Below are 72,089 nucleotides of genomic sequence, written 5' to 3' on the forward strand. Positions count from 1 at the left end.
TCATCCCCAGTGAGGGTTACTCTTTCCTCGGCATCAGTGTTATCCCAAGCCGGGTTGGAGATTGGAGCGATATCGAGTTCTTCAACAGAGTTGCTCGCGCCGTCCCCTGAGGGGGATACTTTTTATGCATTCATCATTTAGAGAAGCATGGCATACTGCATAACTAATTGCGTAGCATGTCCATGGTTATGGAGCATTACGCTGTAGAACTCATGCATCGGCGTTGCAAGCATAAGCTAGTCTCGAGTCGTGGTTACCGTTTGAGGGTTGGTTTAGCTTGTTGGTGAGGGTGTTACTCTGAGGAGTTTGGCATCGTGACAGTATTCCCCAGTAGCGCGATATTGGAGGAAGAGATTCCGTCGTTCAGAGATGGAAATGAAGAATGGAGAACGTTACGCGATCAACGCGGAAATTGGGGTCCACCAGGAGAAAAGGAAGTGCTAGGCATTTTCTGGAGAACGGGGTTCAACTGGATATGGGGATCGGAATTGAAGATTGTATCCGGGATGAGGTCCTCTGGATTGTCTTTTGATCATGTGTCACCTTAGACTTTGGCGATGCCAAGTGAAGTCGTTATGGGTGTCTTTAAGGGAAGAAATGCACATGTTACCTTCTTTTTGTGAAGGTGTACCCTCTGGTATGTCGCCATCAAAGTGGGGGTTGGTGTTATTTTCGACGTTGCCGACGGAATTATCACAAGAGAATGGAGAACGGGGTTCAAATGGAGAAAGGGAGATACGGGGTGTCTTCTGGAGAATGGGGTTCACAATGACGATCGAGAATTATCGTCAGGCGACTGGGGTTCAAATGGAGAACGGGGTTCATTGTTTGGCAGCAAGAGTGACATGAAGTTGTCGGGGTTCAAATGCGGTGATCAGGGATCATCCACGCGAAAGTGAAATATTTGTGTTGGGGTTCAAGAAAAGCAAAAAAAGATAACAAGAAGAAAATTTCCAGTGGAGCGCAAATTGTTTGTTTGTTCTTAGTATTCAACCACTCTTCACCCTGATCATCTGAAAGCCGAGGTTGTTCATATCGACAGGTTCACAGTGGATTGAATAGGGGCAGCTGTAACACCTCAAAATTTGCCCTCCTATTCTTGAGACTAGTTTGGGGCATTGCATTTCATGTTTTAGGGATATAGACATTGCATTTTGCATCTCATATGAAAATGAGAAGATCATCCTCCAAAGTCTTTTCAAAAGATGGAGAAGTTAGGTGATTCAAGCCTGAGGGTCTCTATGCATTGATCATCAACCATATGAGGGTATGGGCTCCAATTAGGGTTTCTTGATTCTTCGAAGGTCTTTAACATCATCTTATCTTCAAGGATATATCAACATCATCATGGTTCTATCATCATCAAGGGTTTCAGAGTTCATCCTCAAGTTCCTCTGGATTAGGGTTGTGACCTCTAGTCAACCCTAATCAATGTAATTCTTCCAACTAGGGTTTCTTAATAAGATGAGGTATTTTCTTGGGATGAGTATCACACAACTATTATAAGGAGCTTACATGAGCTAGGGTTTCATTTTGAAGCTATTTCACCAAGTGGTAGAGGCTCAAGTTGATCAAGACATTTTAAGGTCATCTGAGGACCAAAAGTCAACTGTGCAGTTAACTAAGGGCTATGAGGTGGGGAAATGAGTTGAGACACCTTAATCATGTTCAAATGGGGTCTATTAATCATTCTAAACATCCATCTTGAAGATTCAAAGGTCATGGCAAAAGTTACTAAAAATGGAAAATGACCTATAATTCAAAGTTTCCAAATTTGGAAAGTTTTTGGTCCACTTTCAACTTGACTTTTCAATATCAAGGAAGTTCCAAATGGATTTTTGGTAAACATGAAAGTTGTAGACCTTTGTCTCCCCTTTCCAATAAGTCCTAATTCATGTCGAAATGATGAATGGTTAAGGAGTTCTGGTCATTTGATCACAAAGTGTGCATGGAAATTCAAAATGGCATAACTTTTGATATAATGCTTCAAATTGGTTCATTCTTTTTGCAAAGTGCTTCACATGTTCAAGGCATCCCAAAATGACATCATTTGACTCGATTGTGCAAGCTAGGCCTCAAGTAATCATGGTCAAAAGTCACATTATTTCACATTTGTTCTAAGGATGATATAATGCTACAAATCAAAATTCACAAAGAACCAAAGCAAGGCTTCACTTCAGCTTTCTCCATAGACCATGTTTGAGTAAAAAGGAGCCCTTGCCATGCATGAAAGAGGCGTGTATGTTCCTTGTTTCACACATGTTCAAAATGAAGCAAATCCTCACCATTCATTCTTGGCTTAAGATGCAAGCAAAACAATCTTCAAATCCTGGCCCTTGGTTGCTCTTGAGTGGATTCCAATCCTAGCATGGGGCTGAGCACGTGCATTATGGCCATGGGAGCTCAATTTGCATTTTGGCAATTCGCATAACAACTCACTAATCATGATTAGTAAATGGATAAAATGATTATCAGTGTCATTAGCAAGGAGTATAAGTAGTGAAACCCTAATCATAACTGCCATAACTGCATTTTCAGATCTAGAATTGAAGAAATTCTCTCAAAATATCTCTCTTTGAATTTGCATTTTCTTCACACAATTCTCAAAGATTATTGCATATTCTTGATCCTCATGCTTCACTGATCAAGAATCATCCATCGTTTGGTGTAATTCCTCAAGAAATCAAGCAGTTCAAGTGCATTATCATGATGAACGGATTTGGAAATTGAGGCACATTCAAGAGGTTTCATCCATTTCTTTTTGCATAAAGCTTCAAAGGAAGTTCAAAGGAGTTGATATGGAGCAGCTGAGCTTGTGAGAACGCGATTTCAGGGATCTCCATTTCCAGGTAAATCCATTTTCACTCTCTCCTTTTGCTGATTTTAGGTTATAGGATTGAAGATCTTGTTGTGTAGGTCATGAATATATGACTAGAATTGAGATTGAGTGAGTATTAAGGACATAGTTGTGACTGGAAGTTTGGATCTGAAAACTTCTCTTCTTCGATTTGTAAAACCTAGGAAGAATTAGGATAATCTAATAGGATATTTGGAATCACCATGGAAAAATGAGTGGAATGGTGGTGGTCTAGTGAATTTCTGGGAATTTTTAGGGTGGCGCCGCCGTGGGAGCCACTGGGGACTCGTCGAAGAAGACGACCGGAGCAGAGCTCCAGCGTCTTTGTCATGGCTAGGGTTTGGCTGAGTGTGTGCCATGTGGTGCACTGCGTGGAAGAGTGATTGGATGAAATTTCTTTGACCAAGGCCACACGAGCGTTGAATGCTGAATGGGGTGGATGACTGGATTAATGAAACGGTGCGTTTCACTGCTTTTAATGTGAATTGTTGATCTCAGATGCGTGCCAGATCCTGTGGCTTGTGATTTTTCTGATTTAATTCAAATAACTCGTTTCCCTCCATTTTCTATTTCATATTTCAATTGTTTTGGTCATTTTGTTTAATTCATAAAAAATCCAAAAATTGTCCAATTGAGTCCCAATTTTTTTTTCATAGTTTTGTATTTGTGTCTACTTTTTTATGGTGTTAAACTCAAGAATTTTTTATGTCTGGATTTTTATGTGGGAATTTTTGAAGCAATATTGTGCCAAATTGACCTAGTGCATTCAATGTATTGTGAAATCCTCAATTTTGAACCTTTTGATCCACTCTTTTGCATACATGACATTCATACATGACATGAATTATTGGTCACTTGTTTGGATTTTTTATCACCTGTTATCATCATTTTTGACACATAGAGAAAAATGTGACAATTTGTGTCACATTTTTGACATTGAATTCGTGCATTTTTGTTCATATAGCATTTGCATCATTTTGGACTTGATCTTTAGCATATTGAAAATTCATGGCAAAAGGAACTTATACAAAAAATCCCAAAGTCATTGCATGCATTTCTAATTTGATATGAATTTTCTAATTTGGAAGATCATTTTGTGCATATTTTGGGTCATTACATTACATAGACCGGTTGAGACACTTGATCATTGATTTGATGCTGGTCCTTTTGAGGATATTGGAGGGAGTGTTTGAATGGGTGATATGCAAAAGGGTGGGTCCTAGATTGGTCATTTGGTTAGGTTTTGAGTCTTGTCTTTGTAATAGAGTTTTGACCCAGTTTTAGGGTTTGTTCTTGGTCCATTCTTTGACTTGGTTTGGGGTATTCTTTGTGGTGTGAGCCTTTGCCTCTTTTACATTGGTTTGATCCCTGATTTGCGATTCAATTCATCTCATGCCATTGTTTGCTTATGCTTTGTTATGTTTGATTGGATATACATAAACTAACTTTGTCGCTTGTTTTAGGTGGGTACTCATCATTGATGATTGGGTTTGTTCTCACCTTGCGAGATATAAAATGCATTGAGTTCTGACCTATTTTTGTTTTGTAGGGTTTTAATTGATGTGGTGAGCTCATGAGCTTGTTTGAGAGCTAGGGCACTAATGCATTGAATTGTGTAACTGTTAGAGGGTTTCATTGCTCGTCTTCTGGTTTTGTGACTGAAGTACTAACTGTTTAGTCTTTGTACAGGTACCTTAGTTGCTTACATGCTTTAGCTCTTGCTTGAGCATTGGATTGTGGTTGACACACCACTTAGGTAGTTAGCTTCTTACTTCATGTAGTCTGTGTGAAAGAATTCTTTAACTTGAATTAATTTTTAATGATAGCAAATTGTGTGATCATCATCCAAATTGATTGTGCATTGCATTACATGATATATTTGTGTTCTTATTTTGTCCATCATCCCACTTTATTGTTGCATAAAACATACATATAAACCTACATTGAAAATTCCCTTCAAATAACAATTAAAATGCATTTTATATCAGTATGTATCAATACATGAGCCTCTGCATCGATACATGTATCATATGATTAATCACAAAACAATTTCTGTTCAGTATGCATCGATGCATACGAGCCATGCATCAATACATGGAAGGGCAAAAACTCTATGCATCGATACACACGAATTCTGCATCGATACATGACCACTTGAGACAGCCTGTGCATCAATACATGCGCAGTAGGCATCGATACATATTAGTGTAAAATTCACATGCATCGATACACACGAGTTATGCATCGATACATGATTAATTGATTTCACCAATAATTCACACAACTTACAGTATGCATCGATACACACCCTGCATGTATCAATACATGAATCTGTTTTATGTCATAACAGCAACTGTTTTTGCAGCATATAAGAACAGGTTTCAACAGCAGACATAAAAACGAATACATTGAGGGAAAACAATTGAACACAGATCAAAAGCAGTGTTGGAGCAATTGTTTGAGAGCACATAGAAACCTGAAAGAGACTTCATCTTCTTCATCTTCTCAATCACTTCTCTTCAAGAACAATTACACATAACAATTCTTGTTCTTTGGATTAAAGAAGGATTGAGATAACGTTCAGTGGTACGATCAAGGATCTAGCTGTGGGTTGCAGTGGAACGATCGAGGATCTAGCTGAGTCGAAGATTGAAGGGGGTTTCTAGGAAAAACCTACTGGTTTGTCCTTCAAGAACTGGTGTGTTCTTGAGGGTTTGGGAGTCACATTTGCAGAACATATTCAGCCGCAGCGTTGCGTTTGGAGATCGGGGGATTTCGCAAGCAGGTCGTGGAACCGGTGAATTGTTTGCAACTTTATGCAGGAAAATCTTGATCGAGCTCAGATCAAATGAAGGTTTATACAAGAAGAGGTTCTTGGAGTTTAGAAATTCTGTCTTTGTATCAAAACCTTGTATCAACGGATTCGGTAATAATTGATAATCAAAGTTCTCAATTTCATTTGAAATTGAGAGGGAGACGTACCCACACGCGAGGACGACGTGGGGAACTTCCTTAACAAATCTCTGCGTATCGTACTCTTACCTTAATCTTCTTTACGTTTCAAAACTGTTTTGCAATTTCTGTTAGTGTGTGGTGATTGATCAATTTTTTTGACAGCAGTGATAATAAAACCTTTAGTCATACACCATTGCTGTTTATCATCAAACACACACACACCAACTGTTTGACAAAACAGTTAAATTGATTGTGTTCATTGGAAATAGAATTTGAGGATAAGCGCATTCAATCTGTTAAAATTCTGTGTGTATCATTTCTGTCATTCTCATTAAAATCCAGCAACTGCACTTGCGTGTCCGGCTTTCTAGTAGCAGTTCAGAATTGACGGAAGTCGATTCGGGACTGCTTTTTCCGCTGTTTTTGAAAACTCTGATTAAACGTTAAATCCGTTAATTTTAAAGAGGTGATCTATTCACCCCCCCTCTCGATCACTAGCCACACCGTCTAACAAGTGGTATCAGAGCGCCGGTTCGCTGGTGCTCTGTGGCTGCCTGTAACAGTATGGATTCTGAACCAAAGGGGGCGTATAATAGAGCGCCTATTTTCAACGGTGAAAATTATGGCTACTGGAAAGACTGCATGCGAGTTCATATAAATTCTGTGGATAGGTTAGTATGGGCTGCCATTGAAAACGGTCCGTTTCAAATTACAATGACTAATGCGGCTGGCGCCATAGTACCTAAACCAGAAGATGATTGGAATGAGAAAGATGAGAAAAAGTGGTCGTGTGATTGGAGAGCTCGAAACATGTTAATTTCAGCACTTGGTGTTGATGAGTATTATAGAGTATCCCATTGCACGACAGCTAAAGAAATGTGGGACGCTTTAGAAGTTGCCCATGAGGGTACTACTGAAGTAAAACAGTCCCGCATTAACACACTCAATCAAGAGTTTGAGCTCTTTCGCATGAAACAAGGAGAATCCATCTCCGACATGCAAAAGAGATTCACCCATCTAACTAACCGATTGAATGCTCTTGGAAAACCTATTTCCAATGAAATTGCTACTAATAAAATTCTCAGGTGTCTTAGCAGGGAGTGGCAACCTAAAGTTACAGCAATCAAGGAAGCCAACGATCTTACAAGACTTACAATTACAACACTGTTTGGAAAGCTGGAAGAACATCAGCAAGCTTTGGAAAGTCTTGAAAAATATGAGAATAAAAGTAAGAAGGAAAAGGAGAAGAAAAGAGACAAAGAGGGAGAGAAGAAGCCAATAGCTCTTGTGGCCTCTAGCTCTAAGTCCTCACGAAAAGAGCAAAGCGACAATGATTCAAGTAGTGACAAAGACTCGGATGATGAAGAAATGGGACTGTTTGTAAGGAGATACAATAGATTCATTCGAAAGAATGGAGTCAAGCATTCCGACAAAAATCTCATGAGGTTTCGAAAACAATCTACAAATTCGAAACAAGAAGAAAACAAGAAGAGTAGAGGAAGAGGATCATGCTTTAATTGTGGTAAATCCGGACACTTTAAAACGGACTGCCCTATGAAGTATAAGGACCAAAGAAAAGATTCACCAAAAGGGTACAGCAAACAAAGAAGAGCGTATATTGCATGGGAAAGTGATAGTGATTCATCAAGCACACAAAGCTCAAGTGATGGTGATGAAGCTGCAAATCTGTGCCTTATGGCTCACACTAAAAATCTGTCCTACCACAAGAAGAAAAACAGTGACAAAAAGGTAAAACAAGCCTATTACAATAATTTTTCCTCTATGTCTTATTCGGAATTAAAAATAGCTTTTGAAAAACTACATAACGAAGCTGTAGATGCTTTTAAACGACTAGCTTCCGACAAACATATCTTCTCTTTTTTGGAAGGAAAAGTAAACAAAGCTGAAATTGATTTAGAAGCATTGAAAACTAGTATTGCAGAAAATTCAAAAACTATTGACATTGACGGATGTAGTAGAGTTAGGTATTGTGACGCTTGCTATGTTTGGCAAAAAGAGGTAAACACTCTTAAGGTCAAATTAGAGAAAGCGCTACAACCTAAAATTACTTATGCCGTTGACCCCAAGTTGTTTAAGAAGTCATTGAATCCTCCATATGCAAAATACTCTTTTATTCTAAAGGATTCAATGAACAAGAAACAACAAACACATCATCATGGTTTATGTCATTATTGTTGTCATGCTGGCCATACCATTGAGAAATGCAAATTTAGGAGATTTCTAGTCCCTAAAGGTATTTATCAATGGAAGCCAAAAGGCAACCATGTTAACACTTACCCTCTTGGACCCAATGAAAATTGGGGACCAACTTCTCTCTTTTGATGTTGTAGGATGAGTGCCTTGCCTCCGTAGATAGAAGGTGGTTTCTTCACAGCGGCTGCTCAAGGCACATGACCGGTGACATATCGCTTTTTATAGACTTCAAGGCGAAGAAAAAGGGATATGTTACTTATGGAGACAACAACAAAGGAGCTATACTCGGCAAAGGTAGTGTAGGTAATCCCTCCACCACTACTATTTCAAATGTCCATTTAGTTGAGGGACTTAAACACAATTTGTTGAGCATAAGTCAACTATGCGACATGGGCTATAAAGTTTCGTTTACAAAAACTTGCTGCATAATTGAACATGCTGAACAAAACATTGTGTTTAAGGGTGTAAGAGTAAACAATATCTATATGCTTGACTTGTTTGATGTACCGTTAACAAATACTAAATGTCTAGTCACCTTGAATGATGATTCTTGGCTTTGGCATAGACGTTTAGCACATGTTAACTTCGATTTGCTAAACAAGGTTGTATCTAAGGATCTAGTAGTCGGTCTACCAAAAATAAAATTTTCAAAAGACCACCTATGTGACGCGTGCCAAATGGGAAAGCAAACAAGGGTGTCTTTTAAATCTAAAAATGTAATTTCAACTTCACGACCCCTTGAGCTTCTCCATATGGACCTCTTTGGACCTTCTAGGACAAAGAGCCTAGGTGGAAATTACTATGGCTTTGTAATAGTTGATGACTACTCTAGATTCACTTGGACTATATTCCTTCATAGCAAAGATGAAACTTTTTCTGCTTTTAAGAATTTTTCAAATCTGTCCCAAAACAAAATGAATTCCAAAATAGTTACAATTCGTAGTGATCATGGTGGTGAGTTTCAAAATTACCACTTTGAGAAGTTTTGTGACAAGTATGGCATTGAGCATAACTTTTCAGCTCCTCGCACTCCACAACAAAATGGTGTTGTGGAGCGTAAAAAATCGTGTTTTAGAGGAGTTGGCAAGAAAAATGCTTAATGAGGGTGGATTACCAAAATACTTTTGGGCCGATGTTGTTAGCACAGCCTGCTATGTTCTAAACAGAATCTCAATTCGCCCTATTTTAAACAAATCTCCTTATGAACTTTTGAAAGGAAGAAAACCAAACTTGTCACATCTTCACGTATTCGGTTGTAAATGTTTTGTTCTGAATAACGGTAAGGAAAACATTGGGAAGTTTGATGCAAAAGCGGATGAAGGTATTTTTCTTGGTTACTCAATGTCAAGTAAAGCATATAGAGTGTATAATAAGCGTTTACTTACTGTTGAAGAGTCGGTTCATGTTTCTTTTGATGAGTCTTATCCGAAAAATGTCGGAAAAGGTATTTCTTTTGATGACGCAGGTGTATCTACAGAAGACATACTCAAGGAAGCTGTTGAGGAAACTGATCAGTCCAAAACAGCTGCCCATGAGAAGGAGGAAGATACAAGTCATGAAGAAATTGAGGAAGAAAAAACAGCTGAAGTGAATGATCTTCCAACAGCTTGGAGATCCTCAAAAGACCATCCCATTGACAACATTTTGGGAGACATTTCAAAGGGAGTAATGACCCGGTCTAAGATAAGTAACTTTTGTTCTCACTTCGCGTTTGTTTCACAAGTAGAACCTAAAAATGCCAAAGAGGCCTTGATTGATGAATTTTGGCTAATGGCCATGCAAGAAGAGCTTAATCAATTTAAAAGAAATGACGTTTGGGAACTTGTCCCTCGTCCGCGAGATCATCACATCATAGGCACTAAGTGGGTTTTTAGAAACAAACTTGATGAAAACGGAGTGATTACTAGGAACAAGGCACGCTTAGTAGCACAAGGATATAACCAAGAGGAGGGCATAGACTATGAGGAAACTTATGCTCCAGTTGCTCGCCTCGAAGCTATACGTCTTTTGCTTGCCTATGCATGTTCAAAGGATTTTAAGCTTTACCAAATGGACGTAAAGAGTGCCTTTCTTAATGGTGTCATAAATGAAGAAGTATATGTTTCACAACCTCCCGGTTTTGAAAATGCTGAAAATCCAGATCATGTTTACAAATTAAAAAGAGCTTTGTATGGTCTTAAACAAGCCCCTCGGGTTTGGTATGAAAGGCTTAGCAAATTCCTAATTGATCATGGATATTCAAGAGGTAAAGTGGACAATACTCTCTTTATTAAACACAAAGGGAAGCACATTCTTTTAGTTCAAGTTTATGTCGACGATATCATATTTGGTTCAACTAACATACACTTGGTCGAAGAATTTTCTAAGGTTATGCAGGGTGAATTTGAAATGAGTCTAATGGGGGAGCTGAACTACTTCCTAGGACTGCAAATAAAGCAACTTGATGAGGGTACAGCAGTATGTCAAACAAAATACTGCAGAGAACTACTCAAGCGCTTTGGAATGAATGACTCAAAGTCGATTGACACCCCAATGCCTACCAACGGAAATCTAGACAAGGATGAGCATGGTAAGTGTGTAGATGTCAAAAGGTTCAGAGGTATGATTGGATCTCTCTTGTATCTTTCTGCTTCTAGGCCTGACATCATGTTTAGTGTTTGTATGTGTGCACGCTATCAATCAAATCCTAAGGAATCGCACCTTAAAGCGGTAAAGCGCATATTTAGATACCTTCACGGAACACCTAAATATGGGCTTTGGTACTCCAAAGGAAGTGATTGTAGCTTAGTAGGGTACTCCGATTCTGATTTTGCTGGCTGCAAATCAGATAGGAAAAGCACAAGTGGCACATGTCACCTGTTTTCAAACTCCTTGGTCAGTTGGCATAGCAAAAAGCAAGTTTCTGTGGCTTTGTCAACTGCTGAGGCAGAATACGTTGCAGCCGGTAGTTGTTGCGCTCAGATTTTATGGCTGAAGCAGCAACTACAAGACTTCAACATTCAACTCAAACGTATTCCCATCAAATGTGACAACACTAGTGCCATAAACCTTACTAAAAACCCTGTTTTACACTCACGCACTAAACACATAGAGATAAGACATCATTTCCTTCGTGATCATGTTGAAAAAGAAGACGTTGTCTTTGAGCACGTTGATTCCAAAAATCAGCTCGCTGATATTTTCACTAAACCATTGGCAACGGAACCTTTCTTCAACATTCGTCGCGAATTGGGAATTTTAGATCTTTCTCAATTGATGTCATAAACATGTTATCTCTTAATTATATTATGCCTCACCATGGTTGATAAGAGCTGTTTTAGATGTCAATTATACATCACAAGAGTTCTCCAACAGAGGTAATATCAATCCTTTCTACAATTTTCTTATTGCTAAGTGATTGTGTATGTTGCATCAAATGTTCTTACTCTAGTTGATACAAAATTTGACTACTTATACTCCTGTCCATATTGTGTGCACACTAAAATTTGATTTCTGAATCTCTGTTGAGCATAATCATCATGACAGTGCATAATGCATATACATACTGCATTAAAATTCATAAAAAACTGGTTCAGCATCAGTATGCATCGACACAAACGAAGCCTGCATCGATCCATATATTCAAAAAATTCAATCTTTTTAAAACTGCTTCAGGATGTATCGATGCATCCATCGCAAGTATTGACACACAGGGAAATTGTAAACACTTGGCATCGACGCATCCATCGTATGTATCGATACACATGAAAATTTTGAATACTAGGCATCGACGCTTGACTATCTGCATCGATACATACTGATGCTATCTGAATTAAATGCATTTCTTTCTCTCTCATGCATCGACACATCAGCCAATCATCTCACTTCCTATCTCATTACTTCATCTCATCTGCCCTCAAAAACCCAAAACCAGTGGCTAACCCTAATCCTCCTCATCCTCACTCTCTCTCACAAACTTGGTAAAACCCTAAATCTCACATCACCATGCCTCCACGCACTATTCCAGCCAGAGCCAAAGGAAAAGGAAAGGGAAAGGAAGCAGCCGGTACGTCTCAGCAACCACCAGATGTTCCTTCAAATGCCTTAGACATTCTTCATCCTGCCATTGCTGCTGAATTTGAGGAATCCTTCAAGGCCAGGTTGGTAATGAAACCTCATATCTTTGATAAAACAGATGCTGTTCATTTGCACCTAAATGAAGTAGTTGAACTGTTACATGCACAAAGACTTGGGTCCTTTCTATCTACAAAAGATGAGTATCATGAGGATTTCATCCGGGCCTTTTATGCTGGTTTACAAACTGGTACAGGCTATATGTTCCGGTGTTCTATCGGAGTCAGAACATATACCTTTGAAGCCTGTAATTGGGAAACAGTGTTTCAAATGCCGCTTCCGTCGATGGCTTTCAAGTCCTGGCATGACCTGCATTTTGATCCTGAATTTGACCTGAAGGACTTTACAACTTCTATCCTAAAGATTGATAGACCGTTGAGTGAGGACGAACACGTCACGTCAGGTATGATCAAACAAACTCCGCGTATTCTTCACTGGATCATTACTCACATTCTGCGTCCAACCAACAGTGGCCACTCTCGGTTGGATAGGCCTAGCATACATCTTCTCTACATTCTGCAAAATAAGATTCACTTAAATTGGGCGAACTACTTTGTAAAACGTCTATTTTATGTGCGAGACAGCTCCAAAACTATGGCGCTAGGGTATGCCTCTCAAGTAATGAAAATTCTCAAGTTTTGGAAAGTTACAATACCTATTGTGCCTCTCCTATCTCCATCTGCAGCTCAAGAATTTGATTCTGCCACTCTATCGCATATGGGATATCGATGGGACAAAGACCGCAAGTGCTTCTACTTTTTTGAAAGAAAATCCAAAACCAGAATTTACAACTTTGACGTGCCTTCTGAACGCATCCATGTTGCTGAAGAACAGCCTGATGAAGAAATGCAGGATGCGCCTGAAACAGATGTGCCTCAAGCTGAGGCCAATACTGGTTGGGGTGAGTGGGTGCCACGAAGGTGGTCTCCCACCAACTACGTACCTGAACCTACATCCCCTCCATTCGCCGGTGGTACTTCAGCCTCAACACCAAATGCGGACATCACTCACATGCTTCAACAGATGGAAATCGTCAACAAAGAACGCCATGAAGAAGCACGGTACTGGCATGTTCAACAAACTGAATGGCACAACGAACATCGGGACTGGCATGATGAGCATACACGGATGTATCACAATCAACACGCTTGGCACCAAGACTTGGTAAAATGGCATCAGGTTTTCTACAACGAAATGTCCGGCTTTATGGATGATTGTCGTGAAAATCCTGGGATTATGGACAGCTTTAGAAGCATTGAAGTTCAGAATCGATTTAGGCGATACTCCTTCATGGGCCAAAATCCAGACACAATGCCTCCTCCTCCGCCTCCGCCAAGCTACCGAGATCCTGACAGACACGATGAGGAGTCCTGTGGTGGAAACAATCCAAATTAACCAACCACCCTTTCATCTCACTGCATTTCATTTCATATTGCTCATGTTTTATTTTGTTGCACAATATATGGTTTAGCTTATGTAACTCTTAAACTTGTTCGCACACTTAAAATGCTTTTCAGTTTCTGTTTACCCCTATTTGTTATTGCCCTTACTTTTTGAATGATTCTTTGTGAATGATTCTTTAACTTGCGGCTTCTTTCTTTGTGATTGATAGCCTATTATCCATTTTTGCCATGCCCTGCTACACTTTTTGATGTTGACAAAGGGGGAGAAATATGCACAAACTCAGGGGGAGTATCACACATCTTGCCAAATTTGCCATCATCAAAAAGGGGGAGTTTGTGAAAGAATTCTTTAACTTGAATTAATTTTTAATGATAGCAAATTGTGTGATCATCATCCAAATTGATTGTGCATTGCATTACATGATATATTTGTGTTCTTATTTTGTCCATCATCCCACTTTATTGTTGCATAAAACATACATATAAACCTACATTGAAAACTCCCTTCAAATAACAATTAAAATGCATTTTATATCAGTATGTATCAATACATGAGCCTCTGCATCGATACATGTATCATATGATTAATCACAAAACAATTTCTGTTCAGTATGCATCGATGCATACGAGCCATGCATCAATACATGGAAGGGCAAAAACTCTATGCATCGATACACACGAATTCTGCATCGATACATGACCACTTGAGACAGCCTGTGCATCAATACATGCGCAGTAGGCATCGATACATATTAGTGTAAAATTCACATGCATCGATACACACGAGTTATGCATCGATACATGATTAATTGATTTCACCAATAATTCACACAACTTACAGTATGCATCGATACACACCCTGCATGTATCAATACATGAATCTGTTTTATGTCATAACAGCAACTGTTTTTGCAGCATATAAGAACAGGTTTCAACAGCAGACATAAAAACGAATTCATTGAGGGAAAACAATTGAACACAGATCAAAAGCAGTGTTGGAGCAATTGTTTGAGAGCACATAGAAACCTGAAAGAGACTTCATCTTCTTCATCTTCTCAATCACTTCTCTTCAAGAACAATTACACATAACAATTCTTGTTCTTTGGATTAAAGAAGGATTGAGATAACGTTCAGTGGTACGATCAAGGATCTAGCTGTGGGTTGCAGTGGAACGATCGAGGATCTAGCTGAGTCGAAGATTGAAGGGGGTTTCTAGGAAAAACCTACTGGTTTGTCCTTCAAGAACTGGTGTGTTCTTGAGGGTTTGGGAGTCACATTTGCAGAACATATTCAGCCGCAGCGTTGCTTTTGGAGATCGGGGGATTTCGCAAGCAGGTCGTGGAACCGGTGAATTGTTTGCAACTTTGTGCAGGAAAATCTTGATCGAGCTCAGATCAAGTGAAGGTTTATACAAGAAGAGGTTCTTGGAGTTTAGAAATTCTGTCTTTGTATCAAAACCTTGTATCAACGGATTCGGTAATAATTGATAATCAAAGTTCTCAATTTCATTTGAAATTGAGAGGGAGACGTACCCACACGCGAGGACGACGTGGGGAACTTCCTTAACAAATCTCTGCGTATCGTACTCTTACCTTAATCTTCTTTACGTTTCAAAACTGTTTTGCAATTTCTGTTAGTGTGTGGTGATTGATCAATTTTTTTGACAGCAGTGATAATAAAACCTTTAGTCATACACCATTGCTGTTTATCATCAAACACACACACACCAACTGTTTGACAAAACGGTTAAATTGATTGTGTTCATTGGAAATAGAATTTGAGGATAAGCGCATTCAATCTGTTAAAATTCTGTGTGTATCATTTCTGTCATTCTCATTAAAATCCAGCAACTGCACTTGCGTGTCCGGCTTTCTAGTAGCAGTTCAGAATAGACGGAAGTCGATTCGGGACTGCTTTTTCCGCTGTTTTTGAAAACTCTGATTAAACGTTAAATCCGTTAATTTTAAAGAGGTGATCTATTCACCCCCCCTCTCGATCACTAGCCACACCGTCTAACAGTCTGGAGTCCTGTCACCTTTTTGGAAGGCATTTTTGCTGGCAAGTCCTCCTTCAGAGGCTCTGTTTGTGTTTGTTTAAAATTGTGCCCAAAGACCTCCAAGAAGAGGCATGTGTTATATTTGATAAGACCTCCAAGAGAATAGGCAATTGACGGAAGTTAGGGATCTGTAACCGATTCCCCGTTATTCAGTGTGTCGTTCTTTATGCTCGCACTACGTGCTGATGCTTCTGAACATGTGCCCCAGATATTTTGTCCAGAGTCTGTCAAGTGGAAAAGGATCCCACTTTCTGGATCCCCACGCTTTCTGTGTCATGAGCTCACCCTGGCCAGGGTTAAGAGCTATCCTCATTTAGACTTTGATCAGCTTCACCCTGACTTTCAATGTTAGTGGTTAAGAGCTACAGATTACCCCTTATAGTTTGGCTTGTTTGTCGAGGTTGATATGACCCCTCTTGACTAAAGCCCACCCATTGTTTGAGACTCTTGTATGGATATAGTGTGTGATGTTTGTTTACTTGTGTTGGTGTGTTTAGTTGCTTTCCTCTTCTCATCTCCATTTCTGTAGGAGTCGTACGATTAACTTCTGAGGAAGTTGAACGTATGTAGAGTTTAGACTTGAGTTGACTCGCTTCCAGAGTGAGTTAAGTTCTTGTTAGAGACCTCGACTTAGGGATATTGATTGCATGACAACTATTAGGCTCGAGTTTCAGTCTCCCTATTAGTTTGTTGTTTCCCTGGTCTCTGGTTAGGAGAGTGTTTTACCCTGGTAAGGGGAACTACGTCGCCCTGATTCTCATACCAGATGAGATACGTAGGCAGGAGGTTGAGAGCAATCTCTCCGGGCAAAACCCTTTTCTTTGTTTTCACGTGTGTTCACCCTTATTTTCGACTTGTGTTTACCGTTTCGAGTCTTTGTTTCCGGCATTTACTGGCGTTGGTGTGAGTACCCGTTTGTTCAGCGCATGTGTGTGTTGTTTGTTCATACCTTGTGGATTTCTTCTGTTATTAGTCGGGGTTCACTAGTGGGGGTTCACTTTGGTTACCTGTTATCCATTCGGGGTTCGCCTATATTGACTTGGGGTTCATATTGGGGTTTATCTTCAGGGTTCATTTATGACGATTGTTCTTCATATTGGGGTTCATCTCGGGGTTCATTTATGACGATTGTTATTCATATTGGGGTTCATCTTGGGGTTCATTTGTGACGATTGTTATTCATATTGGGGATCATCTTTGGGGGTCATTTGTGGTGAATGATTATGCATATCGGGAGTTTATTCTGGATATTTGGTTACTTTGTTGGGGTTCATTCTGATAACCTTTTTCTTTGGTGTTCGCTGGTTAGCGTTTGTTATTGTTGGGATTCGGGTGTAAGTCCATGTATTGGCATTCTGTTTCCTTTTTGTTATTGTTGGGAGTCAGGTGTAAGTCCATGTATTGGCATTCTGTTTCCCTTTGAGTGTTTCTTTTGACGTCTCAGCGTCCCTTTTTGGTGTCTTGTTTCAGCGTGCGTTAGCCGAGCTATGAGTGCTCTGATTCTCCTCTGGATAGAGAAGATACGTAGGCATAGGACGTGATGTCTTAGCGAGCATGTCTCCTTTTCCCGAACTACGTTGACTCTGATGTTTGTTTCTGACAAACTACGTAGGCCCAGGATGCAACATCCTGCCGAGTCCACTTCCTCCGTCTTCTTTCTCTCCCCCACCTGTTTATTATTCCAGTTTGTGCAGTTTCTTTGAGTAGTTTATTAGCAGCAACCCTTTCCTTTCCTTTGAGCTATCTTTTGAGCGTGGATCCCGTCGAGTACGACGGACGTGAGGGGGTGATAATCCTTCCCCTTGCGTAACCGACTCCCGTACCCTGTAATCTCTGGTCGTAAGACGGTTCCTTTCCCTTTCTTAGGTTAGTCCTGCGCCCCCTTTCCGTCATAGGATGAATAACGTCGGTGGCGGCTCTGTATTTTCCCCGCCGGTTGTTTTTCGCGTTGCGACAATAGGCAAGAATATTGAGTTGCTTTAAGGTCAAATCGAAGCAAGTCCGATCATGATTCCGAAAATTCAAATCCCTGTATTTTTTTATATACTTGGAATTGGAGAAAATTAAGTCCAGATTCGTTCTCCTAGGAATTTTTACTTCAAATTAGTGTACTCACTTTTCATTTTCCATTGAGTTGAGCTTGGACCAGTCCAGTGGTCCTCACCGAAGAAGATGACTAGAGCTAGGGCTCCGATGGTGTGTTGGCAAAGTTCCAACCATCTGATCTGGTCCATAGCTTCTAATCTCATCCATCTAAATTGATTACCACGCGTGTGGAAGAGTTGACTGAAGCATTGGTGGAACGTGCGTTTCTAACCATCTGATCTGCCACCTCAATTAATAGGGAGATCAGATGGCTCTCCTTTGTTTTATTTTTTTAATTTTATGTTTAATCCATTTATATTAATTAATTCATATGAACTTCATTTTTAATCCAAAAAATATTGGACTTTCACCAAAAAATTTCAAATATTTTCCTCTTTCATTTTATGAATTAAAATTATTTTTTGGATTAATTTTGATATTTTTCCTGAGTTTATTTTTTATGTGCATATTTTTAATTGTTTAAAAATACTTTTGACTTTTCAAAAATAATGAAAATTTTCGTCTAAGCTTCTTTGACCTTGTTTGACCTAGGATAAATCTCTTGGCCATTTATTTGGTGTTTTGAAGAGGTATTAGGTTTTTGATCAAACATAATTTAATTTAAATGCATTTTAATTTGATTTTTTAATTGATTAATTGTGTAGAAATTATGTTGAGCCATTTTTATTGACTTGTGAAGTTTGACTATGTGTTTGAGCCTTGGTCAAGGTTGATTTGACTTTTGCTAGATTAAAATCATTGGATCTAGAGGATTGATGAAAGTTACATTCCATCTCCCAAAATGAACGAACGATTTTAATTTGATAAAATTCCTCCCATGACTAATTTGTGTTTGTCTCATCTTCCCTCCCTCTTCATCTCCAATCCCATTCTATCCCATCCCTTTCATTGACCAATGATGTCTCAATATCCTAAGGCCAATTGGTTTATCAATAACTTCATGTTAGATGAACCAATACAAGTATGAATGATATTAGGTCCATCCTTTGATCATTTTCTTTTTGTGTATGGTATATTTTAGGAGTATGGTTCATTATACCATATCTAGAACATGCATTAACACCAAAATTTCTATTTCCCGACCTTAGATAGTTGTTACTTTTACATAAGTCCAATTACGAATGCTTAACATAGCGCTTAATTTTGACCCAAAAGGCATAGCATTCTAGTAAGTCAGATTGTAAGTCTCCCCCCTGTCATGGTATTGTGTGGAAACATGACCTTTTTTCCTTCCTTTGGAAGATGTCTTGGTTCAAGGATTCATGCTTGTGAATAGAGGGTTGAGTGTTCTCCAAAGAATGACTTAATTAATTGAAAAGCAAAACTCCACTAACATCTAATCAACTAACATTTGACTAACTTTTATTATTATTGCTTTTAATTTCAAGTCATTTACTTTATGCAATTTAAATTCAAGTCATTTATTATTTCATTTACCATTTAACATAACATTTTCACTTTGCTCACTTGAGCCATATATTGTGATTGTATATATTTGTTTGTGTGTCTTGTTTGTGTTTGTTGTCTTAGGACCCTAAAATACCTAATAAACAACAAAAAACCCTAAAAAAATGTTTGTGTCGACTGTGGATTGGATATGAGCTTTGGACTTAGAATTAGGCAACATTCCCTATGCAAACGGACTTGGCCAATGCCAACATTTCTGAAACCAAGTTATTGTGATTAGAGCTTTCATCTGATACAAGTCTTGGGATCCACTTGAGTTTATCTGCTACATGGTCTTGATGCAAATGTTACTTTGAACCTGTGTTTAATGCCTTATTCTTAGCCATTCAAGGAGTATGTCATTTGATACATGGGAAGATTAAGAAGAAGACTATGATGTTGCCTGCTTGGATATGGCTATCTTTATTTAATGCCTTGCTCTTCATCTTGCTACTTGCTTATTGACATTGCTTGATTTAAAGTCCACAGGAAAAGTGGGTTTCTATATTACATTCTTGTTTATTGGATTGCATCCCATTGGTTAGATCTTTTCAACTCTTAACCTTTAAATTTTTGCTTCAGATTAGTCTCTTCATCTCCTCCCATTTCTTAAATTTCAAATCTCTTCCCCCTTTCAAAATCTTCTTTGCTTGTGATTTCTAAACTTAGACCTTATCGCAAAGTAGAAACTTTGGTCTTATGCCATTGCATTTTTTACACTCTTTTCTTAATCAAAGTTGTAAATGGACTTAACAATATTGACTTAAAATTTCAAAAGACAAAAAGAACTAACACTCATCGAAACTCCTTTAGGCCCCTTTTTCCCTTTTCTTTTGGAAACAATAAAAGTGCAGTGACGACTCTGGTTTTATTGGCGTTAAGTTTATCCATAGCTTAATGGTCATAAATTTACCGCTACACTGTAATCCACCAAAATGGATGATTGATCTTGACAATGACTTGATTCATACCTTGACCTTTGTTTGTTTGGATTGTGTATAATCCCTTATTTGTGATTGTTGCATTCATGCATTCATGCGCATCATAACATTCATCACACAAAAATTACCTTCAAGGAACTAAGGCTTTATTTGCAAATATTTTCAAACCATGGATTATGGATGAAGGAACACTAAGCAGTAAAGTTTCAGATGTCTCGACTTAAAGGAGTTAAGGAAGTTAACATCCTTTGTATTAGATGTCTTGTATTTCATGCAACGTCATGGGAAGCTTCTATCTGTGTTATTCACTGATGTAGTTGAAGGACTCTTGAGTGTGTGGGTTCAGTTTTATGGTCCTCTCTATTGTTGCTTCCCTCTTCCTGATTATCCGCTTATGCCTATGTTAGAGGAGTATGCCCATCTATTGGGAATACCTGTTTCTGATAAGGTGCCTTTTAGTGGATTGGAGGAGATTCCCAAATCTCATCTCATAATTGAAGCTCTTCATCTGAAGAAGTCTGAGATTGAGGCTCATTGGGTAAAGAAAGGAGGTATTTTTGGGTTGACTTCTGAGTTCCTCATATGGAAAGCTATTGTCTTTGCCTAAGCCGGTAGTGTGGACGCTTTTGAAGCCATCTTTGTGTTGCTCATCTATGGTTTAGCTTTGTTCCGTAACATTGATGGTTTTGTTGATTTTAATGCCATTAGAATCTTCTTGATTGAAAAGCTTGTGCCTACTCTGTTGGGTGACATGTATTTTTCTTTGCATTTGAGAAATTCTAAAGGTGGTGGGACTACTGTGTGTTTTGTTCGTCTTCTATACAAGTGGTTTATTTCGCACATGCCTCAAATGCCTGCTTTTTTGGAGCACGAACAATGTCTACGGTGGTCTCAGAGACTTATGTCCATCACTAATGATGATATTGTTTGGTACAATTCTACATTGAGTAGCTTGGATATTATTGATAGTCGTGGTGAATTCTCTAATGTGCCTCTCATTGGTACACAAGGAGGAATTAACTACAACCCTGCTTTGGCTCATCGTCAACTTGGGTTCCCTTTGAGAGACAAACCTAATAACACTCAGTTAGAAGGTCTTTTCTATCAAGAGGGTAAAGATCCCCAACATTTGAAGTAGAAGATGATACATGGTTGGCATGATATGTATGGGAAAGGAAGATCCGAGCTTGGTCCGCTCAACTGTGTAGCCTTGGAAGAACATAGCTTTGGAGTTGAAGATTGTCGCAACCTGAAAAATACAGTGCGCGAAAAAACAATCGGCGAAAGAAAATGACAGAAGAGTCGCCACCGTGCGTTATTTATCCCAAGGGAGGGAAAGGAAACGCTCGAAGTAAACCTGAAAAAGGAAAGGACAAGACGGGGTCTCGCAACCAAATCTTGGGTTCGGGAGTCGGTTATGCGAAGGGAAGGTATTAGCACCCCTACGCATCCGTAGTACTCTACGGGATCCACTTTTTTGGTTTTTTGTCTAAAGGGGGTGGGTTTAACTAATGTGTTTATTTACGAAAAAAAAGGGGTTGAATGAAAATGACTCGCGTGGATGTTGCATCCGCTGCATACGTATCTCATCTGAATATGAGAATCAGAGTCTTCGTAGCTCGGCTGACCTATGGGTTGGGGGGATGTGTGCTCGCTAAGACATCGCGTCTTATGCCTACGTATCTCATCTGGAATGAGAATCAGAGCAAGTCGTAGTTCGGCGAACTACGGGGTTATGGATTGGGTTTTGGACGAACGACGTTACTACGCAATCTACCGGATGCTCGACCTTTGGAGACTTACTCGCCTGTAGTAGAAGGAGTAAACGTGTTGCTTTGGGTTTTAGGGTTTGGGATGCTCGAGGGCAAACAGGCAGTCCTTGACGAAGGAACCGCGCTACATGTGGGGATATGAATACAAAACACAAAACATGTATCTCAAAGTAAAATGCCACCTAGGGGCCCAAACATTGCCTCCTATCGAGGTCTTCCAGCTAAGAAAGCGATAAAGTACGAGAAAAGGAAAAAATTACCACACGGATAAAGATTCGAAGTTACAACAATTAAAGGATTAGCAACCCTGAGATCTCTCCAGCTAGACCATCAAAGAAAATCAGTCAATACGATTAATCAGGATAAACCTCCGGATGGTATCCCTGCAAGAGTATGTGAGCCCTCGCGAAAACTCAACAGAAAGGTTAGACAAACAAGGTGAAATCCAGGGAAAACAATGCCATGGCAACACAAAGACAGGTTAGAGAAACAAAATAGGGTAACCCAGAGTTGCCCCTAAATCAAAATGTAACCACATGAATAATTCCATCAAAATTCACAAAAGGCCCACAAAAAAGGTATCAAATTCACCCATAATACCTCATACATTTAGAGCATTCAAATTAAAGGCATAAAGATGATGGATATAGGGCAAACCTGATTGGAGAGCTTGATTGAAATTGAGTTGCACCCGTGAGGTTTACAAGTGGAGTTCCCTTCAGGGTTTGGAGGCTGCTCTGAGTTCTCTGTCAGGTCTTCTCTCACTATCTTTTTCCTCAGGGTTTTGTTCCAAGGAAACCTCAGAGTGTTTTGTTTCTCCTCAAAATCCCCCTTTGTTCTGTCTTCTTTCTCTCACTATCTTTTTCCAGTGAATCTCCCAGTGTAACTCCAACTGTCTCCTCTACTGAAACTTCAGTATTTATAGACTGATTTTCGTGGGTAGTGAGGTCAAATGAGGGAGACCCAAGTCCAAAATAATTTGTTATATTTTATTTATTTATTTAATTAATTAATTAATTAAATTTTTTTCTTTTTTTCGTTTTTTTTCGTTTTTTTTTTTTTTTTTTCAGGAAAAATGAAGGATAAATTTTGGGGTATTACAGGTGCCCCTATTCAATCAACTGGAGACCCGGAAAGAAGATGGCGACTGCTTTCGTGCTTTCGAGGTATCAAGGGATTGAATACAATAAAAGCCCAAAAATTTGCACTGAAGTGAAGTGAAGTAACAATGTCAGTCAGAATCGGCAAAGAGGTGGTCTTGAAAGAAGAATCCGTCTGGTACGGTGAAAGTCAGTCTGAATATCGAAAAAAAATGTTAAACTGGATACCAAAATAAATGGTAACACAGAAATAACCATGGCCTGAATGCCGCTCATCAGTTTGAATACTGGAAAGGATTTCGATCTGAACATCGGAATATTGGCATGAATGCCACAAGTCGCATCGACCTGAACGTCGGAAACTTCTTCGATCTGAACATCGGAAAATTGGCCTGAATGCCACAAGTCGCATCGACCTGAACGTCGGAAACTTCTTCGATCTGAACATCGGAAAGACTTGGCCTGAATGCCACTTCGGTCTGGATACCGGAAAACTGGCCTGAATGCCACTTCGGTCTGGATACCGGAAAACTGGCCTGAATGCCACTTCGGTCTGGATACCGGAAAACTGGCCTGAATGCCATAAGGAAAAAGCCATTCAGTCGTTCGAATAGCAGATTTAGCCAGTCAACTTGGGTTCCGAAGATGATATGAAGGAAGCCAAGATTGGGTCTCAACTGTATCCAGAAGCTAAGAAGGGGTTGATGTAAGAACAAAATTAGTTCTACAATAGAATTCCAGGATTTTGATGATAACAAAGGATGAAACCAAAAATGGCACCCTAACAAAAAATTTCTAAGTGTGCAGGACTCTGATCATTTTATCAGATACAAACTTTGATCAGATACAAAGTACTAGAAGATCAGACGCATCTGAGGAAGAAGTGCGCCCAAGAAGTTTTGAATTTGAGCAAATCAAGACAGTAAAAAGAACCAGAAGCTCTAAACATCCACTGGTCTTGGTTCTGATGATCTAGAAGACTGGTACTCTGAGAAGCTCTGATGTAACTTAAACATAATCTCCTTCTGACGTATGACCCCGAGACAACAGAGACTCTGATGAAGATTCACCAAATGCAGAAAGACTCACGGAAAGAAATTCTCATTATGGAAATGAAGTATTTTAAGAAAGAAGTTATTCAGGGAGACAAATTGGTTATGGCAAGAAACACAGAAGTAATGACATTGAATGCTCATCAAAGACCAATATTCTGTCATCACTCCAACGGTCCTTCTCACTACTATATAAAGGACAACCTACCTCATTGAGAGACACAATAACGCACATAAAAAGTCATTCATATTCTCTCTCAAACTTTTCACGAGCTGCTGCTCATACGTGAAAACTCTTGCTCAAACTTTTTGCTGTAATACTTGCTTACTCTTAGAAGCACTCTCTATTACAAATTTATTTTGCTAAATTTATTTTGTTCCTCAAGTGACTTTGCGTAGTCTGTATACTTGAGAGGACTAAGAGATCATTCTCTTAGACGTTTGGTTGTATTAATCTTTCAAGATTAGTGGATTAAGTCCTTTTTGAAGTCGAAATCACATTGGCCGGGTGGACTGGAGTAGCTTTGTTCTATAAGCGAACCAGTATAAAATTCTGTGTGTTCTTACTTTTGAAAAAGCTTTTAATTTCTAAAACAATTCAAACCCCCCTTTCTTGTTTTTCTCACCTTCAGTTGGTATCAGAGTTACGGCTCTGTTATTGATTTTCTAATCAAACACTTAATAGTGTAGAAAGATCCAGAACGAGAAAAACTATGGCCAACACCAAAGAAAGAGATAGTTACAATGTTAAGCATCCAGTTTTTGATGGAGAGAAATTCGATTACTGAAAAGATAGAATTGAAAGTTTCTTTCTGGGCTACGACGCTGATCTCTAGGACATTGTCACAGTTGGATACATACCACCTGTAACAGATGCTGGAGTTGCCATCACCAGAAGCAAAATGACAGATGATCAGAAGCGCGAGTTCAAGAATCATCACAAAGCCAGAACGATACTTCTCAATGCCATATCCTACAATGAGTATGAAAAAATCACCAACAGGGAAACAGCTAAAGAAATACTTGACTCCCTGAGGATGACTCATGAAGGAAAATCTCAAGTCAAAGAAACAAAGGCTCTAGCTCTAATCCAGAAATATGAAGCCTTCAAAATGGAGGATGATGAAGCTGTAGAGGTAATGTTTTCTAGATTCTAAACTCTAATTGCAGGTCTCAAAGTGCTAGACAAAGGATACACAACTGTGAACCATGTCAAAAAGATAGTCAAAAGCCTGCCAAAGAAGTGGAGACCCATGGTCACAGCCTTAAAGCTATCAAAGGATCTGAACAACATCAGCCTTGAAGAGCTTGTCAGTTCACTCAGAAGTCTTGAGATAGAACTGGAGGAAGATGAGCCTCAGAAGAAGATCAAGTCTGTAGAACTAAAGTCCAGATCTGAAAGGCGCAAGTCTGATAGAAACAAAGCCTTCCAGGCCGATGCAGAAGACCCTAATGACTCTGAAAAGGAAGATTCTGACGATGAGGAAGAATTATCCCTTCTGACCAGAAGAGTAAAACAACTCTGGAGAAAAAGGAATAATAACTTCAGAAAACCAAGATCCAAAGGAGATCGATCAGAATCAACCTCAAAAGGTAAATCTAACAAAGATGTTACGTGTTATGAATGTAAGGAAACAGGTCATTATAGGAACGAATTTCCCAAGTTGAAGAAAGACAGTTCCAGAAAAGAGAACTTCAAGAAAAATTCCTTCAGAACCAAAAAGGGACTGATGGCTACCTGGGACGACAGTGAATCTTACTCATCAGAATCAGACTCTAATGAACAGGCAAATGTGGCACTCATGGCTACCACCTCCAAGAATACTTCAGACGAAGAATCTGAATCTGAAGAGGTATTTTCTGAACTTTCTCGATCTGACCTAGTATCATGCCTGTTTGAAACTCTAAACTCATATCATAAACTCAAACAAAAATTTAAAGCCATAAAAGGTGTTCTTGAAGAAACATTAGAAGAATGTGGCAAACTTGAGATAACAATTTTAGAACTAAAAGATGAAAACAAAACTTTGATATTAGAAAGAGATTCAACAAAGAAAAATTGCTCAAAACTTGAAGAAGCGTTATCTCAAGCTCCACAAACTTCAAACACAATAATTTATAAATATGAAAAATCTTTTCAAAAGTTTCTGAAAAATGGGATAGAGAGGAGCAGAATGGCATCCATGATTTATGGGGTCAGTCAGAATAATACAAAAGGAATTGGGTATGATCCTAGTGAAGATAAAACTTCTACTAATGACCAACCTAAATCTCCATTTTCATATCACTATACATATACACAAGCACAACGATTTAATAATGCTAGAAAACCCAAAGTATTAGGAAACTCTGGGAAAACTAATCACAAAGGACCCAAAAGATTTTGGGTACCAAAGGATAAGAATGTTTATGTTGCAGATATCTTATGCAGCAGAGTTAAAACACCAGTCATGGTACCTGGACTCTGGATGCTCGCGACACATGACGGGAAGAAAGTATATGTTCCAAAGCCTGGAACTTAAAGACGCAGGACTCGTAGGTTTCGGAGGAGATCAAAAAAGGAAGGATCAGAGGCTCCGGAACTATCGGTAATGGTACTCTTCCCTTTATATCTGATGTTTTATATGTAGAAGGATTAATGCATAATTTGTTATCAATAAGTCAATTAAGTGATAACGGGTATGATGTAGTCTTCAATCAAAAAACATGTAAAGCCATAAATCAAAACAATGGATTTGTTCTATTCACTGGCAAGAGGAAAAACAATATTTATAAAATAAATCTTTCGGATTTAAAAGAACAAAATGTAAAATGTTTGATGTCTGTTCACGACGAGCAATGGGTATGGCATAGACGCTTGGGCCACATTAGCATGAGAAAGTTATATCAGCTAAATAAACTAGAGTTAGTCAGAGGTCTACCTAAGCTGAAGTTTTCTTCAGATGCTCTATGTGAAGCATGTCAGAAAGGAAAATTTTCAAAATCATATTTTAAAAAGAAAAATATTGTTTCTACCTCTAAGTCTCTGGAACTTCTTCACATTGATTTATTTGGTCCTGTGAAAACAGCATCAGTCAATGGAAAGAAATATGGACTAGTCATTCTTGATGATTTTAGTCGCTGAACATGGGTAAAATTCTTAAAGCACAAGAGTGAGTCGTACTCTGTATTCACTAGCTTCTGTTCCAAAGAGCAAAACAAATTTGACTCTAAAATCATCAGAGTCAGAAGTGATCATGGTGGGGAATTTGAAAATAAATTTTTTAAGGAATTATTTGACTCTAATGGAATATCCCATGATTTCTCCTGCCCTAGAACTCCACAACAAAATGGAGTTGTAGAAAGGAAGAATAGGACACTCCAAGAGATGGCCAGAACCATGATCAATGAGACAAATGTGGCTAAGCACTTTTGGGCTGAAGCTGCAAATACAGCGTGTTATATTCAGAATAGAATCTCCATAAGACCTATTTTGGAGAAGACTCCTTATGAACTGTGTAAAGGAAGAAAACCCAACATTTCTTATTTTCATCCTTTTGGATGTTCCTGTTTTATTCTAAATACTAAAGAACATCTGAACAAGTTTAATTCTAAAGCACAAAAAGGTATTATGTTAGGATACTCAGAACACTCTAAAGGCTACAAAGTATACAATACAGAAACCAAAATTATGGAAGAATCAATTCATGTAAGATTTGATGATAAGCTTGACCCTGAAAAGTCAAAGCTAGTTGAGAAACTTGCAGATTTGGACATTACTCTTGCAGGTTCTGACGAGAAGATCAAAGCTCTTGAAGCAACTTCCACCCAAACCTCAGAAGGAACTAAATCCCCAGCAATCCCAAAGAAAGCTAAAAGTCTCCTCAACATATCTGAAGAGTTGATTCTGGGAAACAAGGATGAACCTATCCAAACTAGGTCTACCTTCAAGGCACCTGAAGAAACTCCCCTGGGACTAGTATCTCTGATCGAGCCTACTTCCTGTGATGAGGCACTTCAAGATAACGACTGGGTTCTAGCCATGCAAGAAGATCTAGATCAATTCACAAAGAATGACGTCTGGGATCTTGTTCCTAAACCTAAAGGCACTCACATTATCGGAACCAGATGGGTGTACAGAAACAAGCTGAATGAGAAAGGAGAAGTAGTTAGAAACAAAGCTCGGCTGGTGGCTCAAGGTTACAATCAACACGAAGGCATTGACTACAATGAAACCTTTGCCTCAGTCGCCAGGTTAGAATCTATTCGCTTACTTGTCTCATTAGCTATAAACCAATCTATCAAACTGTATCAAATGGATGTCAAGAGCGCATTCCTTAAGGGTTATATATCAGAAGAAGTATATGTCAATCAACCCCCAGGTTTTGAAAATTCAAATTGTCCAGAACATGTTTTTAAACTCAAGAAATCTTTATATGGACTAGAACAAGCTCCAAGAGCTTGGTATGAAAGATTAAGTAATTTTCTTCTGGAACATGATTTTATTAAAGGGAAAGTTGACTCTACACTCTTCTGTAAAAACATTAATAATGATCTCATGATATGCCACATATACGTTGATGATATCATTTTTTGTTCAGCTAACGCCTATGTATGTCAAGAATTCTCTGAGCTAATGCAGGCAAAATTCGAAATGAGCTTAATGCAAGAACTAAAGTTCTTTCTAGGAATTCAGATCAATCAAGCTTCAGAAGTCACCTACGTTCATCAGAGTAAATACATAAAAGAAATTCTCAAGAAATTTGAAATGGCTGAATGCAAACCTGCAAAGACACCCATGCATCCAACTTGCATTCTTGAAAAAGAAGAAGTCGGTCAAAAGGTTTGTCAAAAGCTCTATCATGGTATGATAGACTCTTTTCTCTATCTAACTGCTACTCGTCCTGATATTCTATTTAGTGTGTGTCTCTGTGCCAGATTCCAATCAGATCCTAGAGAATCTCATTTAACAGCGGTTAAGAGAATTCTCAGATATCTGAAAGGAAATCCTAACCTGGGCCTGATGTACGAGAAAACATCAGAGTATAGACTATCTGGTTTTTATGATGCAGACTACGAAGGAGACAGAATGGAACGAAAAAGTACATGTAGAATTGTTAGCTCTTGGGAAAGAATCTGATATCTTGGGCCAGCAAAAGACAATCAACCATAGCCTTGTGTACTGCAGAAGTGGAATACATTTCAGCATCACTGTGTACTACCCAGATGCTCTGGATAAAGAATCAATTAGAGGATCTTCAAATATTTTTCAGAGTAACATTCATATCTTCTATGACAATACTGCTGCCATTTCTTTAAGCAAGAATCCTATTTTGCACTCCAGAGCTAAGCACGTAGAAATAAAACATCATTTCATTAGAGACTATGTTCAGAAAGGGGTAGTAATGTTGAAATTCATTGATACAGATCATCAATGGGCTAACATCTTTACCAAAACACCTGCTGAAGATAGATTCCTCTTCATCTTAAAGAATCTGAACATTCAAAATTGTGCTGAATAAAATGTGCCTCTGAGTGAGCAAAATAAGATTCTGATGTAAACAAAGTGGATTCTGCATCTGACTCTAATACTCCTACCAAGTTAGAAGTCATCTGAGTTAGAAATCTCTAGGAACCAACCCTTTGGTATTCCTGAAGATCAGATAAAGCAAACACGTGGAGCATCTTGCATATGACCTTGGAACTTCTAGACAGTTGTCTAGCAGTAATCAAGAAACAGTCTCTTGAGATCTCCTCGAGTTGTGTACTGACTGTTGGGATTAGACATCATTTATGAGCTGTAATCATTTTCCCTCTAACGTGCATACTTGGTTTTTATGCTAAACTCTGTTTTGTGTGTCGTTTTGCATGCGCCCTAATTTGGGTATTTAAACACTTCTCTTCACACATTGCACACTTTTCACGCTCACAATCACTCTTAACCCTCTTGCAAGTTCTTTTCTCCCTCAAGGCATTCCTGCAGTGTGCACTCAAGTTCTTCAACCTTCAACTCAGCTCACCAATAACATTCATGGGTCCACAACAACAATTAGTGTATAACTTATCTCAACAGATGGATTCCAACGAACAAGCTCCAAGTTCAAGCAACCCAAACCCAGCAGTTATTGGTGTCGTCTCAACTCCCATTTACAAAGAGCCTCACATTCTTGATCATGAGCCACATATCAACCTTGCAACACCGTTTGAGAAACTGGAAGTTCTGTGTGAATCACTGGGGGATTTCGAAAACATGCGAAGAACTGGTATTGACCTTACTGAAGAACTGAAGAATCAAGGTTGGGGAAACTACTTTCAACGTCTGTATGGTCCAGTTTACACAAACCTAGTGAAGGAATTCTGGAGATTCGCTGATGCTGAAGATCACTACATCGTCTCCTATGTTCTGGGAGTTAAGATGGTGATCACTGAGAAGTCCATTGCTGCTCTTCTGGGCATGGAGAAAGATGGAGGAAGAAGGATTTACAACATTAATCCAAGGGCAAAATATCTGTCCCATGAGATTAATCCAACTATCTTCAAACAGAACACGGAAGGCAATCACTCCTAGAACAAGGAACTACATCAGAACCTCCGAGTCTGGCTGAAGATCATCTTGGGCACCATCCATCATCGCCCAGCTTCAAATTCCTCAGACTACATCAACACAGACCAGAAGTGTATTTTGTATTGCATCCACAAAGGTCTGAAGCTCTGCCTCCCTGCACTTCTCTTCAAATACCTCAGAGACTTTGTGAGAGATACCAGAAATAACATGAAGCCCAGAAACTACATTCCCCTGGGAAGACTCATCTTTAACGTTCTTATTGAAAGCGGTCTCGTAGATCATCCGATTACCTTCAGACTCATGGACGATGTGATGATCGACACTGGAAGAGCTCTAAACGCCCGAAATCTGAAGAGCATGGGGATTCTGGATCAAGTAAGGGCCAAACCCAGTATGGACACCTCACGGGAAGCTCTCAAAGACTAGAGGAAGATCCAAAATGGACTTTATCTGTTCTCAAAGATCGACCCTCCAGATTACTTAGATGATCTACAAAAACAAGGGGTAGATATCTCAGATTTCAGCATAAGCCAGCTGCCAGACGAGCCTCTTAACTTCATGAAGCGACCACGAGGACCATCTGAGAAGGCAAAGCAAGCGAAGAAAGCAAAGCTGGGAGAATCCTCCGGATCAAGACCTCCAGTACCTCTGACTGGATCTTCTGGTATGTCTGTCTCTCTCGCTCCTTATGTACAACTAAAGCTTATTGCTTCCTCTCTCCCTCAACCAACACCCATATATACCACCTCAGACACTCCTCCCTCAACCACCAGAACATCTAACCAACCATCTCAAAAATTCAACCTTGCCACCACAACCCTACCCGTTTCAGAAGCAGAAATGTTAAACAAAACAACCTCACCCTCTTCATCTTCTTCTCCAGAATCACCCCCCTACTATAACATTTCCATAGATACAGAACCATCTGACCCTCCCTCTCTGATGCGTGTTTTTCGCAAGTGTACGAATCACGTCAAAGTAATATAAAAGATTATCGAATCCACAGAGACCAAGTGTCAATCTATCAAACCTGTTGTTATGGTGTGTATCTAAGGCAACTATTTTTAAGGGTTTTAATAAGGGTGCAATGGTAAATAAAATTATAATTTTAAATAATAAATAAAGACAGGCTCGAATGTAATTCACGCAATCAATGATAATCCAGTACTTGTTAGTGGAACTACTTATGGGCAATGTTTTCTCCTTTGAAAAGAACTAATTTAACAGGAACTGTCGCTTTCGCGTATTCAGAACCGAGTTGTACTCTCTAATCAACCCCTCCTATTGTCACGGATAAAAAGGTGCGTACTGCGTTAGAGTAGTAAACCTATTTTAAGAAATATAGTATCTTAACTAAGTTGAAAAGTATTTTAACCTGGACTTCTTAGCAAAAAGAGGTTCTTACGAACCAGAGTTTAAACTTCCTAACGCGTCCGAAAATCGTTTTAAAATCTCTTTTCTTTTTAATCTAAAATCTCCTAATAAACTAGACAAAGCGCTTTTGGCTGTTTTTGAAATAGTTAAAAACAATTACTTGAATTGAAAGATAAAATAGCCCTTAGGTGTTTCCACGAACAATTATACTGATTACTGGTTTAATTACGATCCTTACATTCTAACCTTTATAGAATTAGTTAGACATGATAAAGTAAATATTCTTTTTATAGTTTTTCATAAAAGTAATTTAAAGCGAGTGCGGATAATAAACAAAGTAAAGTGCGAGTGCAGGAAATAAACAACGTAAATGTGCGAGTGCAGGAAATAAACAACGTAAATGTGCGAGTGCAGGAAATAAACAACGTAAATGTGCGAGTGCAGGAAATAAACAAAGTAAAGTGCGAGTGCAGGAAATAAATAAAAGTAAAATACGAACTTGAATTAAAATGGCGGCAGGATTAACTTCCTCCAGAGTGCTCCAAAAACTCGAACCACAGACAGATTACAGACTCGATCACTCGATTGCAGAGGCACCCCGATGTGGAATGGCAACTGCTTTATAACTGATATATGCCTAGAGAATTCTAATTCTGGATGAAGAAAAACGAAAATCTAAGGTCCTATTTATAGTAAAAACTGAAAGCATGAAATGACAGGGACGCCCCTCCACTAAAAAGTGGAGGTTACTGATTTTGGCCTTGTGGCGCCCGCCACAGGCCTATGGCGCCCGCCATGGTCCCTACAGGGGATGATGGAGTGGGGATCGTGGGTCTTGACGGTTGAGGAGTGGTCTTGAGACGTGGCCACGTCATGGCTAACCCCATGGCGCCCGCCACGGTGGGTGCCGTAAGTGCAAAACGCTGAATTTCTAGGTTTTCGCCCGTTTTCACTCCTTTTTCGCTCCTTTTCCCGATTCAAGCTCCGATTATTATAAAAACCTGAAAACATAAGAAAACAAAGAAATAACAAAGCAAAACAACAATAAAAGCTAAGAATGCATGCGAAATCGGAGTCAGAAATACGGTGAATTTTAGTGTGATCAAATTCTCCCACACTTAAACCTTTGCTTGTCCTCAAGCAAACATTAAAGCTTAAGAAAATATGGTGTCAACACTTGTCTTTGGGCTAAAGGGATTCTAAGTTCAAGTCAGGATGCAGTGACAGATACTAACTAAGTGAACCAAGGGTACCATAGTAACACAAACACAAACTTCAATCCTATATTAACCACTCCATATCATCCCACAATACCTAGGCCTATCTTCTCATCTTTTTGTGTCCTTTTCATTCAGGCGCAATCACATTAAGCCCGTTATCTGTACATGCTTCATAGTAGAGTGACCGGTTAGTGATTCTGATCCATAACATAAGGTTTCTGGCACATAAGCATGTGTAAACCTGTTTTATTTCGCCTAAATGTAGCTGCGGGGGATCGGATCGTAATCCGCCCTACCAAGTTCAGTGCCAGATACCTCTGAACCAACTAACAATAGGTGACTTGCAAATTTTTTTTATTTTTTTTTATTTTTTTTTTTCCTCTTTTTTTTTCGGTTTAAATGACTTTGTGAGGGTCACCTATACCATTAGCACTGCATCATTCACTTATGTTCATCGGCCCCCTACGTAGAGCATGCTTAAGCCGGAGCTGACTGCTAAGATAAACTACTTAGGACAATTTTTAAAATGATAGTAAAGGCCAAGATGGTGGGGTTTAGGAGTGATTCCTATATTCAAGAGGTCTATGGTGCTAAAATGGTTCTGATGTTTCAAAAAGTTGACCTAGGTCACTACATCCTAATCTAAACCTGTCCCAAAGCCCAAAAAACATGTGAAACAACATCATTTTCTTTTTTTAAAAATTTTCTGGTAAGGCTAAGGAAATGGGAAAAAAAATGAAGATGAACTAAAAAGACACTATACTGGTGACTCGTCAGACTCATGCATTATCTAAGAAAATTAAATTACTGAAAGGAAATAACTGAAAGGAAATAATTAACTAAAAAGGGAAATGACAGAAAGCAATAAAATCCCCTCCCACACTTAGATCGAACATTGTCCCCAATGTTTCGAAATAAGATAAGGGGGGTAACCTGAAAAAGACTACTGAGGAGGGGCACTGGTGCCTTCGCCGTCCTGATGTGATGGTCTGGAACGACGGGATCTACTACGATGCTGGTCCCTCCGGTCGAGTCGTGCTGATAAAGCAGCCTGAGCACTCCGAACCTCTCGAAGGTTACCTAAGATGGAACCCTGAGTGGCCTCGACAAGCTGGTAGTGTTGGCTGTTGAACTCTCTCTGACGGTTCTGCTCTAATGAGATATCGTTCAAGGTACGGCAAACGTTGCTATAGGCACGATCCGAAACCAATCGCGATTGTTGCATGAAGCTCATATTGTCCGTCAGCTGCTGTGAAATAGTAGAGAGAAGGCCATCACGCCTTTCTTCTCTAGCTGTCATATCACGCCACATCTCCTCGGTGACATGGAATCCAGGAGCAGTACCTGCAACAGGGTTAGAGGAAGATGGTGCGGTGTGTGACTGTGAAGGACGATGGGGGGACATGTGAGGGATGGGAGACTGCTCTCTCCGATCATACTCATCATCAGTGTCATGTGCCTCCCCGTCGGGAATATTAGGAGGAAGTGGACCCAAAACACGTGGAGCATTAAGATCATAGGTCCAGTTCCTTTCATCACGTACATCAGTACGTCTACTGCATGGTAAAGCAACAGATGGGATAGCTACCCCATGAACCATCAACTCATAACCACCTTCTCTCCTTGCTCGGCACAATTTCATGTCTTTCAGAAATTTTAAATTAATTGTGCGAGGAGGTAGTGGTTCAAGTGTAGCTATCTCATCGTTCAGGCCAAGAGCCCGAGCAATATACGTAACAAGCCCTCCAAAAACAATCGGTCCTGTTTTGTTAGTAAATAAAGTCATATGAGCAAGCATAAACGGGACCGGATTGATGTGGGTTCTAGTGAGGCATCCTTGCAAAAATAGGAGTTCACGAGCATTTACCTTGTTTGGACTTTCCCGGCCAAAAATAGTACATGCCAAAAGAAGTCTAAAAACTCTTATGGCCGGGTTGTGAATGGTCGACGCAAGTATCCCTTCGAAAGAATTAATTGAAGAACTTGAAAGCCTTTGCCAGAAGGTAAATACCTCGGCCGACCACTCCGCATCCAAAGGTGCCTCACAAATTGCACCTTCCCTATGAGGGATTCCTAACAAACCTGCTAGATTGTCGGTACTGAATTCATACTCAATTCCGAACAGTCTAAAAATAACAGTACCAACAGTGCTAGCAGTGTTAGGACTGACAGTGTATATTAAAGAACTCAAAAACTCAGTTGTCAGTCGCTCATAGGTAGATTCCTGATTAATGAAAATATTATGCAAGCCTAGAAATTCTAATAAATTAAAAACACTATGATAAATACCCAAAGCATACAGACAGTTATTGTCGACGTACCTAGTCGAGAGAATTTCTCGACTTTGAAGCCTCTGAATAATTTTCCGTTGCCTTTCGCCCGGTCTTCCATCACGAAGAAGAAATCCGTTGAACTCCATTGTTGAATGCTCCTTAGGTAGTGAAAATGGTAGAAAAAGTGGTTTATGAGGGGATGATAAAGTTTTGATTTTTTTGGTTTTTTTTGATGGATGAAAATGGAAATGGATGTTGGATATGTTTTATGGATGGTGGGTATTTTGGAAATGAGGGAGCTTTAATGGGGTTCAAGGAGGATTTGGAAGGTTGGAAAAATGGGTTTTTGGTGATGAAAGGGATGAAAATGGTGGAAATGGGGATTCAGCCCCGTACTTGTTGTTGGTACGGTGTGGCGCCCGCCACAGGGCCTATGGCGCCCGCCACAAGGCAAATTCCTGGGCCTTGTGGTTTTGGATCCTCCTTTTGGGCCTTCTTGCACCTTTGTCTTCCGGGGGGTCTGAATAGCGTTTTCTTCTTCTTTTCAAGGCTTGAGGCTTGCATATTTTTTTGTAAAGACAAAAATGAAAATATTTTTGTCTTATATATTTTTTTTTTTCTTTGCACGACAAAAAAATAAAATAATTAAAGAAACAAAAGAAAAAGAAAAAGTTAACATTAGTGCATAATATGTATATATATAAGAAATTCAGAGTGCATGAAAATATAAAAGCTGCAGTAAAGTAAAATATGTCTGGAAATGCGATAAATAAAATACTAGGGTAATGCTGTCAGGGTAGAATGAGTCATGTGGTAGGCGTCTTTTCCTGGCTTGATCCACGAAACTCAGCTATCTCCCTCCGAAGCTCTTCAATCTCCTGATGTAGAGCATCGGTCTCTGAGGCATGAGTGAGATCAGAAACCTGCATCTGTAACGCTAAGTCTGCCACTTCCTGCTTGAGCAGGGCAGTCTCCTTACGGAGCTCATAAATCTGTGTTTGTAGGTCAGGTGGCTGCAGAGACAAATTGTTAGACATAACAGTGATCTGGGGAGTAAGAGGTGTAGGAGTGTACTCAGCGGCGGGAGGCGATTTCGGCTCTTCGACAGTCTCTCCATAACCCTCTAGAGCATAACTCCAATTTTCAGGATCATGGACACTGGTCATCAGCTGATCTGGTAATGTGAAATAGTGTATCGCTTCGCCGTCGATCAGCAGTCTAAACATGTTGGGCTCAAAAAAAACCCTCCTCATCAGTCCTCTATCAAGACAAAAATCAATATCCAGGATGGTGTAGAAGCAGAAGGTCCTGAGGTGCAATAACTTGCGAGACAAACCCAATGCAGTAGCAATCTGTGTAACAATCCCACCGACATGGATGATGCCTACGGATGATCTGGCAACACTAGCCAAGCCCTTTAACAGAAAGTTGCCACAAGCAACAGGGCGAGACTGAGTCGCACAAAACAGTAGGAAAATCTCCTCTTCACTTAGCAGTGTCTCTGTATCTGGAAAACCTAGGAAAGAATGTGCTAGAATCATCTGGAAGTACCTCAATGCAGGGTTGTGAATTACCTGAGAAAACTGGGTAGAAGGATCTTGGCTCCCTCCGCCTGATATTTTAGTCCAAAACTTTTCCACTTCTCTGCTCATAAAATACCCCATCGGTGTATCTGGAATAGCATCAGGAGTAGTCTGGAAACCTAGCAAATCACCAAACTCCTTGTGAGAGAATGAGTAGTCAATCCCGAACAACCTGAAAACAGCGAGTCCATCGGGTCCAGCCCAGGGGTCATAATGAAACGAGCTGAGGAACTCAAGAGTCAAGTTCCTATAAGTGTTGTTCCTGTAGTCAAACTGTTCCCACTGGAGTTGATGGCATAAAAATCTGACGCTTGGCTCTATCCCCAAGGCATCCATGCAGTCATGGTCAGGGTACCTGGTAGGAGCCATAGGGCGTCTCATGTGAACATAGTAACGCTCTCTCTGTGCATCATCTCTAAAGGCCACGTGCATGTCATCAGGGTTCTGCATTCTGTACAAGGTTAGCAAACAAGTCCTGAAAGCACATAAAACATTCAATCGTTAGTCCTGACATAATAATAATAATATAAACAAAATAAAGTAAAAGTAAAAAATAAAAAGTACAAAAAATAAAAAACCATGGGTTGCCTCCCATGCAGCGCTTGTTTAACGTCATTAGCTCGACGACCGATATTTAAACATCATTGGAAGGATATGGTGGATCACTCAGAGTATGGCAGGTGTATGTTGTCGGGATGTCACCTCCTTCGTAGGGCTTCAACCTCTGTCCATTGACGATGAACGGTTTACATGTCTGGTTCTTGATTTCAATAGCACCGGATCTCAGGATCTTAGATACTTCGAAAGGGCCAGTCCATCTCGAACGGAGTTTACCTGGAAAAAGTCGTAACCTAGAATCGAACAGGAGAACAGGATCGCCTATTTTGAAGTCTCTTCTTATGATTCTTTTGTCATGCCAAGCTTTTGTTCTTTCTTTGTATATGATGGCATTTTCGTAGGCAGATTGTCTGAGCTCTTCTAATTTGTGGATGTCAAGGATACGTTTCTCACCAGCTGTCAAGTAATCCAAATTCAAAGTTTTGATGGCCCAATAGGCCTTATGTTCCAATTCAAAAGGTAAGTGACATGATTTTCCATAGACCAGTTGATAAGGGGTTGTTCCTATAGGAGTTTTGAAAGCGGTTCTATAGGCCCATAATGCTTCTTGAAGTTTCTATGACCAATCCTTTCTAGATATAGAGACAGTCTTCTCGAGGATTTGTTTTATCTCCCTATTAGATACTTCCACTTGTCCATTGGTCTGTGGGTGGTATGGTGTTGCTACTCTATGCATAACTCCATACTTGCTTAAAAGTTTATCAAATATTCTCGATATGAAGTGCGATCCTCCATCGCTTATGACTAAACGGGGTGTTCCAAACCTGGGAAATATATAATTTTTGAATAATTTGATGACTACTCTGGTGTCGTTTGTGGGTGCGGCGATAGCTTCAATCCATTTAGACACGTAGTCAACAGCTACTAAGATGTACTGATTTCCAAAAAATGGTGGGAACGGTCCCATAAAGTCTTTACCCCATACGTCGAAGAGTTCTACTTCTTGGATATTTCTTAACGGCATTTCATTACGTCTTGAAATATTTCCTGTGCGTTGGCATCTATCACACTTGACAATGAAAGCATGGACATCACGCCACATAGTAGGGCAGAATAGGCCAGCTTGAAGAATCTTGGCGTAGGTCTTAGATGTGCTGGCATGTCCACCATAGGGTGCAGAGTGACAATGCTCAATTATATTATTTACCTCTTCTTCTGGAACACAACGGCGGAAAATGCCATCTTTACCTCTCTTGAAAAGAAATGGTTCGTCCCAATAGAAGTTTCTCATATCACTATAGAACTTCTTCTTCCGGTGGTAGTTTAGATCAGGGGGTATGATGTCAGCGGCTAGATAATTAACAAAGTCTGCATACCAAGGTACATCACTTATGGCTAAGGATTTTTGAAAATACTCATGAGGGTCTGGGTTATCTTCTTCAATGGTTTCTAGTTGGGCTATCAGTCTATCATAGGCAAAATCGTCATTTATGGGAACTGGATCAGGTTTCAGGTATTCTAGCCTAGATAGGTGATCAGCTACCACATTATCAGTGCCTTTCTTATCACGGATATCCAAATCAAACTCTTGCAGTAATAGAATCCATCGAAGTAACCTAGGCTTGGCATCCTTTTTGCTTAGTAAGTAACGAATGGCAGCATGGTCGGTATAAACTATAATCTTGGCTCCTACTAGATAAGATCTAAATTTGTCTATTGCAAAAACTACAGCTAGGAGCTCTTTTTCGGTTGTTGCGTAATTGAGCTGTGCAGCGTCTAGGGTTCTACTGGCATAATAAATCACATGTAACTTCTTATCTTTTCTCTGACCTAGAACGGCTCCAACAGCGTAATCACTGGCGTCACACATTATCTCAAACGGTTCTGACCAATCAGGGGGTTTCATTATAGGTGCTGAAGTCAGAGCTTCCTTCAGAAGATTAAATGCTTCAGTACATTTTTCATCGAAGATAAATTCAGCATCTTTCATTAAAAGACCAGTTAAGGGCTTTGTTATTTTGGAGAAATCTTTGATGAAACGTCGGTAAAATCCGGCATGTCCAAGAAAACTTCTTATCTCCCTGATAGTCTTCGGCGGTTTTAGATTCTCTATGACTTCTATTTTTGCTTTATCTACCTCTATACCTTTTTCGGAAACTATATGTCCTAAAACAATCCCTTCGGTGACCATGAAATGACATTTTTCCCAATTTAGCACAAGGTTTACCTCCACACATCTCTCCAGGATTTTCTCAAGGTTGACAAGACAATTTTTGAAATCTGATCCACAAACTGAGAAATCGTCCATAAATACTTCCATAACTCCATCTAAATAATCAGCAAAGATAGACATCATGCAGCGTTGGAAAGTTGCAGGAGCATTACAAAGTCCAAAAGGCATTCTTCTATAGGCAAAAGTTCCAACTGGGCATGTAAAGGTAGTTTTTTCTTGATCTTCGGGGTGAACAGGTATTTGGAAGAATCCTGAATATCCATCTAAATAACAAAAGTAAGAGTGTCTGGCTAGGCGCTCCAACATTTGATCTATGAATGGTAATGGGAAATGGTCCTTCCTAGTTGCTTTATTTAATTTTCTATAATCTATGCACATACGCCAACCTCCATCGGTTCTTTTTGCTACAGGTTCGCCCTTCTCGTTTTGTACGACTGTGATGCCTCCCTTTTTGGGTACTACATGCACGGGACTCACCCATTTACTGTCCGAGATCTGATATATTATACCTGCCTCTAGTAACTTAAGAACTTCAGTCTTAACTACCGCACTCATTATAGGATTTATTCTACGTTGGTGTTCTCTGGAAGGTTTTGAATCTTCTTCAAGCAAAATCCGATGCATGCATACGGATGGGCTTATTCCTTTTAGATCAGAGATCTTATATCCTAAGGCTGAGGGGTACCTACGTAAAACTTCTAATAATTGATCGGTTTCTTTTTGGTTTAAGGTAGCACTGACTATAACTGGACGATTCATATCTTCATCCAGAAATTCATATCTCAGGTTTTTAGGCAGTTCCTTAAGTTTTACGGTCGGTTTCATAGGGCAAGGCATAGGATCTGGGGTAAGAGATAAACATTCGTGGAGGTTATCATCAATGTAGGGTGTTTTATAATTGTCATCTTCCAAAATAAGGGTTGATGGCAATTTTATAGATTTATTTTCTTCTTCTTGTTCTAATTCCCTAATGCATTCTTCGATGATATCTAAGGCATAACAAGAATCTCCTATCACAGGTGCCATAAGAAATTTTGACAATATAAATTCTATCTTCTCTTCACCTACCTCAAAAGTTAGTTTTCCTTTTTTAACATCTATTACGGCTCCAGCAGTCGATAAGAACGGTCTACCTAGGAGGATTGGTATGTCGTCATCTTCTTTAATGTCCATGACAACAAAATCAGTAGGTATAAACAACTGACCCACCCTAACAGGGACGTCTTCAAGTATGCCTATAGGGTATTTAACGGATCTATCGGCTAATTGAAGCGACATCTTAGTAGGTTGTAATTCTCCTAAGTTTAATCTCTCACAAACTGCTAAAGGCATTAAGCTCACACTAGCTCCTAAGTCTAGAAAAGCTTTTTCGATGACATGATTCCCTAAAATACAAGGAATGGAAAAATTTCCGGGATCTTTATCTTTCTTTGCTAACCTATCTTCGGAAATAGAATTACATTCCACGGGTTTCGGATCTTCAAGTCTACGTTTATTCGTAAGTATGTCTTTGAGAAACTTAGCATAAGAAGGTATTTGGGTGATGGCTTCTGTAAAGGGGATTTCTACGTGAAGTTTTTCTATAACCTTAACGAATTTTTGATATTGATTATCGATTTGGGTTTTCTTTAATCTTTGAGGGTATGGTATTGGTGGTTTGTATGGCGGTGGTGGTACATAGGTTTTATTTTTAGGTTCTTCTCCTTTTTCTTGACTTTCCGGGGTTTCAGGCTTCTCTGGTTCCTTTTCCTCACTCCTCTCAGAAGTTTCAGGCTCACTTAATCTAGGGTTTAAAGGCTCCTTATAAGCGGTTCCACTTCGTAGAGTAATGGCATTAGCTTGCCCTTTCGGGTTTTGTTGAGGTTGTCCAGGGAACTGTCCTCCAGGGGTAGTCTGTGGGGCTTGGTTTAACGCTACCTGAGAGATCTGGGTTTCAAGCATCTTATTATGAGTAATGATTTGATCAACCTTGGTTCCTAACTGGGTAATTAGTTCGTTAACATGGACGCTTTGGTTCATGAACTCTTTGTTTTTCTGTTTTTGAGCAACGATGAAATCTTTTACAATTTCTTCAAAGCTCGGGTTTGGCGGTACAGGTTGCATAGGTTGATTTGTTCTAGGGGCTTGGTAACCTTGTTGTCTCGGAGGTGCGGTATTTTGAATAGGGTTATTATTTTTGTAGGAGAAGTTTGGGTGATTCCTCCATCCAGGGTTATATGTGTTAGAAAATGGGTTCCCTTGGGTATAGTTCACTTGCTCAGTGTTGGTTTCATTTAACAGATTGCATTCGGCGGATTGGTGTCCTTGCGTTCTACATATCTCACAATTCGGCGAAACTGCGGCTACAGTATTCGGAGTTGTACACATATGTTCGACTCTAAGGGCCAACGCGTCCATTTTAGCCTGCATCATGTCTATAGAGCTTAGCTCATGTATTCCTCCTTGGGCTTCCTTCTTTTCCACTGTCGCTCGTTCTACTCCCCATGATTGATGGTTTTGGGCCATATCCTCGATAAGGGCACTAGCTTCAGGGTAAGGTTTATTCATCAGTGCGCCACCAGCGGCAGCGTCGATGGTCATCTTAGTGTTATAATGAAGTCCATTATAGAAGGTTTGGATGATTAGCCAATTCTCTAAGCCATGGTGTGGGCATGCTCTTAATAGTTCTTTATATCTCTCCCAGGCTTCGAACAACGACTCTCCTTGGAGTTGGGTAAATCTAGTTATAAGGTTTCGAAGAAGAGCGGTCTTACTTGGGGGAAATATCTAGCAAGAAAAACTTTCCTAAGGTCATCCCAAGTTGTTATTGAATTGGGTGGAAGGGAATCTAACCATGATAGAGCTTTATCTCTGATGGAAAAGGGAAATAATCTTAAGCGTATCGCCTCAGGAGAAGCTCCATTGGTTTTAAAGGTGTCTGCTAACTGAAGAAAGTTTTTTAAATGTTGGTTTGGGTTATCAGTAGCGAGACCTGAGAATTGTCTCTGTTGCACTAATTGCAGCAGGGATGGTTTAAGTTCAAAATTATTGGCTGGGATAACGGGGTTTACTATACTGGAACTAGGTTCCTCGTTTGATGGTTGGGCGAAGTCCTTAAGAGGTCTTCGGTTTTGTTCTTCGGCCATAGCTATCCTATTCCTATGGAAAAATAAACGTGCGCGAGCGTAACGTTCAGGTTCAGCTAGAGGGTCTACTAAACTTCCGGCACTGCGAGTCTTTCGCATTGACCGGTGGGTAACAACCTTAGTCTAAACGGTATAACTACAGGGTAATGAAATTTGACGAAATTGGTCCCCGGCAACGGCGCCAAAAACTTGATGCGTGTTTTTCGCAAGTGTACGAATCACGTCAAAGTAATATAAAAGATTATCGAATCCACAGAGACCAAGTGTCAATCTATCAAACCTGTTGTTATGGTGTGTATCTAAGGCAACTATTTTTAAGGGTTTTAATAAGGGTGCAATGGTAAATAAAATTATAATTTTAAATAATAAATAAAGACAGGCTCGAATGTAATTCACGCAATCAATGATAATCCAGTACTTGTTAGTGGAACTACTTATGGGCAATGTTTTCTCCTTTGAAAAGAACTAATTTAACAGGAACTGTCGCTTTCGCGTATTCAGAACCGAGTTGTACTCTCTAATCAACCCCTCCTATTGTCACGGATAAAAAGGTGCGTACTGCGTTAGAGTAGTAAACCTATTTTTAAGAAATATAGTATCTTAACTAAGTTGAAAAGTATTTTAACCTGGACTTCTTAGCAAAAAGAGGTTCTTACGAACCAGAGTTTAAACTTCCTAACGCGTCCGAAAATCGTTTTAAAATCTCTTTTCTTTTTAATCTAAAATCTCCTAATAAACTAGACAAAGCGCTTTTGGCTGTTTTTGAAATAGTTAAAAACAATTACTTGAATTGAAAGATAAAATAGCCCTTAGGTGTTTCCACGAACAATTATACTGATTACTGGTTTAATTACGATCCTTACATTCTAACCTTTATAGAATTAGTTAGACATGATAAAGTAAATATTCTTTTTATAGTTTTTCATAAAAGTAATTTAAAGCGAGTGCGGATAATAAACAAAGTAAAGTGCGAGTGCAGGAAATAAACAACGTAAATGTGCGAGTGCAGGAAATAAACAACGTAAATGTGCGAGTGCAGGAAATAAACAACGTAAATGTGCGAGTGCAGGAAATAAACAAAGTAAAGTGCGAGTGCAGGAAATAAATAAAAGTAAAATACGAACTTGAATTAAAATGGCGGCAGGATTAACTTCCTCCAGAGTGCTCCAAAAACTCGAACCACAGACAGATTACAGACTCGATCACTCGATTGCAGAGGCACCCCGATGTGGAATGGCAACTGCTTTATAACTGATATATGCCTAGAGAATTCTAATTCTGGATGAAGAAAAACGAAAATCTAAGGTCCTATTTATAGTAAAAACTGAAAGCATGAAATGACAGGGACGCCCCTCCACTAAAAAGTGGAGGTTACTGATTTTGGCCTTGTGGCGCCCGCCACAGGCCTATGGCGCCCGCCATGGTCCCTACAGGGGATGATGGAGTGGGGATCGTGGGTCTTGACGGTTGAGGAGTGGTCTTGAGACGTGGCCACGTCATGGCTAACCCCATGGCGCCCGCCACGGTGGGTGCCGTAAGTGCAAAACGCTGAATTTCTAGGTTTTCGCCCGTTTTCACTCCTTTTTCGCTCCTTTTCCCGATTCAAGCTCCGATTATTATAAAAACCTGAAAACATAAGAAAACAAAGAAATAACAAAGCAAAACAACAATAAAAGCTAAGAATGCATGCGAAATCGGAGTCAGAAATACGGTGAATTTTAGTGTGATCACTCTCCAACATTGGCTCAGCTCTAAACATGTGCTCTGGCCTCACAACAACCAACACAATCCACACCTGAACCAGAAGTCACCTCATCACCCCCAGAACAACTAAACCCAACCACATCTGACCCTCCACCATCTGAAACAACTCACGCTGACACTCAACCACCCAACTCTGACACATCTCCACCAAATACATCCACTGAACCACAAACTCCCACACTCACCCTAAGCCCTCCCACTTCTCCACCCTTAGCCTCTGAACCTGAAAACACCCTGCCAACCCTTGAGGAAGCAATAATGGTGTTTGCAAAAGCTTCAGTTGACAAGGTCAAGTCTCTGACCATCAACTCTGGCATCAATGATGATCCTTCAGCTATAAGGACACACTGGAACAGAGTGATCAGTTGGATGACCTATGAAGCCTTCAAGCTGAAGGGCCTCTCTGAGCAAGTCCGCAATGACTTCATCAGAGACGCTGAGATCAGACTACAGGAGCGCCTAGCCAGAGAAGCTGAAGAGCGAGCCCGCAAAGAAGCAGAAGAGAAAGCCAAACAAGAAGAACTGCAAAGGATCAGGGAAGCTGAAGCCAAAGCTCTAGCTGAATCCCCTGCTACTGCCGTTGAAGCTGAAACCAAAGCTGCCGCTGAAGCTGAAGCACGCCTTGCTGAAGAGTCTGCCACCAGGGTAGAACCGGATGCTCTGACTCAGGGGGAGTCCTCCACCTTTGTCCCTCTGGTTCTAAAGACACTTGAAGATCTTCAGAAAGAACAGAAGGAAGTCCGAGCTAGATTGGATCAACAGGATTCACTAAATGTCAACATTTAGAATCTGCTGACCCAGCTGCTCCAGAGAATGCCTCCACCTCGAAACCCTTAGGCACCTAGGACTTGTTTATGTGTTCTTTTGCTTGTTGCTCTGATTTGTTTGTTGCTTTCTTCTTTGTTTGTTTTGCTTTCTATTCTCTACCTATTGTTTGTTGTCTGTGTTTCTGGCATTTGTGAATATATATACATCTTTTTGCCCTTTCATATTACTAAGCCTTTTTTATTCTGACAAAAAGGGGGAGAACTAAAAACAGCCCTGATGAAAACATATCTAACTCCTATCAGTACTCTGCAAACATTGTTTCTAATCCTTTTAACTTAGAAATTTGCAGGAGAGTATCTAGAAACACCATATCATGGTAGGTCCGGTAAGAACTTCTGAACTCCCAGACTTATCTTAGGTGGAGCTTGCTTCTATCTGATCTAATACTCTAATCTAAAAATGTTTCATCTCTGAATTAATATTGTTTTGTCATCATTAAAAAGGGGGAGATTGTAAGAACAAAATTAGTTCTACAATAGAATTCCAGGATTTTGATGATAACAAAGGATGAAACCAAAAATGGCACCCTAACAAAAAATTTCTAAGTGTGCAGGACACTGAACAGCAACAAAGGATTCTATCAGATACAAACTTTGATCAGATATAAAGTTCTAGAAGATCAAATGCATCTGAGGAAGAAGTGCGCCCAAGAAGTTCTGAATCTGAGCAAATAAAGACAGTAAAAAGAACCAGAAGCTCTAAACATCCACTGGTTTTAGTTCTAATGATCTAGAAGACTGATACTCTGAGAAGCTCTGATGTAACTTCAACATAATCTCCTTCTGACGTATGACTCCGAGACAACAGAGACTCTGATAAAGATTCACCAAATCCAGAAAGAGTAACGGAAAGAAATTCTCATTATGGAAATGAAGTATTTTAAGAAAGAAGTTATTCAGGGAGACAAATTGGTTATGGCAAGAAACACATAAGTAATGACATTGAATGCTCATCAAAGACCAATATTCTGTCATCACTCCAACGGTCCTTCTGACTACTATATAAAGGACAACCTACCTCATTGAGAGACACAACAACGCACTGAAAAAGTCATTCATATTCTCTCTCAAACTTTTCACGAGTTGCTGCTCATACGTGAAAACTTTTGCTCAAACTTTTTGGTGTAATACTTGCTTACTCTTAGAAGCACTCTCTATTACAAATTTATTTTGCTAAATTGCTTTTGTTCCTCAAGTGACTCTGCGTAGTCTGTATACTTGAGAGGACTAAGAGATCATTCTCTTAGACGTTTGGTTGTATTAATATTTCAAGATTAGTGGATTAAGTCCTTTTTGAAGGCGAAATCACCTTGGGCGGGTGGACTGGAGTAGCATTATTTTATAAGAGAACTAGTATAAAATTCTGTGTGTTCGTACTTTTGAAAAAGCTTTTAATTTCTAAAACAATTCAAATCCCCCTTTCTTGTTTTTCTCACCTTCAGTTGATTGATCTTCTTTGAGAATATTCAAATGTGTTTTCTTGGTCCTATCAAGACATGCCTGGTTTGGATTCTAAGATTATGGAGCATAGATTGCCGTTGAAGCCAGAATGCCCGCCAATCAAGCAGAAGTTGAGGAGGACTCGTCCTGATATGGCAGTAAAGATCAAAGAGGAAGTGCAAAGCAGATTGATCCTGGTTTTCTTGTTACTGCTGAATATCCGTAATGGGTGGCCAATATTGTGCACGTTCCAAAGAAAGATGGAAAAGTCAGCATGTGCGTTGATTATAGAGATTTGAACAATGCTAGTCCGAAAGATGATTTTCCTCTTTCACACATTGACCTATTGGTAGACAATACAAACAAATTCAAAGACTTTTCATTTATGGACAAATTTTTCGGATATAATCAGATCAAGATGGCACCCAAAGATATAGAGAAGACCACATTCATTACACCCTAGGGAACATTCTGCCATAGGTTGGTACCTTTTGGTTTAAAGAATGTTGGTGCAACATGCTAGAGAGTTATGATCACTCTTTTTTATGATATGATGCATAAAGAGACGAGGTTTATGTTGATGATATGATTGCCAAATCAAGTAATGAATAAGAACATGTTAAGCATTTGTTGAAGTTATTCCAGCATTTGAGGAAGTACAAACTCCAATTGAATCCCAATAAGTGTACTTTTGGTGTTCGTTCGGGTGAGTTATTGGGATTTATTGTTAGCGAGAAGGGTATTGAAGTTGATCCCACCAAGATCAAAGCAATACAAGAGATGCATGCGCCCAAAACTGAGAAGCATGTCAGAGGTTTTCTCGGCCGCTTGAATTATATCTCAAGATTTATATCGCATAGGACTGCCATGTGTGCACCTATATTCAAGCCTCTTTAGAAAAATCAGTCTTGTGATTGGACCGAAGATTTCCTGAAAGCTTTTGACAGTATTAGAGAGTATCTACTTGAGCCTCTGATTCTGTCTCCACCTGTTGAAGGAAGACCGTTGATAATGTATTTGATTGTTCTTGATGAAAGTATGGGTTGTGTTCTTGGGCAGCAAGATGAAGCTGGAAAGAAAGAATATGCAATTTAATACCTCAGTAAGAAATTCACCGACTGTGAGACTCGGTATTCTATGCTAGAAAAAACTTGTTGCGCATTGGCTAGGGGTGCTAAGCGTCTGCACCAATATATGCCGAATCATACTACTTGGTTGATATCCAAAATGGATCCAATCAAGTACATTTTTGAGAAGCTTGCTTTAACTGAAAGGATTTCCCATTGGCAGATGTTGTTATTAGAGTATGATATTGAATACCAATCTCAGAAAGCTATCAACGGTTGTGTCTTGGCTGACCATTTCGGTCACCAACCGATTGAAGATTACTAGTCAGTGAAGTACGATTTTCCTGACAACGAGATTTTGTACTTGAAGATGAAAGATTGTGATGAACCATTGCTTGAAAAAGGGCCAGAACCTGGTTCCGGTTGTGGCATGGTATTTGATGGAGCTGTTAATTCATTTGGTAATGGCATTGGGGCGATGATTATTACTCCTCAAGGCACTCATTTTCCATTCACAGCTAGACTCACTTTCAAGTCTACAAACAATATGGCTGAGTATGAAGCTTGCATTTTTGGGATTGAAGACGCCATTGATCTCAGAATAAAATATTTTGACGTCTATGGAGATTTAGCTTTGGTTGTGAATCAGATCAAAGGTGAATGGGAGACTAATCAACCTGATTTAATACCAAATTAGGAACCTCATCCTAAAACTTCACCATAATTATAGAAGCCAACGTTGCAAGAGCATCTGCCATCCGGTTTTCATCTCGAGGGATATGATGAAATTCAACCTTTGTAAATAAATTTGAAATCCTCCTCACATAATCTCTATATGGTATCAAACCGGGTTGATTTGTCTCCCAATCACCTTCGATCTGATTCACAACCAAAGTTGAATCTCCATAGATGTCTAAATACTTGATTTTGAGATCTATGGCTTCTTCAAGCCCCATAATGAAAGCTTCATACTCAACCATATTGTTTGTACACTTGAAAGTCAATCTAGCTATAAAAGGAAAATACATGCCTTGCGGAGTAATAATCACTGCCCCAATTCCATTTCCATACTAATTAACAGCTCCATCAAATACCATGACCCAAAGGGAACCAGGTTTTGGCCCTTCTATAAACAATGGTTCATCACAATCTTTCATCTTCAAGTACAAGATCTCATCATCAGGAAAATCATACTGCACTGACTAGTAATCTTCAATCGGTTGATGAGCCAAATGGTCAACCAAGACACTACCTTTGATAGCTTTTTGAGATCAACATTTGATATCATACTCTGACAATAACATCTGCCAATGGGCAATCATCCCAGTTAAAGCAGGCTTCTCAAAAATATACTGGATTGGATCCATTTTGGATATCAACCAAGTGGTATGATTCAACATATACTAACGCAGACGCTTAGCAGCCCAAGCCAATGCGCAACAAGTCTTTTCAAGCATAGAATATCGAGTCTCACAGTCGGTGAATTTCTTACTGAGGTAGGAAAAAGCATATTCTTTCTTTCCAGTTTCATCTTGCTGACCAAGATACAACCCATACTTTCAACAAGAACAGTCAATTACATGATCAATGGTCTTCCTTCAACAGGTGGAGATAGAATCAGAGGCTCAAGCAGATCCTCTTTGATATTGTCAAAAGCATTCTGGCAATCCTCGGTGCAATCACAAGATTGATCTTTCCGAAGAAGCTTAAATATAGGTGCACACGTGGCGGTCATATGCAAAATGAATCTTGAGATATAATTCAAGCGGCCGAGAAAACCTCTGACTTGCTTCTCAGGTTTGGGTGCATGCATCTCTTGTATTACTTTGACCTTGGCAGGATCAACTTCAATACCCCTCTCTCTAACAATGAAGCCCAACAACTTACCATAACGAACACCAAATGTACATTTATTGGGATTCAAGCGAATTTTGTATTTCCTCAAATGCTGGAATAGCTTCAACAAATGCTCATCATGTTCTTCTTCATTACATGATTTAGCAATCATGTCATCAACATAAACTTCGATCTCCTTATGCATCATAGCATGAAAAAGAGTAATCATCGCTCTCTGGTATGTTGCACAAGCATTTTTTAAACCGAAAGGCATCACTCTATAACCGAATGTTCCCTAAGGTGTAACGAATGTGATCTTCTCCATATATTCGGGTGCCATTTTGATCTGATTATAAACGGAAAATCCGTCCATAAACGAAAAGAATTTGAATTTTTTAGCTGTATTATCTACCAACATATCAATGTGTGGCAGCGGGGAATCATCCTTCAGAATAGCTTTGTTCAAATCTCTGTAGTCGACACACATACAGACTTTTCCATTCTTCTTAGGAACATGTACAATATTGGCCACCCATTGTAGATACTCATTAGTAACAAGGAAACCTGCATCAATCTGCTTATGTACTTCTTCTTTGATCTTAACCGCCGTATCAGGATGAGTTCTTCTCAACTTCTGCTTGACAAGCGGGCATTCTGGCCTCAACGGCAATCTATGCTCCACAATCTCAGAATCCAAACCAGGCATGTCTTGATAAGACCAAGCAAACACATCTGAATACTCTCGGAGAAGATCAATCAACACCTTCTTAACCTCTAGACACAATCGAGACCAATTCTTAAGTTCCTTCACATAATCCTCAGAACCCAAGTTGACTAACTCAATATACTGTTCGAACGGATGAATGGCTTTTCCCCTCGTACTCAAGTAGATGAGACAATTCATCAAACCCTTTTTCATCACTTTCTTCTTCAGCCTCAAACACAGGGAATTCAAAGTTTGGAGAAGGAGTAGGATCATTGTATTCAATGGGTTTAGAAACCAACCTACATAATGATTTGATATTTTGAGTTTAGAAAAGTGAATTGAGACCAAATATTATGCAGATGGAAATTTTTTGTTTATTTTTGTTTTATGTGATTACCATTTTCAGAAAAGTAAAAAGTAAAAAGTAAAAACATCATAGATGTGGATGAACAGAATTGCATTTTATTGATGATCGATTTGAAATATGCCCCACAATGTTCACTTCTCCCTTAGGCAGAGGAGAAGGATTTTATTTCAAAAATAATAAAAAAAATACTTAGAGCGATGGGCAACAATAGGAACATCAACAATGATCCAATTCTTGCAAACCTTTCCATGCGTCACAAAATTGGTGCAGTCTTCATCTTCGTCACCCTCGATCACTGCAACTAAGTGTTGTTCATTACCATAGATGAACCCTCTTCTACGGAAACTCGGTTGCATATTTTCAACTTTGACAATAGACATCCCTTGCTGGAAACCCAAACCAGCTTGGTTCCTGTTCTCGGCGACCTCTACCATCCGGCCACATTGGTCATAACTGCCAGCTTCAATAATCTTCTAAGCATCTTTAAAAGAGGACATAGGTGCCCTAACTTTCTTCACTTCAGCAATAGATAGAGCTTGGAACGGAGTTCCAACCTCTTCCTTAACTTCCACATATGAGAAAGACGACATGTGACTTAACAACAGTGCTTTCTCTCCGCCCACAATGATGAGCTTGCCATTATTCACAAATTTCGACTTTTGGTGCATCATGGACGTAACATCTCTAGCGTCATGGATCCATGGCCTTCCTAGCAAGCAAATATAGGTCGGGTGGATGTCCATTACTTAAAAACTAATATAGAAATCACTCGGACCTATCTTTACTGGAAGGTTCACTTCACCAATAACAGTGTTGCGAGAACCATCAAATGCTTTGACAATCACACCACTGTACCTCATCGGAGCGCTTTGATATGATAACCTTGACAGAGTTGACTTGGGGAGCACATTCAACGAAGAACCAGTATCAACGAATACATTTGACAATGCCTCCTCCTCACAATTCATTGATATTTGTAGTGCTAGATTGTGATTCCTTCCTTCCTCAGGAAGTTCTTCATCACAAAAGCTCAAGTTGTTGCAGGAAGTGATGTTAGCCACAATGTGGTCCAACTGATCCACTATTACACCATATTCAACATATGCTTGCTCCAATACTTTTTGCAATGCTTCTCTGTGCGCTTCAGAATTCATAAGCAAAGACAACACTAAAAATTTTGAAAGAGTTTGGAGCAACTGCTCCACCATATTGAATTCACTCTTCTTTACTAATCTTAGTACCCCATAATCATCACTAGGCTTCAAATTGCTGGATTTACCAGACTGACACTTTGGAGCATTAATTGGATTTGCCACAAGTACATTAACCTTCTTACCAACAGACACATCTTTTGGGAAAACGAGACCAAAAACACGACCGCTATGGGTCACTTTCGTAACATCAACAATGTTCACAATGGAATTAGTTGTAGGAAATGGAAGCTCTTAACCATCCTCCAACATAGTAGCATTATACTGATATGGAATAGCTTTATCGGATGCATACGGGACGGGGCCCACTAACCGTATTACTAACGGTGATACCGATCTTTTGACATTGTTACTGCTACTGTTGTCAAACTAAATCACTACCATATCAGGCGTTTTAAACACTGGTACTATTACAATGACATCATCTATATCCCTCCACTGCTGAATCTAAATTACATTCTCCTCCATCAACTTTTGGATATCTCCCTTGACGATTGAACACCCACAAGGGTTTACACTGCAAATTGCACAACCGTCATGGTCGTGTGCACAATCACTGATGGTACACAGAGTCTTATGCATTTCTACCAAGGACCGACGAAAACATTGCACATCGAACACTTGGAAACATCCCAAACAACCATCTACCATATTAACAGAGGAATTACCATGAGCAGGAAATGGCTTAGCTTTCACATTCGGCGCACGGTCCTCAAAGGACACCATCCCACTCTTCACTAGCTTCTAGACCTTGTACTTCAACAGGTAGCAGTTTCCAATATCATGGCCGGGAGCGCCTTGATTAAAGGCACAACGAAGTTCTGGCTTATACCACCATGGAAGTGGTTCTGGAATTTGTGGCAGATTCCTCGGCTGAAGTAAGTTCGTGAGAACCAAAGACAGATAATGTTCGGCTTAGGTCATAGGAATAGGGTCAAAAGAGACCTTTTTCCTTTCAAAATTTTGTTGTTGTTGTTGATTATCGCTGGTGTTAATGTTGTAGTTGTTTGTTCTTTGTTATGGCTGTTGTTGACATTGTTGTTAAACTGGCATTGATTGGTTGTTAGAAAATATAGGGATAATGGATGAAACTTGATGATGATGTTGACGTGGTTGCGGACTTCTTCTGACATGAGGCATCTTTTTCCTCCCCACTGGTACTGCATTGGTTTCGCCTTCCTTTTTCCTAGCGAAACCGCTACCATACTTCTTGCTCGATGATACCTCTTCCTTAGACAAACGTCCCTCACGGACACCCTCTTCTAACCCCATCCCCATGTTTACCATTTTGGTAAAGTCACTGGGGGAACTAGCAATCATTCGTTCGTAATAAAACAAACTCAGGGTCTTAAGGAAAATCTTGGTCATCTCTTTTTCTTCCAAGGAAGGGTTGATCTGAGCAGCTACCTCTCTCCACCTTTGGGCATACTCTTTGAATGTCTCTTTGTCTTTCTGAGACATCGACCTCAGCTGGTCTCCATCAGGCGCCATGTCCACATTGTATTTGTACCGTTTCACAAAGGCTTCTCCCAAATCTTTGAACGTGCGAACACATGCACTATCTAACCCCATATACCACCTCAGAGCGGCACCAGTCAGAATGTCTTGGAAATAGTGAATCAATAACTGATCATTATCAGTTTGCATTGACATTTTCCTAGCATACATGAAGATATGGCTAAGTTGACAGGTATTTCCCTTATACTTTTCAAAGTCAGGGACTTTGAACTTCATCGGGATCTTGACATTCGGCACTAAGCAAAGTTCAATAACACTCTTACCGAACAAGTCCTTACCTCTCAGAGTTATCAATTTCTTTTGCATCTTAAGAAATTAATCCTTCATCTCATCCATCTTCTCATAAACATTCGGACCCTTAGACGGCTCAGAATGGTAGATGGTGTCCTCAACACGAGGTAGAGTGTGAACAACCATGGGGGAACATACATGATAGGGCTAGATGTCGGCATAGAAGCTAAATTAGGCGCAAATCCTTCAGGCACAAAGTTTGGTGGCATTCCCCACGGGAATCCGGCAGGCATAGTCGCAGTATACTGAGTGGTAGGCATGATTGAGGTAGCAACCTCTAAAATGACAGTCCTCTGAGGAGGAGGAGTTGCGTGCGTTGGAGAAGACTGACTCTGGGCAGCTAAAACAGACTCCATCATGGCAGTCAAGTGAGCAATTTCGTCCTTTAACTCTCTGTTTTCTTGTTCCAAGTGTTCCATGATTCTCGGTTGATTGGCGCGAGTGTTGTATCGGCGAGTCAGCTTGGCTGACGCATAGAAGAATAACCAATAAGACAACTGGCGGAAGAAAAAACCTATTATGCAAATGATGCATGAAATGCAATGTTTGGATTTTTTTATTTTCAAGGAACATACTATTTTAGTTGAAAAAATACAATAACAATAATAACAGTTCGACTTACCATAAAAATCTCTTTTATTCATAAAATTTGGAAGGATTACATTGAGTACAATTTTCAGAAACCAAAAAACAAATACAATAGAAAAAAGGAAACTAATCATCCAAAGGATCCCTTAACAACAATGTCAGATGATCTAACTGCTGGCGCGTACTTCCTTCGGATGCGTCGAATCTCGGACTCAAAAGAAATCTTCATCTGAGCCTTCTCGAGGACAAGTTGATCAAAATTCTTCTTCCAAACACCGGAAGGCTGAGGCATACTAGAGGAAGATAGACCCTCTGGCTCTCTCTGTCTCTTCATTGCTCGGTCTTCAAGAAGTTTGATAAGCGCGTCTTTGTCCTTAGACTCAAGATGCAAATCCTCATGCTTTCTACTCAAAGCATGGAACCGCTCTTCCCACATATCTTTCTCTTGCTTCATCTTGGAGAGTACATCTTCCAACCCCTCTAGATCTGGGTTAGGGAGAGTTAATGGCTCAACCACAACCACATACATAGGTCTTTCACAAGCATACATCATCTTCTACTCTAAAGCTCTCTTCTTCACCCATGAAGTGTAAGCTTCCAAAGATATACAGTTGCGCGGACCAAACTCGGATCTTCCTTTCCTATGCATCTTATGCCAAGCATGTATCATCTTCTGCTTCAAATATTGGGGATCTTTACCCTCTTGATAGAAAAGACCTTCTAACTGAGTGTTATTAGGTTCGTCTCTTAAGTGGAACCCAAGTTGACGACGGGCCAAAGCAGGGTTGTAGTCGATTCCTCCTTGTGTACCAACGAGAGGCACATTAGAGAATTCACCACAACTGTCAATAATATCCAAACTACTCAATGAAGAATCATACCAAACTATGTTATCATTAATGAGAGACATAAGTCTTTGAGACCACCATAGACATTGTTTGTTCTCCACAAAAATAGGTGTCTGAGGCAAGTGCGAAATAAACCACTTATACAGATGAGGAACACAACACACAATAGTCCTACCACCTTTGGAATTCCTTAGATGCAAAGAGAAATACATATCACCCAACAAAGTAGGCACAAGATTCCCAATCAAGAAGATTCTATTGGTGTTAACATCAACAAAACCGTCAATGTTAGGGAACAAAGCCAAACCATAAATGAGCAACACAAAGGTGGCTTCAAAAGAATCAACACTACCGGCTTGAGCAAAGGCAGTTTCTTTCACAATAAGGAACTCAGATGTCAACCCAAACAGTCCTCCTTTCTTCACCCAATGAGCCTGAATCTCAAACTTCTTCAGATGAAGAGCTTCAGCTATAAGATGAGATATGGGGATCTCCTCAAATCCACTAAAAGGAACCTTGTTAGAAACAAGTATTCCCAAGATATGGGAATACTCCTCTAACGTAGGCATAAGTTGATAATCTGGAAAATTGAAGCACCGGTAGAGAGGATCATAAAACTGAACCAACACACTCAAGAGTCCTTCAACCACATCAGTAGACAACATAGATAGAAGCTTCCCACGATGTTGCTTGAAGTCCATGGCATCTAATACAAAAAATGATAGCTTCCTTAACTCTTTCAAGTCGGGACATCTGAAACTGTACTTCTTAGTGTTCCTTCATCCATAATCCATGGTTTTAAAATATTTGCAAATAAAACCTCAGTTCCTTGAAGCTATTTTATGATGAATGTCATGATGCACATGAATGCATGAATGCAACAATCACAAGTAAGGGATCACACACAAGGAAAACAAATAAAGGTCAATGGATGAATCAAGTCATTGTGAAGATCAATCATCCATTTTGGTAGATTATAGTTTTGATCTTATCAACACCTAAGTTCCATTGATATTGACAAGACTTGATTGGATCAACCAAGAATCAAGGGTTTGTTGTGAGTCACGAGCATGGAGACGGGTTAAGAACCATCCCAGAGGAATTTATAAAGGGTAAAACCTATAGATCATGTTCTAAAAAGTTCCCAGAGTCTTAATTCCATATATCGGATATTACAGGTTAGGATGACTGACTCATCAACCCATAATATTCTCAAGAGAAACTCGTCTGAGTGTAGTATCGCGTAACAATTGTTATCAAGTCTACACTTGAATAGCCTCTCGAACCCCAAAGCAGAGAAATTAATGCCTAACCACAAATAAGAGGGTTGGTTACATAGAGGGAAGGGGTTAGCATCTAAAGTGTCCTAGTTACTTCTAGGGAGCCCTTTTTTATGTGTGCATGTGTTTTGGTATAAAAGATATTTTCAATAAATAGTGTGGGGATGAGAACATAATTCATTAATTATATTTTTTTTGTGTTTGACAAGACCTTCGAACTTGTGCCTACGTACCAACTTAAAAATGAGGGATCAAAACCTCGTAGTTTGTGGTAACAATTTCAAAGTGAGTGAATTGCTTTTTAACAAAATTTGAAGTTTGAAAGAGGCAAAAAAGGCCTAACAAAGTTTGAATGAGTGTTAGTTCTTTTTGTCTTTTGAAATTTTAAGTCCATATGGTTAAAGTCATTTACAAGTTTGATTAAGAAAAGAGTTCAAAAAATGCGATGTCATAAGGCAAAAGTTTCTAGTTTGCAATACACTCAAAGTTTAAAATCACAAGCAAATAAGGTTTTTGAAAAGAGGGAGATATTTGACATTTAAGAGTTCGGAGGAGATGAAAAGACTAATCCTAAGCATAAAATTAAAATTTAAGAGTTGAAAATATTTGACCAATGGGATGCAATCCAATAGACAAGAATGTCATATAGAAACCCATTTTTCCTTTGGACTTTAAAAATCAAGCAATATCAATACACAAGTAGCAAAATGAAGAGCAAGGAATCAAATAAAGAGAGCCATATCCAAGCTAGAAACTTCATTGTCTTATTCTATCTTCCATGTATCAAACGACATACTCCTTGAATGACTCAGAACAAGGCATTACACACAGGTTCAAAGTAATACTTGCATCAAGACCATGTAGTAGATGAACTGAAGTGGATCCCAATACTTGCATCAAATGAAGGCTTACAACACAATGACTTGGTTTCATAAATCTTGGCATTGGTCAGGTCCTTTTACATAAGGAATGTTGCCTAATTCTAAGTCTAAAGCTCAGGCCAAGTCCAACAGTCCTCATAAACATTTTTTTAAAGAGTTTTTGTTGTTTATTAAGTATTTTAAGGTCCTAAGACTACAAACACAAACAAGGTACACAAATAAATATATACAATCACAATATATGGCTCAAGTGAGCAAAGTGAGAATAGCATTAATATAAACAAGTTAAATGATATGTATAATGACAAATCGTAAATGGCTTGAATTTAAAGTGCATAAAAGTAAATTACTTTGAAATTAAAAGTTAGTCAAATGTTAGTTGATTAGAAGTTAGTGGAGTTTTGCTTTTCAATTATTTAAGTCATTCTTTGGAGAACACTCAACCCTCTATTCACAAGCATGGATCCTTGGACCAAGACATCTTCCAAAGGAAGGAAAAAAGGCAAAGATTCCACATAATACCATGAAAGGGGGGAGACTTACAATCTTACTTACTAGATTGATATCCCTTTGGGTCAAAATTTAGCGCTATGTTAAGCAATCGTAATTGGACTTATGTAGAAGTCAAAACTATCTGAGATCAGGCAATAAATTTTTTGGTGTTAATGCATGTTAGAGATATAGTATAATGAACCATGTTCCTAAAACATGCCACACACAAAAAGAAAATGACAAAAGGATGGACCTAATCTCATCCATACTTGTATTGGTTCATCTAACACAAAGTTATTGATGAACCATTTAGCCTAAGGATATTGAGACTTCATTAGTCAATGAGAGGAATTGGATATAAAGGGATTGAAGATGAAGAGGGAGGGGAAATGAGACAAACACAAATTGGTCATGGGAGGAGTTTTATCAAATTAAAATCATTCATTCATTTTGGGAGATGAAATATACATTTCATCAATCCCCTAAATCCAATGATTTTAATCCAACAAAAGTCAAATTAACCTTGACCAAGGCCCAAACACATAATCAAACTTCACAGGTCAATAAAAATGGCTCAACACAATTTATTCACAATAAAATAAATTAAAAATCAAATTAAAATTCTTTAAATTAAATTATGTTTTATAAAAAACATAAAACTTCTTCAAAATACCAAATAAATGGCCAAGAGATTTATCATAGGTCAAAGAAGGTCAAAGGACCTTGCAGAAAAAAAATCATTATTTTTTGAAAGTCAAAAATATTTTTAAACAATTAAAAATATACACAAAAACAATTAAATCATGACAAATATCAATATTGGTCCAAAAAATAATTCTAATTCAGAAACTGAAAGAGGAAAATATTTGAAAATGTTTAGTGAAAGTCCCATATTTTTTGGATCAATAATGAAATTAATATGAATTAGTGAAAAATAAAATAATAAAAAAAAATTCAAAAATTCAAAAATACGTGGACCATCTCATCTCCCTCATTAATTGCGGTGGCAGATCAGATGAACCAGAGCGTGCATTCCACAAAGGTCTGAGTCAATTGAGATGCACGCGTGGTAATTAGAAGTAACCCTCAAGATTAAAACAATTTAACTGGATCGTATGGTTGAGATGCTTCCAACATATCGCTGGAGCCAGAGCTCCGGTCTTCTTCTCCGGTGGACCTCACTGGACTGCTCCACCTTCAACCATCACCAAAATGAAAAAGTAAGACATGGATTTAAAGAAAAAATGCTCAGAAGCTCGAATCTGGCCTCAATTTTTTCCAATTCCAAGTATATGAAAAGATACAGGGATTGGAATTTTGAGGATCATGAATTGAGTTGCTTTAATTTGACCTCAAAGCAACTCAATCTTGTTTCCTACATTGGTAGGACCTCATACCACCAAAAATCAACAAGAATAATGGATAATTGAGAGAGAATCGAAGAGTAGAAGTTTCTGAAAAATCACCTTCGAGTAGACCCAATTTCACTTGATCTTGATCTAGATTTGATTGCTTTCTCATCCTATTGCTTGCAGAAACCAAATGGAATGAAAAGGGAAGTGAATTTCTGGAGTTTGAACTTCCAAACTGAAGGTGAAGTTCAAGCTCGATTTCAAGAGAAATATCAGAAAATTGTATGGAAGTGAGGGTTTGCAATGGTTTAGCAAAGCTTGGGCAGGGTGTTGATAATGAATCTGAATCCCTAAGCTTGTTTAAATAGGAAATGCACTTGATATTTGCACCATTTTAAATTTAGATAATTTTAGAAACCTCCTTACATGGGTGCATGGGCAATGATTTAGGCCTTGAGGATGATGCGATCCACTTCCAATTCATGTGTAAAGAGTACTGAATGCATCACTTGTTAGCATGCAAAAGAAAATGATCATGTGAAGTCCAATCTTGCCAAAACACTCTCCATAATGAAGCCATGTGCAAGTCCCCCAATTTTAATCCAAATGAGATGATCTTGGATGTTTTGGAAAGGTGAGATGAAGGGGAACAACTTTCCTGTTGAGCACCTTTTCATTTGAAGCTTGGATCATGATTAATGTTGAGTTAGAACTTTGGGAAATCAAGAATATTTGAAATATTTCTAAGTCCCTGTAGCACCTCAAATTTGCACCTATCATTGTACATACATTATCATATTAGGTCATAGCATAACATGGTCCACTGCATAGCATTGCATTGTCCCATTTGCCTCAAGTGCAAGATTATCAGGAGAATTAGGTCAAACTGATCAGGTGATCAGTCAACCAAGCAAGCAAGTGTGTTTCTGAAGGAGACAAGGCCCTAGGGTTGGTCCAACATGTTCACATGACTTGGGGATCCATTTGAAGTGTTTTGGTCAAGGGTTGGATGTTCAGAAGTCATCAGTCCATGCACAATCAGTCAGAAACCCTAAAAAGTCAAACTTGGTCAACTGTGACTGATTTTATGGTTTTGATGGATGGATTTGGTTTGAGAGAGCTTATTCATGTCCAAATAGGCCTCATATATCATGGCAAACAACATCATTGAAGAATTTGAAGCCAAATCAGAAATTTCCAAAAATAGAAACTGGACCTGTAATTTTAACTGCCAAAAATGGAAACTTCTTGAGCCTAAACTTACATCATGATACAAGCTTCAAATGAATTTTTTCCCAACATGAAAGTTGAAGATCTTGTTCTCCCATTTCCAAAAAGTCCAAGAACTCTCAATTCCCATGTATGGTTGGCAAGATATGATCAATTCATTTTCAAAAATTCTTGAACTTCAAAAGGCCATATCTCTCAAACCATTTGGCCAAATTTGGTGGGGTTTTTTCCAACAAGTCACATTTGACCTCCTCTTTCCAAAAATGTAACCCTCATGCACCAAAACCTCATGGATCAAAATGGCATTTTTTAACTATTATGATTAATTTCAAGTGTGGTGCAAAAGTGAAATTTTGAATTAACCATTTCCAGCCATTTTTGCCAATTGAATATGTTCAGAATTAGTGTTTTGGTTGTGTTACAAGCCCAAATTCGTGGCCTTTGTCCTTACACCTCACCATATGAGCCAAAGTGGCCATTTAGCAAATTGTTTCATTAAACTAAATCATGTTTAGCATCCACTTAGCAATCATAAACAAACATACATAAGCCATTTTTCTGTCATTTGGAAACCCTAGCAGCCACAATATTACAGCAGAAAACTCTCTCTCTCAAAAAATCTCATTTCCATTCTTGAACTTTTGCTGAAAAATTCAAAGAGAACTCGAGCTACCCTTGCTTGCTACATCATCTCTCATCATATTTGAGCTGATTCCAAGCATCAAACACCAACTGTAACAACCATTTCGGGACTGTTTTCTTCAAGCACCATCAATGGCAGTTCAAGATTGGAGCCATCTCAAGCTATCTCGAGCCAAGCCAACTTCATCACTCAACTTTGGGGAGCTGTTAGAGTATCTGTTTCAAGCCAAAACAACAAAATAACGACTGCATCATCACTGCACTTCAGATTTGGTGAGTTTTCGATTTCATCCATTTGTCAAACTATTACATGCTTTAGAGAGATCTTTGCACACTGAGTTCCATGGTAGCTTTGGTTTTGAAAATGATTGGGTGATGCTTGAGTTATGCTGTTTTTAAGTTTGAAGATGAAATGTATTTTTGCTCGATTCAGGACTTGTAGTGAGTTTTAGTGAAAATTGATGTTGGATTATGTATGTATGTAGCTTGCTGATCATTTTGGTATGCTCAATTTCATTTTCTGGAAAATTTTTGTTGAACTCGAATTGGGGAAGATGAATGTCATGCTACTGTACATAAACCCTAATTTGTTCATAAGCCAGCCCAGATTTTTTCTTTCCCACGTGCATTGCATGGTACTGTGCATACTGGCCAATGAAAACATTTCCTCTCCATGAGCAAAACGACCGCGTTCTGTTAAGTGGCTTGGTTAATTACAAGTATGCCACCGTGACTAATAAAACCATTAAATCATGTTTAATTTATTTTTTCTTTTTAATATTTATTTCATTTGATTACTCTAACTTTGAAAAATCATATCTCCATCATTTTAAATCCAATTCTCATGGGAATTTTTGCATTATTTTCATCATGACCTCTACTTAATTATCATATTTTTTCCAGAATTTTGTGATCAATGGATTTTATTTGGCATATTGATTTGTAACATGTATCCATATTTTGCACATTCCACCAAATCATTTGTGAAATAGTCATGCCTTATCCTATGGACCTGAAGATTTTTGTGCATAAACTAGACATCTCTATGGTGATTTTAGTGTAAAGATCTTGAATTTATCTTATCTGGATTGTGAGTTATGAATTTTTGAAGTAGGGTGTGACAATTTGCGTCACACCATTGATGTGCAACTTGTTGATTTTCTTAGCCATGCTTCTTGACCTCCAAATGGATTGAATTTTTGCATGATTGAGCTTGAGTATGTCTAGTTTACATATGATTTTTTGTGGATTTGTTTATGGCATTTTCCAATTGATTGAGATTTTTGTCCCCTGTCTGATCTTATGTTGACTTTTTGTGACACATGTGCCCATTTGTTTTGTGAAATGCTCATACTTTATTAGATGGACATGAAATTTTATATGTGATTACTAGACATCTTAATCTTTGCCATGGTTTTAGTCCCATTCATTTCTCATATGCCATCCCTGATTTATGATTTTTTCAAGTTGATGCATGTTTGGTTGCTTTCTTTGAGAATGTTCAAGATTGCCTTGCCTTTCTGATTTTCATTGACTGCCTTCTACTTGTCCAAATGAGATGAAATTTGACATGCTTACCATGCTGTGGGTTATGATTGATCATGATTTATTTGGTGATTTTTGGAAATGTTTGAGATTGCTTTTGATTCAAGTCTTGCTGTTGACTTCTATGAGCTTCCATATGCCATGCTTTGACTTCATTTGTTCATGAAATGATGATGATGTTTGATATGAATGTGAACCCAATTGGTTTTGTTTCTTAATTGTTTGAACATGATTTTGGATAATTGCCCTTTGCTGTTTTAACTTTTTCATTCTCTTTTGACCCTAGGCTTGCCCTAGTGGTCCTGTTACTCACATTTGAGTTCATTTTTGCAGGTTGACCAACAAATGACCAATGAGACCAATTCTTTTTGATTGAGCTTGCTTGTTTATCATGACTAATTTGTTTTGTAGGTTGCTTGGCTCACATGCCTTGAGCCTTGTGCCTTGCACATTCACTTGCTTATGATTAACTGTTGATGTCTGTTTCCTTTTGCTTTGTTTTGAAGTTGCATACTAATGTCTGCTTGACTATTTCAGGTGCTTTTAGTTGCTCAGTTCCTTGTGAACTTTTGCTTTGCTTTGCTTGTATGAGCAATTTGCATTGAGGTATATTTCTAATCTTCATGTAGTCTGGAAGACCTGGCCTGTTACTTGGCCAGGCAACTGTCTGAAGTCCTCCTTAAGAGGCAATGCTTGTGTATGTTTAATTTTGTCCTTGTACATATTCAAAGACCTCCTAAGTGAAGAGGCAATTGGAAGAACCCAAGGGATATGCAATCTATCCCCTGCTATTCTGTGTGTTATCTACTTTGCTCGCACCACTGTGTTGATGCATTGCAGATACAAACCCAAGATCTTGTACAATCGTACAATTGAGTCAGTATCAAATGTGTAGAAGGGTTCCCACTTTCTGAACCCACACATTCTTGTCTTAAGCTCTCCCAGGCCAGGGATAAGAGCTGTGAAGTCCTATCTTCACTCACCTTTCATCTGCTTCACCTTAGCCCCTCAATGGCAAGGTTAAGAGCAACATTTACCCAGTTCCAGAGGTTTGTTTGTTGAGGTTGATATGACCCCTCGACTAAAACCTAACCTTGATGTTTGAGCCCCTTGTTGGTGTGTTTATTTCATGCTGTATGTGCTTGTGTGGTGTGATTGTATCCCCTAGGTTTGCTAGACTCCGCGTAGTCTCGTTTGCATGTCAATTAAGGTAGCACGGTTCCTTCGTATAGGACTTCCTTTCTTGCTTGAGCTTTCCTAAAACACAAACAAACATTATCCCCTCTTAAGGATACGTTAGCTCCTTCTACTACAGGTGAGTAAGTCTCCAAAGGTCGAGCATCAGGTAGATTGCGCAGTGACGTTGTCCACTTAAAAAACACAAACCAACGGGAATAGTTTAGCCGAACTACGGCAACTCTGATTCTCGTGTCCAGATGAGATACGTAGGCACGAGATGCGATGTCTTGTCGAGTTTGACTAACAACTAACACTAATTCTCTTCTCTCGCCCTCGTTGCGATTGAGACCTCCCCTTTCTCTTGCCCTAGTTGCAATCGAGACCCTTGCTTCCTGTGCAAGTTAGGTTAGGTGTGGCTTGCTTCCTGTGCAAGTCATGTTTAGGATAGGCTTGCTTCCTGTGCAAGTTAGCTAGAAACCTTAACTTAGGGACGACTTTGCATGACAACATCTAGGCTCGAGTCGTAGTCTCCCTAGTGTTGTGTCTCCCTCTGTTATCTGGTTAGGCTAATCCTTTTTCCCTCCGTAGGGGAACTACGTCGCCCTGATCCTCATACCAGATGAGGTACGTAGGCAGGAGATGAGCTGATCTCTCCGGGCGCCTTTTTTTTTTCTTTTTGTGTGTGTTGTTTGACAGTTGCTAGGCTCGAGTGCCTGACTCCTTAGCAATTTGTTGTCTGTTTGTTTGAGTGTGTGCTTGACAGTTATAGGCTCGAGTCCCCGACTCCCTATTAACTTGTTGTGTTGTTGTGTGCTTGGAAGCTGATGTAATACCATCGAGTGGCATTCGGGTTCCAGTGTGGGTGTGTTTTGGTTCGGATGCTGATGTAAGTCCATCGATTGGCATTCAGGCTCCACGTTTGCCTTTGCCTGTGTTTGTTTGTGTGCGTGTCAGCCGAGCTACGAATGCTCTGATTCTACTTCGTCCAAAGGAGATACGTATGCATAGGATGCGATATCCTAGCGAGCATGTGTCGTTTCCCCAGTCCGAACTACTTCGACTCTGATGTCTATGCCTGATAGACTAAGTAGGCCCAGGATGCGGTATCCTGCCGAGTCAGTTTCAGTCTTGTCTGTTTTCTTGTGTCTCTTTCAGCCAGTGTGTGTGTGTGTGAGCAGTGTTTTAGCAACCATTTTCCTTTCTATTGTGCGTGGATCCCGTCGAGTACGACGGATGCGTAGGGGTGCTAATACCTTCCCTTCGCATAACCGACTCCCGATCCCATTCTCTTTGGTCGCGAGACCATGTCTTTTCCAGGTTTACTCTGAGCGTTTCCTTTCCCTCTTTTGGGATAAATAACGCACGGTGGCGGCTCTGTTGTTCTTCGTTTCCCGCTGGTTTTTCGCGTAATGCGACAGTCCCAAGTCAAATGTTCACTTTTTCCACCTTGAATAACTTTTTCTATGGACTCAAATGAAAAATGTTCCTTCATCAATGTTGTAGCTATTTCAAACCTCTTGAATTTGATCACAAATTTGACCTTATTTGGATTTGGCATCAAGGAGTTATGCATTTTAGAAGTTGAGGAAAATCACTTGTTCAATGGTAATGGCCCAAAATGACCTATAATCTTTCCAATTGGCACATGCATTTGAAAGTTGAATTTGCACTTCCTCCAAACATAAAATTTGAATTATACATATTAAATTTGATCATGGAATTTTAATGGCTTTCATATCATAAAAATTGAGCAGGTTCTGGTCTTGGGAAGTTGACCTACAAACTTGGGTTCAGACAAAATGACCTATAATCTTCCACCATAAAAAAGGACTTTAAAAGAAAACTTAGTTGTTGATCTCAACATGAAAGTTGTTTGGAATGTAATTTAGAGTAACTTTTATCTTGGAATCACATTCATATGATAAAAATTGTAGGAGATGGGTTCTAGGGAACCCCGGTTTTGACCAATTGACTTTCTCGAGTTAACCACCATGAACCAAGTTGCTAGCCTGACATTCTTTAGATTTTTGGGACTCATGGAGGATCATATATGCATAAGATGATGCAATTTGAAGTATCCCTTGAAATATTTGATCAATTGTTGAAGAAACTTGTTGAAAAAGTCACATAAGATACCCAGATGAATTAGGGTTTCCAAGGAAAACCAACTCCAAACCGTTGATGATTTCTTGATAAAAATAACAAGTGAAGATCATGGGGATCCATATATGATACTTAGAGCCATAGTAAACGATTTTTTGATTGATATCCTTACATTGAGGGTCTTAAACCCTATATATGAGCTTGATAGAACATAGGTGAGCATACATACTACCTACCCAAGCAACAAACTATACATTGACAAATTTTCGGTATTTTGGTTAGTAAATAAATAAAAGTGAAGTATGATACAATTAAATGTGCTTTGTGATCTCTCCCAATGCAAACCCAATGAATGAGGGGTAAGGAGAATGCCAATGTGTGATCCCAATGTTAATGCATATGATGAGATAACATGAGGGATCTTAGGGTCAAAATTGGGGTCTTACAAGTATGTCATCTAATACTCGAGAAGATAAAGAAGACTGTTAATTGTGAAGTTGTTTACTTGGATATGGCCATCTTTATTTGATGCCTTGCTCTTCATATTGCTATTTGCTTGCTAATTATTGCTTGGTTCAAAGTCCAAAGGGAAAATGGGTTTTCTATATGACATCCTGGTCTGTTGGATTGCATCCCACTGGTCAGATCTTTTCCACTCTTAACTTTTAATTTTATGCTTAGGATTAGTCTCTTCATATCCTACCATTTCTTAAATTTAAAATCTCTCCCCCTTTTCAAAAACTTTCTTTGCTTGTAATTTTTAAAAACTTAGACTTTATTGCAAACTAGAAACTTTGGCCTTATGCCATTGTCTTTTCTAAACTTTTTTCTTAAATCAGACTTGTAAATAAACTTAACCATATTGACTTAAAATTTCAAAAGACAAAAATAACTACCACTCATTCAAACTTTTGGCCCTTTTGTTCCTCTTTTAAACTTAACTTTTGATTAAAAGTAATCCACTCATTTTGAAATTGATACCACGAACTACGAGGTTTTGATCCCTCATTTTTATGTTGGCACAAAGGCAAAATATAATTAATGAATTCTTTTCTCATCTCCATACTATATTTATTGCAAACTTCATTTATACGAAAAACACATACACACATAAAAAAGGGCTCCCTAGGAATACCTAGAACACTTTGGGTGCTAACACCTTCCCTCTGTGTAACCAACCCCCTTACCTGTAATCTTTGGCATTTTATTAGTTTTGATTTGAAAACTTCTTATCTTTGGGTTTTGTTCTTACTTTTCCCTTTTCCTTTGGAAACAATAAAAGCACGATGGCGACCCTGGTTTTATTGATGTTAAGTTTATCCATAGCTTAATGGTCATGAATTTACCTCTACACCCACGAAGATTTTTTTTAATATTCATATCATATGCATCATGAGGTCTCTTAGGGACCAAAATTTGTATCTAGATGTTGTTATTTAAGTACATTATGCTGAGTTGATACGAAGATTTTAGCCTTCCCATCCTCAGCTAATATGTCCTTAAATAGGGGCAATTGTAAGACCCCAATTTTGACCCTAAGATTCCTCATGCTATCTTCTCATTTTCATTGGCTTTGGGATCACACCTTCGCATCCTCCTTACCCCTCATTCATTAGGTATGCATTGGGAGAGATCACCAAGCACATTTGATTGTATCATACTTTATTTCCTTTTTTTACTAACCAAAATACCAAAAATATGTCTATGTATAACTTTGTTTCTTTTATAGGTAGTTTGTGCATCCACTTATGCCCTATAAAGCTCATAACTAGGGTTTGAGACCCTAATGACAAGAGATCAATTAAGGAATGGTTCTAAATGGTTCTAAACATTATATATGGATCCCCATGATCTTCATTTATCATTTTGACCAAGAATTCACCAAGAGTTTGAAGCTTGTTTGTCTTAGAGGCCCTAATTCATCTAGGTATCTTGTGTAACTTCCTCAGCAAGTTTCTTCAACAATTGGTTAAATATATCAAGGTATACTTAATTATACATCATATTATGCATATATGATCCCCCATTACTCCCAAATATCAAGAGAACTTCAAGTTGGCAAGTTGGTTCAAAGAGGTTTACCATAGAAAGTCAATTGGTCAAAACTAGGGTTCCCTAGACCCTATTGCCTACAATATTTGTCATATGAAAATGATTGGAAGAGAAAAGTTAATCTTTTAGAATTCCAAAAAACATTCATGTTGACATAAAGATCTAGGTTTGCTTGTAAAGTCATTTTTTATGGTGAACGATTATAGGTCATTTTGTTTGTGCCCTAGTTAGGAGGTCAACTTTCAAGGACCATAACATCCTAAATTTTTATGAGATGACGACCATACAAGTTTCATGATCAAATTTAATATGTTTTCTCCATATTTTATTTTTTGATAAATTTCAAGGGAATGTGCCAAGAGGAACCATTATATTTCATTTTGGCCCATCATCATTGATTAAGCAATTCTCCTCAACTTCTAAAATGCATAATCCCTCATTCCAAATCCAAATGATTTCAAAATTATGACAAAATTAAAGAGGGATGAAAGAGATACAACTTTGGTGAAGAAACCATTTTTATTTTGAGCTCATAGCAAAGTTTATTCAAGGTGGAAGAAGTGGTCATTCGACTTGGTACTTAGAATATTTTCAATTATGTTTGACTTATCCAACTTCCACCTCAAAATTCATCATGATCCAAGATCCAAATGGAAAAGTTTTAAACATAAATATTGTTCTTCTTGATGTCACCTTTCCTAAAAATCCAAGATCACCTCATTTGAACAATAATTGAGGGACTTGCACATGGTTCCTTTGTTGGGTTTGTTTTTGCAAGTTTTGAATTAAAATGACCATTTCCTTTTGCATGCTTACATGTTATTGTTTCAGTACTCATTGTGCATGAATTGGAGTAGGATTACATCATTGTGTTGGTCCCAAATCAATTCCCATGCATCCATGCACTAATGTTGCTAAATTTGGCAAAAATTTCAAGTGTGTGAAAAGAAATGCATAACCTTATAAATACATGTCCATTATGATCAGAATAGGGATCCCTTTTGCCCAAGGTTTCAAGCATTGCTTCCCTAACCTCCATTAAAGGAGAAACTTGAAGATTTCACTTAAAATCGAGTTTCAATTCTCCTTCTATTTTGAGATTGAAACACCAAGAATCTAAGCCTTTCATTGATCTATTTCACTTCCTGCAAGCATCTAGAGTCAAGCCAAGCCAAATTGGAAGCAAGATCAAGCTGAATTGAAGCTACCCGAAGGTGGTTTTTCTCAAACTTCTCTTCTTCGATTATCTCTCATTTCTAAACTATTTTGATTGATTATTGATTGGATGAAGTCCTACTAATGTAGGCAAGAAGATTGAGTTACTTTGAGGTTAAATCGAAGTAACTCATATCATGCACCTCAAATTTCAAATCCATGTATCTTTCAATATACTTGGAATTGGATGAAATGGAGGTCAGATTCGAGCTCCTGAGCATTTCTCCTTTAAAATCATGTCCTTATTTTTTATTTTAATGGTGGTTTGTGGTGGACCAGTCTGGTGAGGTCCACTAGAGAAGATGACCGGAGCTAGGGCTCCGGTGATGCGCTGGAACATCCCAGGCCATCCGATCTCACATCCATGTTTTAAGCTTGGCCCTCATTCCTGATTACTACTCGTGTACATGCGTTGACTAGGTAACATGATGGAAGTGCGCGCTTGGCCATCAGACTTGCCACCTCAATTAATAAGGGAGATCTGATGGCCCTTATTTTTTTCTTTCTTAATTTCCATTTAATTCCTTTATTTTATTTAATTCATAAAAATTTCATTTTTAACCCAAAAAAGTGGGACTTTCACCAAAATTCTTTAAATATTTCCTCATCCATATTTTGAGTTAAAATTACTTTTTGGTATTTTTCATGAATTAAATGTTTTTGTGCATCTATTTAATTGTTTTAAAATACCTGACTTTCTAAAAGTTGTGAAATTTTTGGTCTAAGGTCCTTTGACCTTGTTTGACCTGGGATAAATCCCTTGGCCATTTATTTGGTGTTTTTAATGGATTTGAGGTTTTGTCCATATTAAAATGCATTTTTAATTTGATTTTTAACTGATTATATGTTTAAAAATTATGTTGAGTCATCTTAGTAAGTGAGATTGTAAGTCTCCCCCCTTTCATGGTATTGTGTGGAAACTTGGCCTTTTTTACTTCCTTTGGAAGATGTCCATGTTCAAGGATCCATGCCTGTGAAATCAGGATTGAGTGTTCTCCAAAGAATGACTTAATCAATTGAAAGGCAAAACTTCAGATAGTTGTGTCTTCTACATAAGTACAATTATGATTTCTTAACATAGAGATAATTTTGACCCTCAAGGCATTACATTCTAGTAAGTGAGATTGTAAGTCTCCCATTATTCCTTGCATTGTGTGGGAACTTGACCTTTTTTCCTTTCATGGGAGATAGTGCCATACTTGTTGAATTATCCAAGTTGGAGCCCTACTCATGAAAGATGTCTTGATTCAATGATTCATACTTGTGAATGAATGGTTGAGTGTTATCCAAAGAATGACTTAATCAATTAAAACTCATCACTAACATTTGACTAACCATTGACTAGCTTCTTAAATAATATTGCTTTACTTTCAATTCATTTACTTTATTCACTTTAAACTTCAAGAACCTTTATCATTCATTTATATTTACATTTCATGTAAGTTGTTTATGTTTCAAGTCCTTTTCACTTTACTCATATGAGCCATATATTGTGATTGTATATATTGTTTGTTTGTCTTTTGTTTTGTTTATGGTCTTAGGACCTTAAAACACCTAATAACAACAAAAAACCCTAAAAAACATTTGTTGGACAGTTGGGACTTGACCTGAACTTTTGGACTTAGAACTTGGAAACATTCCCTATGCTAAAGGACTTGGCCAATGCAAATATCTGAGACTGAACTGTCATTTATTATTCATTCATCTAATGCAAGACCAGGAGTGCCCTTGATTCATCTGATACTTTGTCTCTGTGCTTAATTGTTATTTTGTTATTAATGTCTATGTCTGATGTTTTGTTCTGAGTTGATCAAGGAATATTTTGTCTGATACATGGGAAGACATTGAAGACGGCTAGCTATTGGAGTGCTTGCTTAGATATGACTATCTTTATTTGATGCATTGCTCTTCATGATGGTTGGATATTGCTCATTGCTTATTACTTATTACTTGATTAAAGTCTAAAGGAAACTGGGTTTCTATATGGCATTCTTGTCTGTTGGATTGCATCACATTGGTTAGATCTTTTCAAATCTTAACTTTTAATTTCTTCCTAGGGTAGTCTCTCCATCTCCTCCCACTTCTTAAATTTCAAAAAAACCTCCCTCTTTTCAAAAACATTCTTTTCTTGTGATTTCAAACTTTGATATGTTTTAATGATTAGAAACTTTACCACGAACTACGGAGTTTTGATCCCGCATTTTTATGTTGGTACGTAGGCATAAGACCAAAGGTCTTGTCAAACACAAAAATATAATCAATGAATTATTTTCTCATCCCCACACTCTATATTTTATCAAACATCATTTATACGCAAAAACACATGCACACAAAAAAGGGCTCCCTAGGAGTACCTATGACACTTTGGGTGCTATCACCTTCCCTCTATGTAACCAACCCCCTTACCTTTAATCTATGGCATTTTATTAGTTTTGATTTGAAAAATTCTTATCTTTGGATTTTGTTCGCACTTTTACCTTTTCCTTTGGAAACAATAAAAGCACGGTGGTGACTCTGGTTTTATTGATGTTAAGTCTATCCATAGCTTGATGGTCATTAATTTACTGCCGGAACTGCATAACTTTTCTGCTAAAACAGGAAATTTCTTCCAAAAATCATACCTTCCAAAATGGGAAGTTTCGTCAAAAACAAAACTATCTCCATTCTCATATGCATACATAGAATTCTCGCTGAAACATGAAATTTCATCAAAAAAAACTTTCCCGCCGA

General features: G+C 38.8%; 1 non-coding gene across 1 annotated transcript; it reads left to right on the forward strand.

The window, feature by feature from the left end:
* The first annotated feature begins 42,435 nt into the window (after positions 1 to 42,435).
* Positions 42,436 to 42,542, forward strand: LOC127124700 (small nucleolar RNA R71). Its single transcript, XR_007804161.1, has one exon. It is a non-coding gene; the product is annotated as a small nucleolar RNA R71 (small nucleolar RNA).
* The last annotated feature ends 29,547 nt before the right edge of the window (positions 42,543 to 72,089 follow it).

The sequence above is a fragment of the Lathyrus oleraceus genome, chromosome 2 (genome assembly GCF_024323335.1).
Source record: "Lathyrus oleraceus cultivar Zhongwan6 chromosome 2, CAAS_Psat_ZW6_1.0, whole genome shotgun sequence".
NCBI classification, from domain to species: Eukaryota; Viridiplantae; Streptophyta; class Magnoliopsida; order Fabales; family Fabaceae; genus Lathyrus; species Lathyrus oleraceus.